The 72,089-nt window shown below is 42.6% G+C and overlaps 1 protein-coding gene and 1 long non-coding RNA gene across 4 annotated transcripts; one reads left to right on the plus strand and one right to left on the minus strand.

Annotated features, from left to right (window-relative positions):
* Positions 1–12,495: 12,495 nt before the first annotated feature.
* On the minus strand, positions 12,496–48,160 carry LOC118717495. 3 transcript variants are annotated; one of them, XR_006741440.1, is made up of 5 exons: positions 48,046–48,160; positions 46,607–46,695; positions 43,598–43,783; positions 14,501–14,595; positions 12,496–12,730 (listed from the first exon to the last, which is right to left on the minus strand). It is a non-coding gene; the product is annotated as an uncharacterized LOC118717495 (long non-coding RNA). The 3 variants fall into 3 exon arrangements; XR_006741441.1 differs by lacking the exon at positions 48,046–48,160 and adding an exon at positions 46,813–48,037; XR_006741439.1 differs by lacking the exon at positions 48,046–48,160 and having other exon boundaries at positions 46,607–46,745.
* A 474-nt stretch (positions 48,161–48,634) lies between these two features.
* Positions 48,635–50,330, plus strand: PCBP1 (poly(rC) binding protein 1). The gene has a single exon (XM_036435638.2). The coding sequence runs from the start codon at positions 48,905–48,907 to the stop codon at positions 49,973–49,975; it is 1,071 nt and encodes a 356-aa protein (XP_036291531.1). The 5' UTR covers positions 48,635–48,904; the 3' UTR covers positions 49,976–50,330.
* Positions 50,331–72,089: the final 21,759 nt, after the last annotated feature.

A 72,089-nucleotide genomic window follows, 5' to 3' on the forward strand; every position in this document is an offset into this window, starting at 1 on the left:
GAGACACACCAGCTGGGTTAAAACAGCCTTTTTCTATAAGCTTTATTGGTCATTTGTATTTAGTCTTCTATGACTTTGACCTGTTCCTTTTTTGTGTTTTTCCTGTTGGTTTGTAAGCGGCTTGTGCACCTTAGAGAGATGTTGAAAACGCTTTGTGCCCTGCCCAAGGAGCTTAGTTGGTAGAGCGTCCTCCCAATATGCCAAGGTTTCATGTTTGATCCCTGGTCAAGGCCCATACAGGAAGAAACTAATAAGTGCATAAGTGGAACAACAAATCAATGTGCTTTTTTCTCTCTCTAAGTCAACTTAAAAAACAGGCTGGGAGCGGCCAGGCCCGGAGCAGCAGCTGCCAGGCTGGGGGCGGCCAGGCCCGGAGCAGCGGCTGCCAGGCTGGGAGCAGCCAGGCCTGGAGCAGCGGTTGCCAGGCTGGGAGCGGCCAGGCCTGGAGCAGCCGGGTCTGGTGCGGCCAGGCCCGGAACAGCAGCTGCCAGGCTGGGAGCGGCTAGGCCTGGAGCAGCAGCTGCCAGGCTGGGAGCGGCCAGGCCTGGAGCAACAGTTGCCAGGCTGGGAGCGGCCAGGCCCGGAGCAGCCGGGTCTGGTGTGGCCAGGCCCGGAGCAGCAGCTGCCAGGCTGGGAGCAGCCAGGCCCGGAGCAGCAGCAGCCAAGTCCAGAGCAACTAGGTCGGGAGCGGCAGTGACTAGACCCGGAGCAGCTGGTTGTGGAACAAACCAGAGCAACAGAGGCCAGGCCCGGAGCAGCCAGGCCCGGAACAGCTCACTCCTAGCCTGCCCCTGCCCCACAGCTGCCTCTCAGACATGGCTGGAAACTTTTGCAGGAACTTGAGGGTCTGCTGAATCAAGTGATGAAGGCTTAGATCTGGATGTGTTGAGTTAGTATAGCGCTGGGGTGTTGATCTGTGAGTGTCTTGGGTGGGGCCTGGATGAGGCTGGTTGACCTATTTGGAAATGTCTTTTGTGTGAAGTGTATCATTGGGCATGTGGAGGTATTATTGATATGAGAAAATGCTAAGTAACTGATTTACTATCTGAAAAGGGATTTACTGTCGGGGAAAGGGAGGGAGGAAGAGAGTGAACATAAACTGTGCACCTATGGATGAGGGCAATGGGAGATGGGGAGGAGGCGGAGGGTGGGGTGGGAACCTGGTGGAGGGGGGAAGAAATGAGGAACCTTTGTAATAATATGAACAATAAAGATTGATTTAAAAAATAAATAAATAAATAAACAAAAAAATAAGTGGCAACAAATCGACATTTGTCTCTCTCTCTCTCTCTCTCTCTCAAATCAATTGTACCCAGTATGTCATCTGCTTATTTTGTTTATGGTGTCTGTTGCAATTTTTTTTAGATAATCTATCACACTTTTTCCTTTATAGTTTCTGTCGTTGGTGCCCTACTAAGATACTATTTTCTGGTATACTTATTACTTTAGTTTTTATATAAAAATCTTTAATCCATCTAGAACTTATTTTGCCTGAAGGTGACAGAATTTTTTTTTAATGGTTAGACATTTTTCCTAAACACTACCCTTTCCCACTGAAACCCAAGTCTGTTTCTGGGCTTTCTAATCTATTCTGAGCTCTGCTCCCCAACAAGAATTCTTTCCAGTTGGACTAGTTTTTTCATTGATCATAATAGTTCTGTGTAGGTTGCTGCCTATATTCACATTTTTGCCCTTGCCTGGAACATCATCAGACCTTCCCTCCACAGATCCTTCAAAGCAAAACCATTCCTGGGGTAAGAAGAAATAAATGCTACCTAAAACAAGAAATGCTTTCAAAAGAGGGAAGATAATGTAAAATAACACAGCAGAGGTTCCACAAATCCTTTAATACCCTTGTACTTCAGTCCTCTGAGGATCCATAATGATAATCTAAGGAGAGGATTCCTGTAGATTTTTGTGGATATTTTACTAGGCGGGGGATATTTTGTGCTAGATGACTTTCAGTTAATTACTTCCTTAACATGCCATGGCAAGATTACTTATCCTCTTTTGTTTTAGGGTTTCTGCCTCATTTAGAACCTTTATATTTTTATTTATTATTTTTTAATATATTTTATTGATTTTTTTTTTACAGAGAGGAAGGGAGAGAGATAGAGAGCTAGAAACATCGATGAGAGAGAAACATCGACCAGCTGCCTTCTGCACACCCCCCACCGGGGACGTGCCCACTACCAATGTACATGCCCTTGACCGGAATCAAACCTGGGACCTTTCAGTCCACAGATCAACGCTCTACCACTGAGCCAAACCGGCTTCGGCTCATTTAGAACCTTTTTAAAGGAACCAAATTCCATGAGACTATGAGATGACTTACAGAAGCAGCCAGTGGGGAAGGTGACAATTACTCTGTTTGCACAAGAAACAAGCTGAGGATCATACAGCCCATCCCTTCTCCACTCTGAAAGCTTCCAAGGTGTTTTCTGATCCCTAACCCACCTAGGGTGTTCTTGGTCAGTTTCTCTTCCATGATGCTTATGACGCTTACTCCCAAGGTTTTAGCCTCAGATGCTGCCTTTCCATAACTTCCATTTTACTTAGAATCTTAACCTCAGTTAACCTTTCATTGTTCTTTGTTTTTTATTATCTGTTAACTTTTCTATTGAATTCAACTATAGATGATTTGCAGGCAAGAACCACAACCTGAAATAACCTGAAAGAGGGAAAGAGGGAAGGAGGGAGGGAAGGAGGGAGGAAATCACCCACCCATATTCTAAACATTTTCATTACACTCAGAGCCTATTAAATTTATGGTGGGGAAATAGTATAAGATAGTGATACAGAAACAAGTTTACAGGCATGCTCTCCCTCCCTGGAGCATGCCTGAACCTTTCTCTAACCCGCTCTTCTCCCTCCACAGGAGTGCATCCTCTAAACTAGGGGTGTCGAACTCAATCAGAGAAGGGGCCAAAATCTAAAATCCAGCCTAAATCGCGGGCCGAATGGTTTACTGAACAGTCATAAACTGTCATTGTGATGGAAACGCAGCGGAGTGCAGTGATGACAGCGCGGTGCGGGCCACATTGCAAGGCCTGGCGGGACGGATTTGGCCCGAGGGCCTTGTGTTTGACACATGTGCTCTAAACTCTAAACTCAGCAGCAGTTCATCCCAAGCTAACTCATTGCACCTGTCTCTAAAATCCCTTTTCTCTAACTTTCCAGTGAGTCAAAGCAGCCCTGCCTAGGCTCTCCACTGTTGCTTCTTCTATTCTAAGCCCTTCTTTGTTTCACTCCCCCCAGCTTTAATAAATGTAGGGGAAAATTTTTTTAAAGAAAAAGAAACTAATTTACTAAGTCCAGAAACAAACAGGGAGGAGTAAGAATAGGAAGGAATAGAAGAATAGGGAGAAGAGAATGAGTTGATAAAGAATATAATTTGACCTATGGATGAGGACAATGGGGGATGGGAAAAGGACAGAGGGTGGGGTGGGAACCTGGTGAAGGGGAGCAATTGAGGGGGGGAAGAGGATCACATTTGTGATAATCTGAAGAATAAAGATTTATTTTAAAATAAATAAATAAATAAATAAAAGAATATAATTTGAGCCGAAACCGGTTTGGCTCAATGGATAGAGGCTTGGGGACTGAAGGGTCCCGGGTTCGATTCTGGTTAAGGGCATGTACCTTGGTTGCGGGCATATCCCCAGCAGGGGGTGTGCAAGAGGCAGCTGATCGATGACTCTCTCATCAATGTTTCTCTCTCTCTCCCTTCCTCTCTGTACAAAAATCAATAAAATATTTTTTTTTTTTTTTTTAAAAAAAAGGAATATAATTTGGACCGAAACCAGTTTGGCTCAGTAGTAGAGCATCGGTCTGTGGACTGAAAGGTCCCAGGTTCGATTCCGTTAAGGGTATGTACATTGGTTGCGGGCACATCCCCGTTAGGGGGTGTGCAAGAGGCAGCTGGTCGATGTTTCTCTCTCATCGACATTTCTAGCTCTCTATCTCTCTACCTTCCTCTCTGTAAAAAATCAATAAAATATATTTTTTTAAAAAGAATATAATTTAGCCGAAACCGGTTTGGCTCAGTGGTAGAGCATCGGTCTGCGGACTAAAAGGTCCTAGGTTCAATTCCAGTCATGGGCACATACATTGGTTGTGGGCACATCCTTGGTAGGGGGTGTGCAGGAGGCAGCTGGTCGATGTTTCTCTCTCATGACGTTTCTAGCTCTCTCTCTCTCTCCCTTCCTCTCTGTAAAAAATCAATTAAAAAATATATTTTAAAAAAAAAGAATATAATTTGGTTTGGGATATGTTGATTTTAAATTGACTAAGAGCCATCCAGGTTATAACATCAATAGTGTTTGGTCACTGTGATTCAGGAACTCAGAAGAGAAATTTAAGTTGGAGATAGAGACTTAAGAGTTTCTGACTTATCAGTGGTAGCTAAAACCATAAGCATAAATGACATCACCCAGGGATAGTAGAGAGAGGAGAGAAGGGAGCTAAGAACAGAATCTTAAGGAATGTCTTTATATAGGGAGCCTGTTAGGCAAAGACTAGTCAGAGAAAACAAACCTTTTGCAGTTATACACCAACTAATACTTATAAATACCTACAGACTGACCAAATAACTGACTGGCTCTATTTAAGATCTCTACATGCTCACTTCAAGCCCTCTTTCCACCTTCCTGTAAGTTACCTCACTCCCTGATCTTCACAGTTAAAACTTTCAGAAGAAGGGGCAGAAATGGACAAGTGCCATAGGCCAAGGCTGTTAGGATGGGTCTTATGAGTAGAGAATACTACTTGTTGGATGTTCAAAGAACATCATACCTAAGGGCATAGCTAAAAGCTGAGTCTTGTCCAAGCTGGTTTGTCTCAATGAATAAGAGCCTCAGCCTGCAGACGGAAGGGCTCGATTGCAGTCAAGAGCACAATCCCAGGCTCTGGGCTCAAATCCCAGTAGGGGGCGTGCAGGAGGCAGCCAATCAATGATTTTCATCATTGATGTTTCTCTTTCCCCATCCCTTCCTCTCTAAAATCAATTTGTTTTTTGTTTAAAAAAAAAAAAAAAAAAAAAAGCTGAGTCCAGCCCTAACTGGTTTGGCTCAGTGGACAGAGTGTCAGTCTACGGACTCAAGGGTCTCAGGTTCTATTCCTGTCAAGGGCATGTACCTTGGTGGTGGGCACATACCCAGTAGGGAGTGTGCAGGAGGCAGCTGATCGATGTTTCTTTCTCATCAATGTTTCTAACTCTCTATCCCTCTGTAAAAAAAATCAATAAAATATATATTTTTTAAAAATCTAGAATTAAAAAAAAAAAAAAGCTGAGTCCATTTATTTTGTTTTATGATTAACTCAGCCAACTGAGTCAAGAGTAGCTGACCAATCCAGCTGGTGTGGCTCAGTGGTTGAGCATCGACCCGTGAACCAAAAGAGTAGCTGACCAAAGATCTCACTAATGACAGTAAAGACATATACATCAGGGTCTCAAAGAGACCTAGTAATTTTTTAATCACAAGACTTAAGAGATTTCTGTCTACTTCAAGTAGTTTTTTCCAGTCTGTCCTGGTTGAGAATCGCACACAAAGGAAGTGACTGGTTTCCTCTTTGGTTACCAGCTATGCCAGGTTGAGTTCCTGACATTTGATCACCCTCCCTACCAAATTGATCTCCAACTGCAAGATCATCTTGCCCACAGAAAATGGGTTTATCTCATTGAAAGGTTGAAAAAAATTATTATCTGGACTTCCCATGAGCTATAAAAGAAGAGGAAAAGTAGAAAATATAGAATGTCACAGTTTTTCCATAAGAATGAGCTTCATCTTACTTGGCACTGATCCCTATATGCAAAGTCAAAATCCTGAACTAGCATTGAGACTTGAGACTGATGCTGAGATAAATAGTCCTAGAGAAGGAGTGCTTGAGAAATCCTGGAAGAGATCAGACATGGGGAAAGATGCCTGAGCAGCTCTCCTTCCTTGGATCCAAAAGCTAGTGATGTCTGTAGCCACAATGGCATCACCCCATTCACCACTTCCTGTTTCAACTAGAGGAAAGGGGAAGTGAATTCAAATGTGGGAGAAAGAGTGTAGAATATCTACTTCCTCCCCACCTTAGGTTCCACTCCAGGTTAGAACTGGCCATATGCAGACACACAGTAAACAGCCAAACACTGGTCTAACTCCAGCAGAGACTGGTAAATAGTAGGCGGTTCAGTGGACATTTGTTCAATGAAGAGCACAAGGAGAAATTTCCAATCCCAAAGAATTTTTTTCACTGATAGTCACATTTCCTTCACCTGGAATTCCTCCATTTGCCATCCATTTCTTTGGGATAAAGGTTCATACTTTCCAAAACTGTGTTCCACCAAACTCCATATTCTGTGAAATTTTAATAAATATTCCTTCAGAAAATAAAACAGTTCTCTAATTAAATGTGTGGTTTTTATTCATTTTAGAAAGAGAGTAAGAGGGAGAGAGAGAGAGAGGGGGGAAAAAAACAAACCATTGGCTGCCTTCTACATGTTCCCTTCTGGGGATCAAGCCTACAATCCAGGCACATACCAGGACCAGCAATTGAACAGTGACCTTCTGGTTCATAAACTGATGCTCAAATGCCAGCCAGGCCTGGTTCTCCAAACAAATAAGTTTGGGGAAATGTTATACTATCTACCTCCCTCTGGAGCTTTATAAATGCATATTAAAAGCTCTTTTTTGAGGCAGAGGCAGCTGGAGAGCTAGCATGAAATTCAGGATAGGGGCCTAAGCTAAGAACCTTGTTCCAGAAGTAAAGCTGGACAGACCAGTATGACATCCAATTAGCCAAAAAGTAGCAAGCAGAATTCAGAGTGGTCAACACTGGGAGATTTGTGCATGAGCAGAACTCTACCTATCAAAGCCTAGATGCAAGAAGGCTCTAGTATCAGAGAAGAAACCTGGCCTAATGAGGCTGCAAAGCAAAGGCCACAGCCCCTGGTGAGGAATTGACAAAGGGTGGAGTCCTGACAAGGTGAGTGGTTTGAATAGGGCAATTGGACAGAGCTTGAGCCTCTTAGTAAAAAGCCAAAATATAGGTGACATGGAGGGGAGGCAGATTGTTATTTAGGGCATAGTACACATGACCAGGAGTCCCTCCCTGCTGGAGCTACTGGCTTTAAAATCTTGGTTATCATCAGATCCAGCTACATCATTCGATCTTGTGTATGGGCTACAGTGGTTGGGGGGAAAGGATGGGGTGTGGAACCTCCAGAAACCTCCACAGCATTGTGCTGATTCCAGTAAGGATGGAAGTCCAAACCTTGTCAAACTTTAGGAGGTGAGTGATATGAGATCATTTCTAGGACAGCTCTCTAGAAAAATATGCCAGAAGAAATTAGTAAGAACCACAGCAGTCTGAATGAAGCCAAAAGTCTGATTAAAAGAAAATGCTCTTACCCTAGCTGGTTTAGCTCAGTGGATAGAGTATCGGCCTGCGGAATGAAGGGTCCTGGGTTTGATTCCCAGTAAGGGGCGTGCAGGAGGCAGCCAATTAATGATTCTCTCTCATCACTGATGTTTCTCTCTCTCTCTCTCTCTCTCTCTCTCTCTCTCTCTCTCTCTCTCTCTCTCTCTCCCCCCCCCCCCTCCCCTCTCCCTTTCCCTCTCCCCCTTCCTCTCTGAAATAAAAATTAAAAAATTAAAAAGAGCCGAAACCGGTTTGGCTCAGTGGATAGAGCGTTGGCCTGGGAACTGAAAGATCCCGGGTTCGATTCCGGTCAAGGGCATGTACCTTGGTTGTGGGCACATCCCCAGTAGGAGGTGTGCAAGAGGCAGCTGATGGATGATTCTCTCTCATCGATGTTTCTCTCTATCCCTCTCTCTTCCTCTCTGTAAGAAATCAAGAAAATATATTTTTTTAAAAAGAAAGAAAATGCTCTCGACTTAGGGAAGGAAAGTGAAGAGTGAAGTTGAAGCCTAAGACTGAAGGACATCCATGAATCCATCTGTGAGGAGCTGGGAAAGGCAGAAATTTGAGTTGCCTCTGCTATGGATCCCCTGGGGGAGGAAAAGATGTGAAAATTCAGATCACGAAGATGAATAGTCAATTAGGAAGGCTCTCTCACTTTGGAGTAACTCAGGCCAAAAAATTGTACATCTGAATCACAGGTGCTATGCTGGCAGCCTCTGGATTAGCTATTTTGGCTCCATAGTTAGTGAACAAGGGGATGTGCACGTACACCCAAGTGCTTCGTCATTGCTTTTGACATGGCTTATCTTGCCTTCCCATAAAGCCCTAACTCAGCACAACTCATTGGGAAATCAAGACCACAGCTGTCTGTGATCAGTGGTCACTGAGGAAGTAGCCCGCCCATGTTGTCATCAGCGGCCTCTTTTGCACCACACTTTACATCATTTCTGTGAAGCTCCTTCTTGCTTCCTAAGATCTGGGACGGTCTTGTCTGAAGACAACAGCAAACCACAGACCCAAAGGTCCTGACTCCTTGTTACATTTTGCTTGTCAGCTGCTCTCCAGGCAATAATGTGCCTGCATACCCAGCATGCAGGCAGGAAATCTCTGCCCCACACCCTTTCTTGGGGTCAAGAGCCTCCATTGCCACCACCACCATCTGCTAGTTTCCTCTCAAAATTGTGAAGGGCAAATGTTTCTTTGGGGCCCAACCTCTCTTTGTAGAGCCTTTATATCCAACTCTGGTGTCTCCCTCTTGTCCCTATGACTAGGAGCACAGTGTCCTCTCCTCTCTGTCCCTTGCCTTAATCTAGTTCTCAGAAATTAATCTCATAAGCTGAATCACACTTCCACTTAGATGACCAGGATGCTTCATAATCAAACCCCTTCCTGGAGTCTCTTCATTTTTAGTAGGGTCTCAAAGACTTAAATCTAGGGGGAAAATTTCACTGTGGAACTCCAAGCAAGAGCAAATTGCTGAGGCAAGTCTTTGAGTTGCCTGTAAGATTACATCAGTTGATAGACCAGCCCTATCTCTTCTTATTCCATCACCTGACCTCTCAAGCTATCTATTCTGCCAGCACAGAGGCCAGGAACCCCTGGATCTTGGCCAACACCCACTGCCATCTGGTCTCCCTTAGAAAAGCAAGAGAGAGACACCTCTTGTTTACTCAGTAATAATTCACTGCAATAGTCACATAACAGGTGCCACCAGCTCCAGTAAATGCAGTAAGGGCACACCACACCCTTACCTCTGCCCCATCATGACTGACTTACTCCTTGGGCTAGACAACAGATTTTATTTGGATGATAGGACAGGGCCTCTTACGCACTAAACCAGTGTTACTAGTGGTGTTTTTGACACTTGTGGTTACACTGCAATGAGACCTAGAGGTAAAGAACAAAGGCTTTTTTTAATCCTCCCCTACAGCCAATTGGTATCTTTCCCACATATGTTGTTTTGCATCTCTATATATAGAACCTAGTTTTCTATAAACAGGATGTTCTGGCTAAACAGGTCTCAACAAGCAAAACTGTGAGGCAGAGAAAGAAGGCATCTCCCCATCTTCTCTTTTTTGCCTACCCTCTTTTGCTAAATCTTGTCAGAGATAGAAGAGCTGTGAAAACAGCATGGGCTTTGGAATTGGACAGACCTGAGGATAAATCAATCCTAGCTCAGCCTTTTATTCACTGTCTGACCTTGGGTAAGTTACATAAGTTCCATGACTTTCAGCTTGCCCATGCAAAAATAATTGGTTTGCATTATAGTAACTAAGAAAATATATGAAAAGCATCTAATTACATGCCTGGCTCTCCAGGGATGTGTTTGTTCCTCCTCATCTAGCACATCATGTACCTGGTGCCTTCATGTTACTCCCTGCTGTCCAAGGCCAAGGTACGTGCCCCGTGTAAACCTTTCCTTCCTTTCCTAAACCCTATCAAAGCTCTCATCTCTTAGAGGAGCTGATCTAATCACACTGTCTAATGGAAAGCAATTCTGATTAAATGAGTTCAAGTAAAATGTGGATAATATTGCTGAGTTCCTATATTAAGTGTGTATGGGTGGGGGTTGTATTTAAAGAGCCTGGAAATTCAAATGAAAGGACATTGAATGGTGAGGCTCTCCTAGAAGACAGTATTATTGGCCTCTTTCCCTGCAAACAGAGCCCATATCACCCTCTTGTCGAGATGAGAAACCATCAGAGTTCCAGGACATCATCTCAAAATGCTGAATGTCACACCTCAAATCAACAGGTCCAGAATAGAACTTGCAGGCCTTGGCTACCCCTTCTGCACTGGCCAGCAAACACCACTTCCTTAGCCAAGAAGTTATGGTGATTTTTTTCCTAGGAGGTTTCCAATACTATTTTAAACTCCTTAGAAAAAAGCAGCAACTAAATTTGACTATGGTCATAGCCTTGGAACAGCTTGTAGGAAGTCTGGGCTCCACTTCCAGAATCACACCTTACTTCTCTGAATGATCCCAGCAAGGCCCAGATCAATACAGAAAGCAAAGTGAACCTGTGTTTTGACTTCTCTCTCAGTAATCCAGGAAGGAAGACTATAAGAAAATTTCTAAGCTCTCCAGATACAGGATCAAGAAGCAGATTATATTGCTGAAACCGGTTTGACTTAGTGGATAGAGTGTCATCCTGTGGACTGAGAGGTCCCGGGTTCAATTCCAGTCAAGGGCATGTACCTTGGTTGCGGGCACATCCCCAGTAGGGGATGTGCAAGAGGCAGCTGATCGATGTCTCTCTTTCATTGATGTTTCTAACTCTCTATCCCTCTCTATAAAAAAACAATAAAATATATTTTAAAAAGCAGCAGATTATTATGACTACAATGGCCTAAGTAGCACAATGTGCTATGTTAACTATAATTCCAAGTCAGTATGGGAGTTCTCCTTAGCTGTGTTCTACTTGATTTTCTGGCAACCCCCAGGGAGCCCAGGGCATAAGCCCAGGCTGGGATCTCAGGAGCCAGACACCACTAAGGGGTGAAAGGGGCTAGCTGGCAGCTTCAGCAGATGGCATAAAGAGGAGAGTGAAGATCAAGGTGAGTGAGGGGCTAATCCAGGCAGGATTATCCAACAACATGTGCTTAGGGAACTAGCAAAGCAGAGACCATAACAACAAATGTTTTAAATTATTTAATAGTCACCATGGTAATTTTGCTGGATTTTCTCTATACTTTAATACTGTCCTTAAAATACATATACTGGGGGCTGAAGTATGAGGGACATCGTAATTATCCTATTGTGTAGGCCTCTAAAGTTTTAATCTGATCCTTGGCTTTAACAAGAAGCAAGAAAAACTAGGATTCCAAAGCTTCAAGGTCAACATTCATTCAATAAACATTTCCTGAGGGATTAGCTAGTAAGTGCCAGGTCTTTGCTCAGTCGTAGGTTACAGCAGCAAACAAAAGATATGGTTCCTGTCTGGCCAGCATGGTTCGGTGGTTGAGTATCAATCTATGAACCAAGAAGTCACAGTTCAATTCCAGTCAAGGTTTATGTCCAGGATGTGGGCTCAATCCCCAGTGTGAGACATGCAAAAGGCACCTGGTCAATGATTCTCATTGTTGATGTTTCTATCTCTCCCTCCCTCTCTCTTCCTTCCTCTCTGAAATGAATATATATATATATATATATATATATATATATATATATATATATATATATATATATAATTTTTTTTTTTTTTTTTTTAAGATATGGTTCCCAAGTTCCCAAAGTTTAATCTAGTGAGAGGAGCTGACCATAAGAGCAGGATCCAAAGCAAAACATCTATAATGGAAAACAGATGAGATTCCAGAGCCAGCCACAGGATGCAGGTCTTTTGGGCAAACAAGGAGCTACAGTGAAGAGCTGGGTCAGATAATGTCCTTACCTCCTCACTCCCAGTGGCAGGGCAGAAAGCTACTGTGGAGATTTGTGATCATCAAGAACAAGTGACTGGGGCAGCCACAGACAGTGCTACCATGAAGCAGCTCTTTTTCTGCTCACAGCCATTAACTGTGATATGTGCTATATGAGCCATGTGTGAGATCTTAAAAGCTCCAAATAAAAATAAAGACCTGAATTGTCTACTGACAGAAATTTTTGGAAGCATAGTGGGCCAGAAATCAGACGCATAATTCAATTGCCAGGAGTTGGGTGACCCTCCCCTCGTCACCCACACTTCTCTGATAATGCATGGAAATGAAAATAAAAGCCTGATTTTCCCTAAAGAATTGGAGTCAGGAAGAGACCTGGTGAAATGATCAGGCTATAGCCAGAAACTTCAGGAGAAGAGTTTCTGCTTCAGGATGTGAAGTGTGCAAGGATGGGGAAAAGGCTGGGCCTGCTGTGAGAGAAAGGACCCATTCCAGCAGCTCAGCCCCAGCACTACCAGATGCTGATGGCTATGGTGAAAGTGTAGAGCTGACAACAGCAACAGCATGGAGTAAGTACCCAGCCAGCCAAGCAGAGATCTCCAAATATTTGACCATTCTGGGCCTCCATTTCCTTACCTGAAAATGAAGACGATAATAAGTGTGTATACTGGTTTCCTAGGGCTACTGTAACAAAGTCTAGAAACTGGGTGGCTTCAAAACAACAGAAATTTATTTTCTCACAGTTTTGAAGGCTAAAAGTCAAAAATTAACGTGTCAGCAGGGCTGTGCTCCCCAGAAGGCTGTAGGGAAGAATCCTTCCTTGCCTCTTCCAGCTTCTGATGGTTGTCAGTTATCTTTGCCATTCCTTAGTTGGTAGCAGCATAACTTCAATCTCTGCCTCCATCTTCATCTGGCCATCTTCCCTCTGGTATGTCTCCCTCTTCTTATAAGAACACCAGTTATTTGATTAGGACCCACCCTAACCGAGTATGACTTCATCTTAGCTTGATTACATCTAGAAAGACTCTATTTCCAAATAAAATGACATTCACAGGTTCTGAGTGGACACTATTCAACCCAATACAGAGGATCTACTTCATGAAGAGTGTGTGTATGTGTGTGTGTATATACATACATAAATAAAATATATGTATATATGTATGTATATTGCTTAGAACAGTTCCTAGCACGTAATATATGCCATGTAAGAGTTAGCTACCCTTCTTTATTATCTCTGGCAGAGAGTAGCCATGGGATATGTGAATGCTCTACAATACAAGAATCATCCTCCCTCTATCTTGAATCAGAGGCAAGCAACTGGATGGTACTAGAGTTCCAAAAAGAGCTAGTAAGGGCAGAATTATAACACAGTGAGTTTATTACTATTCAATACTTCCTATCAATACCCCAATAATACTCCCAAGCTGCAGTGAGGAAATACCTGCTATAGTCACTTTATTTGTTTCTTGAACAACACAGAACTTATTATTGCAAACTAACAATGCCCCTTCAAAATAGTCCCCAAATTAGGATCCACTTAGGAGGAGCCTCTAGAGCCAGTGGAGAATTGCACCAATGAGCAGAGCAGTCTTATCACTTAGTCAAGTTGTTAGTTCTGATCCCAAACTGCTTTACACAGCATGTTCATTCCACAGCTTAGTAACAGAATGATTATTGACTACTGACTGAGTTTGAAATGGAGATTTGCTATCTCTAGGATATCCTACTTTCAAATTAAAAGAGGAAAGAACAGATTCTCCTGAAGGAGAACCCTTCCTCATTGTTGCTCCTACTCTTGATCCTTCTTCTTCAATAAATGTTTGGGAAACGATCCAACTAAAAAAAAAGAACCAATCCTAGCTGGTTTGGCTCAGTGGCTAGAGTGTCGGCCTTCAGACTGAAGGGTCCTGGGTTCAATTTCAGTCAAGGGTATGTGCCTGGGTTGCAGGCTTGAGTCCCAGTAGAGGGTGTACAGGAGACAGCCAATCAATGATTCTCTCTCATCACTGATGTTTCTATTTCTCTCTCCTCCCTTCCTTTCTGAAATAATATTTTTTAAAAAATAAAATATAGAGAAGGAGCCAAATCACAATTGCTGTCTTCATATGAAAATAAATTTCAGGTGGATTAAAGACTTAAAAATATACATATAGCCGAAACCGATTTGGCTCGGTGGATAAAGCATTGGTCTGCAGACTGGAGGGTCCCAGGTTCGGTTCCAGTCAAGGGCATGTACATTGGTTGCGGGCACATCCCCAGTGGGGGTTGTGCGGGAAGCAGCTGGTCGATGTTTCTCTCTCATCGATGTTTCTAGCTCTCTATCCCTCTCCCTTCCTCTCTGTAAAAAAATCAATAAAATATGTGTTTTTTTTTAAATAAAACAAAAATACACATATACACAAAGTACTTAAAGAGAATGGGTTACTATTGTATTTTTATAATATATTCCCAACCAATAACAAAGCATGCCTTTTCTTTTTATTTATTTATATCTTTTATTCAATTTATTGGGATGACAGTGGTTAATAAAATTTTATGTTTCAGATGTACAATTCTATAGTACATCATCTGTACATTGTATTATATGTTCACTACCCAAAGTCTAGTCTCATTCCATCATCATATATCCTCCCCAAACCCCCCTCCATCCCACCCCACGCTTTTACCCTCTTCTATCATCCCCTACTCCCTTTCCCTCGAGTAATCACCATACCTTTATTCTGGCTGAGTCAGAATTCACACCCCAGAAGGCTGGCTCCAGAGTCACATTCTCAACTACTATGTTACAGTGACAAGACCATGTCTCACCTGTCAGATGGGGATACAAAAAATACACAACCCAGTGATACGCATAATGTGGAGAAATTGGCAACCTCATGCACTATTGATAGAAGTTATCATTCTTAAAGGTAGTCTGACTGCATGAATTGACAATTTAAATATGCATAATCCTTTAACTCGGGCATTCCATTTCTTGGAATTTATCATATGGAGACAGGTAAGTGTGCTAAGTTTATATACCAGGGTATTTATCACAGAATGTACATAATAACAAAAATATTGCAAATTAAAAACTTAATAGTTACACAAAAGTCCAACAAATTCATTCATTCAACAAATATTTATTGAGCACCAATAGTGACCAGGAACTATTCTAAGCACTAGGTATACAGTAGTAGGAAAAAGGAGGGGGAAATCTCTGACTTCATGAAGCTTACATTCTAACGGATGGAGCATGTTACACAATAAACAAATACAGTTTTAAATGTATATCAAGTGGTATTAAATACTATAGAAAAAAATAAAGGAGATAGAAAAGGAAGGAGGTTTGTTACAATGTTAAGAAAGGGGTGGTCAGGAAAGGCCCCATTGGTAATATACGAAATAAATAGATTAAATATTAGAGAACAAAATATATTATGGTATAACAGCACATTGAAATGTAATTCAACCACTTACTCTATACTAATACTGGTTAACATGAAAAGATGTCCATAACATACAATTAAATTAAAAAAGGTCCTCATCACACACAAAAAATAGGTAACTGTGTGGTGATGAATGTGGTAATCGTTTAACTATACTAGTATGTATATAAAATCATCACATTGTATACCTTGAACTTACACAATGTTATATATCAATTATATTTCAATAAAAATAGGGGGGAAGGTTAATATATATATATATATTACAAAACAGTATTAAAGAAAAAAAAAATGCCCTGACTAGTTTGGCTCAGTGGATGCAGCATCAGCCTGCATAGTGAGGGGTCCTGGGTTGGATTCCGTTAAGGGCATGTACGTTGGTTGTGGGCACATCCTCTCTGCAAAAAAAATGAATAAAATTTTATTTTTTAAAGAAAAAAAAAAAAAAACAGCCGAAACTGGTTTGGCTCAGTGGATAGAGCGTCGGTCTGCGGGCTGAAAGGTCCCAGGTTCAATTCCAGTCAAGGGCATGTACCTTGGTTGCGGGCACATCCCCAGCAGGGAGGAGATGTGCAGGAGGCAGCTGGTCGATGTTTCTCTCTCATCAATGTTTCTAACTATCCCTCTCTCTTCCTCTCTGTAAAAAAATCAATAAAAATATATTTAAAAAAACCAAAAAACCAGCACTAAGGTATGATTTTAATTGGTATAAAATTACATATGTACATATGCTGATACTTTAAATGGGAGGGAGGAACAACACCAGAGATTGAGAATACCAAGCAAGGGTCCAAGCTGAGGGACAAACAAGTGGTAGAGGTGACATATGTTTGTTCTCCCATCCACTCACTCATCCTCCTCCCACCTACACTTTGTTCCAGAAAGCATGTAAGGATAGCAAATCCACATACTCTCCACCAGTTATTCAACTCTCCCTATCTTTCTTCATCTTTTCCCTCCTCTTCCCAGAAACCAGACCAGTGATAGGATGAAAGGGATAAAAGCTTAAAACCAAGGTAAGCTGAGGTGGCATAAGAAGGATAGAGGGAAACCCTCCCAGATCTGGATGAGATTCCACTAATTTCGGCATAAGGGAAACAAATCCTGGGAGGCACACTTCCACCAGGCAAACTGGTAACACTTAAAGCAAGGCCATCTCAGCTGATCGATGTTTCTCTCTCATCGATGTTTCTAACTCTCTATCCCTCTCCTTTCTTCTCTGTAAAAAATCAATAAAATATATTAAAACAACAACAAAACCCAAAGGGAAATAGTGGCCAATCAGAGGGGATATTGAGGTACAAAAACTGCAGCCTTTATAAACCAGGAGAAAATAACTCAGTGGGACTCTTTCCCCCTCTCCACATGGGAGTCTGTGCTATGAGATTCTTTCCCCCTCCCCACATGGGAGTCTATACTTGTTCTTCAATAAATTTCCATCATAAATAAATAAATAAAAATAAAGCAAGGCCATCTGATTTAGAGTCCCTATTTCATCTACTTAACCCCAAATGCCTTGCAGAGTAGCCAGGAGGTGACATTCACGGGAGGTGACAGGCAGCAGGCCAGAGCTATGTGTTTGGCACAAGGTCCTGTATCTCCCTATGAGCAGGAAATGACAGAGTTGAGCCCTTTTCTCTCTCTACCATATCCTTTTTTCCCCATACCTGCACCTAACAAGCTGTCCTGGCTAAATTAAACTCATGCCCAGCTCCATACACCCACCACCTTGCCACTACTCGAGATTCACACACTTCTCCACTAAGATTCTCAAGGCTAGGTACCTACTAAGAAACTTGTCTATATACCCTGTTTCCCCGAAAATAAGACAGTGTCTTATATTAATTTTTGCTCCCAAAGATGCGCTAGGTCTTACTTTCAGGGGATGTCTTATTTTTCCATGAAGAAGAATAAGGTACACATTTATTGTTAAATGAAAATAAAGGAAATTTATTACCTGTTTATGGTACAGTAGTACGGTAGTTGTCAACACAAACCAGATAAACTGTGAATCCTACAGTATCAAGAATGACAATCATGTCATCATCTTCTGGAACATCATCATAACAATCCAATTCCTGAATTTCCTGGTGAATTTCTTATGACTCCATTTCTTTCAGAATCAGTGGACCAAATCTCTCATGTTTAGCCAAGGGGGGCTTTATTTTCAGGGGACGCCTTATATTTCACTCAGAAGGAAACCTGTCAGTAGGTCTTATTTTCAGAGGATGTCTTATTTTCGGGGAAACACGGTAGATATAGGTGCTGGGACCAGCTTAGTGGTTGAGCGTCAACCTTTGAACCAGGAGGTCATGGTTTGATTCCCGGTCAGGACACATTCCCTGGTGGTGGACTCATTCTCATGTGAGGCGTGCAAGAGGCAGCCCCAATCTCCCTCTCTGAAATAATAAAAAAATATTTTTTTTAAAGTTGCCTAAAGTGACAAAATAGGCTAATTTGTTTGGAACATTTTCAGTCTGGGGTGAGGTTTAATGGGAGCAGATTACATTTCTCGCCTGAGCATAAAACCACAAACAAGGAACTGGAAGCTCCCAAAGGTGGAATCCATGTTGCTATCCCCTATCTCTTTAGCCAGAGGGTGGGAGTGGAAGCACAGGAATAGAGGTAGAGGTCCTAGAGAAAGATTTAACTTTGAAAATATTTCTCACATACTCTCTTCTGTCACCTCTTGGGTACCTACTATATGTCAGGCCCTGAGTTAAATGCTTTCATATACTATCACCAAAATGAAAAATCACTTTTATCAAATATTCCTATTATGTGCTACTAAATTTAAGAAGCCTAAGGCACATGCAGATGTAGCTGTGCCACTGCCAGTTGAAAATCCAGGCTAGAGATTAGGAAGAGAACAGAAATCTGAGATTCTCATGAGGACTGAGACACAGAAGTCTCATGACCACAGCCTTATCAGTCCACAGCCTTAAAGACCTCATGCCAACATCTGCTCTCCTTCCTGGGCTTTCACCAGGAAACATATCTCTCTCTCTCTCTCTCTCTCTCTCTCACCCCCCAACACACTTAGTCTGTAAGTGTAAACATTCTTTACTAGTGAAGAATACAAGATAAGTCAGAGGAAAACCAAAAGCAGTCAGTCATCTCTTCAGAAGAGGAACCTCCTCCTCTCATCTTCCTTGAATATGTAGTTTCTGACTCCTGACTAGAGAATATAACATAAGACATGACTCCTTCTTTAAAGAATTTATTCTAGCCCTGGCCAGTTTGGCTCAGTGGATAGAGCATCATCCTGCAGACTGAAGGGTCCCAGGTTCTATTCCGGTCAAGGGTACATGCCTGGGTTGGGGGCTCAATCCCCAATGGGGGGTGTGCAGGAGACAGCTGATCAATGATTCTCTATCATCATTGATGTTTCTATCTCTCTATCCCTCTCCCTTCCTCTCTAAAATCAATCTATATATATAAAAAGCCAGAGACCGGAACGCTGTAATAACCAAAATGACCAGTTGCTACGACACACACTGCAGCCAGCAAACCAGTCCGATCAAGGGGTGGGGCCCCAACACCCCAATAGGCCCACAGCCCCTCCCCCCAGCCAGTTCTGCCCCAAATTGGTCCCCTCCTCCAATCAGGGGCAGGCCAACCACCCATGGCCCCTCCTCCAGGCTGCCTGTCCCCCATTAGCCCCTACCACCCTTATCAGTCTGTGGTCCCTCCCCCCAGCCAGCCCTGCCCCTATGGCTCCCCCACACACCAATCGGGGGTGGGGCTGGACAGCCAACCTCCCATGACCCCTCCCCAGCTGCTGACCCCCAATCAGCCCCCAACCCCCATCAGGAACAGGGCCCACCAGCCAATCGCCCATGGCCCCTCCCCCCAGCTGGCCCGGCCCTGATCGGGCTCCAATCAGAGGCAGGCTAGCTGGCCAATCTCCCACTGTCTCCTCCTCCTGACAGGCATGGCCCCAATCTGCCCCAATTGGGGCTGGGCTGGCCGGAACCCACCCCCATGGGTTCCGGCCAGCCATGCACGAATTCATGCACTGGGCCTCTAGTAAAAATATACTTTAAAAAAAAATAATTTATCCATTTGGAAAGACAAAATCAACACACAGAAAACATATTATAAAAATGGGATTCTGAAATTTCTAGTACATGGAACACAGAGAAGCACAGAGATACTAGTAACACAAAGGGGTGGGTGAAATAAGACAAATGGTGGTGTATCCTGACGTACACAGATAGCTTTAATTTCAAACACAATCTCCCCTTTTTTTGTTGCATTCCTAATAAAAGATGTGTTTCACTTAAAGAAAAAAATCTCAAATACAAAAATCCAAAACATAAAGTTGAGGATCATTCACTAGACAGAAAGGATCCTTCTCTTTGCTATAAAGTTTAAAGAGATACAATCTAATAACCCCATAACCTCTCTCCCTATTGCCACACACACACACACACACACACACACACACACAATGTTTATGATCATATATAAAGGGTGAAACAAAGTACTTTTTTAAAGTTTATAAAAGATAATATATTGACAGATGAATATATAAAATGTAGCATATATCTAAAACTTAGTATTATTTAGCCTAAAAAGAAAAAAAAATCCTGTCATGGTACATGGGTGAACCACCTCAAGGACATTCTGCTAAGTGAAATAAGCTAGTCATAAGAAGACCAATACGGCATGATTCCACTTTTATGAGGTATCTACAATAGTCAAATTCATAGAAAGAGAAAGTAGAATGGTAGTTACCAAAAGCTAGGGGGAGGGAAAAATGAGGAATTATTTTATGGGTATAAGTGTTTCAGTTTTGCAGGGTGGGAAGAGATTAACAAAAAAACATACGTACATAACCCATGGACATAGACAATAATGTGGTAAAGGCCTGATGTGGGGTGGGGGTTGGGTGGAAAGGGACAAGAGAGAGAGAAATGAGTGAAATCTGTAATAAAGTCAACAATCCTATATAATATCCTATATAATAAAAGGCTAATATGCAAACTGACCAAACAGTGGAACAACTGGTCGCTATGACACACACTGACCACCAGGGGACAGATGCTCAAAGAAGGATCTGCCCCCTGGTGGTCAGTGCGCTCCCACAGAAGGAGAGCCGCTCAGCCAGAAGCTGGGCTCACAGCTGGTGAGCACAGTAGCATTGGCAGGAGAGGAACTAAGGATGTGGGAGCACTAAGGATGTCCAACTGGGGAGCAGGCCAGACATCCCCCGAGGGCTCCCAGACTACAAGAGGGCACAAGCAAGGCTAAAGGACCCTCTCCCCACTCCCCTAGTGCATGAATGTCGTGCACCAGGCCTCTAATAAAAAATAAATAAAAGGGAATAAACTGGAGTGCTAAGAACTGGAGAGAGATAAGAAAGCAAAGAGTCAAAACTGTTCAATGGATTTATCAAAAAGTAGCTCAGTGGTGATAGTATCAGTTTTATGAGAAGGAATTGCATCAGATTGTGGGAAATGGGACTGAGAAAACAGAAAGTGAATCAAACTTCTTTCAAATGTCTGAATGCCTTTACATTCATTTACCAATAACTGAACTATAACAAGAACAACTGCATACACACAAAGAGAATTCTATACACAAATGATAATTATTATTTGAGATTTAAAATTATATTTCTATGAATGCCCAAAGATAAAGACTTTTATTCTAAGAGGGGAAAAAAGAGTTTCAATTCTGGCAATCTGTTGCACAATATGTGCACATACTGTACACTACTGTATGAATGGTACACTTAAAAATGGTTAAGCCAAACTAACTGGTTTGACTCAGTGGATAGAGAGTCAGCCTGTGGACTAAAGGGTCCCAGGTTCGATTCTGGTCAAGGGCATGTACCTTGGTTGCAGGCATATCCCCAGTAGGAGGAGTGCAGGAGGCAGCTGATTGATGTTTCTGTCTCATCGATGTTTCTAACTCTCTATCCCTCTCCTTTCCTCTCTGTAAGAAATCAGTAAAACATATTATTTTTAAAATGGTAAGTTTTGTCATGTTTTTTACTACAGTTTTTTAACAATGCATATATGAGTAAAAACAAAAGAAACTTCAGCAACACATAAAGATATTTAAAAAAATAATAATAACTTCTGGAAGTACTCTGGGTACATATATAGAGTCCATCCCTTTTTCATACAAACACTAAAGCTAACAGGCCTTTAGTTTTCTGTTATGATAGACTTAGAGACTACTGTTTTGGTTTTTTTTAATATATTTTTATTGAATTCAGAGAGGAAGGGAGAGAAAAAAAACATGAATGATGAGAGACAATCACTGATTGGGGATCTGGGGATCAAGCCCACAATCCAGGCATGTGCCCTGACTGGGAATGGAACCATGACCTCCTGGTTTATAGGTCAACACTCAACCACTGAGCCACAAGACTACTGTTGTGTGTGTATGTATGTGTGTGTGTGTGTATCTAATCCTTTTTCATAGAACATAATATGATAATATCTACCATAATTTACTCAATTTGTATCTTACTGATATATTTTTAAGCAAAATGTATTAAATGCTTTGTATACCAATTTTGCATATTTTTCCTCTCAACAAAAATGTTAAGATGTCATTCTTTATCCTCCAAGCAGCTATGAATTATGACTGAAATTTACTTTGGTTTTAATTTAATAGTGTTTCACTCTGGCTCATTTCTGGTAGGCTGTATGCTAACTTGGTCATTATCACAAGGAATCCCCAAAGATATGAACTATTTGTTTATTTTAGAGACAGTGCAATGAAGTAGAATGAGTGAGGACTCTACAGACATATCAAGGTTCAAATCTCAGTTCTGCTATCTCCAAGTTAATCCATCTCTCAGAGCCTCTGGCTTGTCATCTGTAAGTTAAAGGCAATACTATCTATCTCCTACATATATGAAATTACCATACAGAGCTAAAGTCCATTAAAGGGGACCAAAATGTGCCCTAGACAATTTGATTCGGTGGATACAACATTGGCCTGTGGGTCTCAGGTTTGATTCTAGTCAAGGGCACATACCTTGGTTGCAGGCTCCTCCCCAGCCTGGGCCCTGGTTGGGGCTTGCGCAGGAGGCAACCAACTGATGTGCATCGTTGTTTCTCTCTATCTTTCTCTCTCTCTCTCTCTCTTCCACTCTCCCTAAAAATCAATGGAAAAGTATCCCCAGGCAAAGAATAGCGCTGCCTGGAGAAGTGGTAAAGGACAAGAGGGAATCTGAACCGTTGATAAGAGAATAGGGAGTTCTGGCAGAGGCAACAGCATATGTAAAGAGTGAGGGTTGTGCAGAACCACAAAGCACCAACACAGGTACAAACAAGGTGAAAGGCAATTTAGTCAACAAGTACTCGAGTAATCTATGCACTAGGCACTGAAGATACAATCATTCACAAGGTTCCTGCCTTCAAGGAACTTACCCAATGTATTTTTGGGAGAAAGAAAAGACAAACTAAAAAGTTGTAAGTGAGCTAATGGAAGTAAACAGGGTGCTAAATAACATGTGAGTGTGAGTAATATGGAGTGGCCAGAAAAGACCCCTAAGAGAAGATACAATAATACTTAACAGAAACTTAAAGGCAAGGGAGCCCTGGCTGGTATGGCTCAGTTGGTTGGGCACCGTCCAGTGTACCAAAAAGTTGTGGACTCAATACCTAGTTGGGAGTGTGCGGGAGGCAGCGGGTCGATGTTTCTCTTTCACATTGATGTCTCTGTCTCTCTTAAAATCAATTTTAAAAAAATAATTTTTAAAAAGAAAAGGGATAGTTAATGAGGTGAAGAGCAGGGTAAAGTTTTCTGGACAGAGGCTATAGCACTGCAAAGGTCCTAAACCAGAGAGCAAAGAGGTCCAGGCACTTCAAGGGTGCCTGCAGGAGACAGACATATGGGGGAAGAAGGGTTTGGAATAAGCCCTGAGAAACAGTTTTTGCTGGGCCTTGTAGACCATAATTTGGACAAAACTGTGCAACAGTTTATTCCAATCTGAGACATTGGACTTGATTGTACACATAATAGAAATCCAATAGAGGATTTGAAAAGGAGAGAGATCAGTTGACAGGATGAGATGTTTTATGGGAGGACAGTGGAAACTTTACAGAGGATGACCACAGTAGGAAGTAAGGACAGTTTGGAGACCAAATGAAGATAACCTATATTAGGGCTGGTCTATGTACATAGGAAAAAGAGGCACCCCGGAGATAAATCTGAAGTATACCTGGCAGCCATTAAGGTCTATATTCTACCCTGCCTTCTAAATCCAAAGTGAATGCCCCTTGTAAATCCCAGATACTGAACTGACGTGGGGGAGTCATAAAGTCCTGCTACCTCATATGGGCTCTGCACCTATGATGCCAATGAGAAGACAGGTACAAGTACACAGAGACATTTATCCATTGTCCCCAATGGACAACTAATGTTCCTAGGACCTTAGGATCCAAGGAAAGGGTTCAAAGCCCATTACTTCCCCTTTATAAGTCAGGGGTCAAGCAGACTTCTGTAAGTCAGAGTTTTTCTGCATATGGTCTGCATATGACTGGTGTATCAGAATCATCAGGGACGCCAATCAAAATGCAGATTCTTGCTTACCAATCCATACCTACTGAATCAGAATAGCTGGGAAGAGACGAATAATCTGCATTTTAAGTAAGTATTCAGCTCCCCTTCCACAATCTTTATCCTCCATGGGTAATTCTAATGCATTAAAGCTTCAAAATCATAGCTCTAGAAAGAGGGCTAATGGAAGAAAGCCCTCACTTGAAGCTAATTGGCAATATCAAAATTAGGGTACCATGGCAATGGCAGGTGTAGTCCAGTTGGTTGGAGCATCGTCCAGTATACTGAAGGGTGGTGGGTTTGATTCCTGGTCAGGGCACATATCCAGGTTGTGGGTTTGATCTTGTCAGGGCACCATCAGGAGGCAACTGATTAATGTTTCTCTCTCTCTCCCCCACCTTCTCTCTCCCTTCCTCAAAAAATCAATATTAAAAAAAAAATTAAATTAGGGGACCATGTAAAGTCAAGAGTCAAACTAGGCATAGAAAGAAGAGTCAGAATAGATTATGAAATTTGAAGACCACAAAGTAGAAAACAAAAGACAGGACCTCAGAGCCTTAGAGAACAGAGGAGTCAAAGTTGGGAGCACTCACACTCTTAGGGAATGATCTCCAGGTCTCTTAGATTGGTTTTCCTAATGGAGCCCTAGGATAGAAGTACAAATGCCTAGCCTTACATGGGTCTTAGACTGCCCAGTATAATACACATAATCCAACCAACCTTCAAAAGAGAACACAACCCTTCTCAATAAGTACTGTTTCTATCTTGATGATTCCCCTTAGCACCCACCATTATGCCACCTATTACTCTGCAGAAGAGCTCCAGGCTACACAGAAAAACTGAGGGTTAATGACAAGCACTATTCTACTAGACACATCAGAGGCTCCTAATGCTGACAAACTCAAGGACCATTCCAGGTCAGAAACTTTGAAGTCCACTGCCTACACACCTTCAGATTCTACCATCTATGTACACCCAGCCATCTTCTACTACTCCTTAATATGCCTCACCTATGAGAGTATCACCTTATATTCTACATTATCATGTCCCTCCCCAAAATTGAGAGAGAAATTCCAGTCAGGCTAGGCAGAGAGCCCTGAATTCCTGAGGCTGCTGAGGCCAGCTCCTATGCCTGGTTTGGTAAGAGGATAGCCTGAAGGATTGCTCACCCTGCCTGATGGGAATACCAGTATTGCTACAGGCTTCTATACAGAAATCTTTTTTCAAAGATGCGTTATTTGCACCTAGAATATTTAAAGGGAGTGAAGGCTGGCTCTTGGGAGCAGAAACTGAAGTGGGGAAAAAGTTAACCTAGAATTTCTGGAAGAAATTAAGGTAGGATTTGATTGTATATAGCACATAAAATAGCAAGTAATATGCAATCCAGATCAAACCCTTGTAGGCCTAACTACCTAATATTTCTTATAACCCAAAAGTTGTTTCCACACTAAAGAGCTAAGAATGCTAAAGATGATTTGAGCAACCCCCAAGATTATTTATGGTTCTAATCCTGATTTGCTTGTTCGGTCCCTTCTTACACTCCACCCACTATCCTGATTCTTTACATTTCTGACCTAATGATTCAGCTTCCTGTTTCACCTTTGCCTCACCTTATCCCCCCTAAGGCCTTTTTGCTTCTTTCCTTGCTTAGGATTTTACTCCAGTCTATTACTCTGCATAAGCCACTAGGAGTATCCAAATCCTCAACCTCTGTCCTCTTCATTAATGCCTGTTTCATGGACAAGTTCCCTGCCAGACTTACTCTGATTTTATGAACATGTCTCTCAGACAGATGAGTATATTAGATGGTTCCTTTCAAGAATATTAGATGGTTCAGATAATAAGCCAGGGCCAAATGGCTTGACATTCGAAGATACATTTTGTTGCCCCTTAGGTGATAGCCCTGGTATTACATCCCTCCTACCCAACACCCCCACCTCAAGGGATTCTTCCAGCCCACAGCAGCTAGGACTAAGAGTACATGGTGGGCAAGACATGGGCCTTTACCCGACAGAAACTACAGACTAGTTAAGAAGACAAGCAAATAATTACAATATTAATAATAATTAAAAGGCAATACTTTAAAAACTGTAAGATTAAGAAGGTTAATAAGGTGAAATTACACCTAAGCTAAAACTTGAAGGATAAATAGGAGATACTCAGGCAGTGGCAAGGCATTTGAGAAAGTGTTCTAATGAGAGGGAACAGTATATGCAAAGGCCCTCAGCAAGAAAGCACAGCTGAAGAGATGGGATGGGCTGGGGAGTAAGGAGGCCAAGGTAGGGGGTGTACTAAGAAGTAGATGATGCTGGAAAGACCAGGAAGGGCCTCATAAGACATATGGAGCTGTTCCATCATTCACTTAACAAGTATTCATTGAGTTCCTACAATGTGCCAAGCACTGTCCTCAGAGAATTTATATTCTAACTAGAGGAGACTATAAACAAATGTGTGAATAAACCAGAAAAATATCATATTGCTAAGTGCTACATAAAGGACTAAAAGAGGTGATGCTATGGAAATTATATGGGTAGCTACTTTAGAATCATTGGAAAGTCGGAGGAAGGCCTCTCTGAGATGACATTTAAAAACAAGTATCTCAGCTCTGGATGGGTTGCTCAGTCAGAGCACTGGCCCACCCACCCGAAGGATCTCAGGTTCAGTTTCTAGTCAAGGGCACGAACCTGAGTTAAAAGTCCTAACCCTAGTCCTGGTTGAGACATATGTGGTTGGGCATGTTTGGGAGGCAACCAATCGATGTCTTTCACATCAATGTTTCTCTCTCTCGCTCACTCCCCTCTCCCTCCCACCCTTCCATTCCCTCTAAAAATCAATGAGGAAAATATCCTCAGGTGAGGATGAACAAAAAAACAAATAGGTATCTCAGTAAAAAGAAAACAGTAATTCAAACATCAAGGGAAAAACATTCTAGGTGGGGGTAATATAATAGTACATGCAAAAGCCCAACAGAAAGATCACTGAAGATTTTTTAAACGGGAGAGTTAGATCATAATTATTCTCTCTCTCTCTCTCTCTCTCTCTCTCTCTCGCTCGCTCGCTCTCGCGCGCTCTCTCTCTCTGTTAATCCTCGTAAATTGAACCTGTGACCCTTCAGTCCGAGGGCTGATGCTCTATCCACTAACCAAAACAGGCTAGGGCTTACATTTTATTTTATTTTTATATATTCTTAAATATGTTTTTATTGATTTCAGAGAGAGGAAAGGAAAGGGAGAGACAGAAACATCAATGATGAGAGAATTACTGATAGGCTGCCTCCTGCACGCCCCACACTGGGAATCAAGCCTGCGACCTGGGCATGTGCCCTGACTGGGATTTAAACCATGATGTCCTGGTTCATAGGTCGATGCTCACCCACTGAGCCATGCCAGCTTGGCTAGGGCTTACATTTTATAAAGCTTAGTCTGGCTGCAGTGAGGAGAATGGAATGGAATTGGGAGACGATAAAATCAGGACTGAAGATAGAGACTGTGTGGGGAGGAGGAGGAGGAAGAGGAAGAGGAATAGAACAACAGTAACTACAAGGAAGACAATGATAACTAAAACTAAGACTAAGAAGACAAGGAGGGGGTGGGGAGAGAAGGAAAAAGAGGGAGGGGATGGGAGGAGAATGAGGAGCCAACTATGATGATGATAACAGCTAACATTCACATAGCACTTACTAGTTGCCAATCCATCCCTAAGCAGATATACACAGATACTCCATTTTACAAATAAGGACACTAAGGTACAGAGTAGTAACAATGAAGAAGGAAAGAAAGCATTCCAGAAAAAAGGATTTAAGAAATATTTGCCGAAACCAGTCTGGCTCAGTGGATAGAGTATCAGCCTATGGACTGAAAGGTCCCAGGTTCGATTCCGGTCAAGGGCATGTACTTTGGTTGTGGGCACATCCCCAGTAGGGAGTGTGCAAAAGGCAGCTGATTGATGATTCTCTCTCATCGATGTTTCTAACTCACTATCCCTCTCTCTTCCTCTCTATAAAAAAAATCAGAAGGAAGAAGAAGGAAGGAAGGAAGGAGAAGAAGAAGAAAGGAAAGGAAAGGAAAGGAAAGGAAAGGAAAGGAAAGGAAAGGAAAGGAAAGGAAAGGAAAGGAAAGGAAGGAAGGAAGGAAGGAAGGAAGAAAGGAAGGAAGAAAGAAAGAAAGAAAGAAAGAAAGAAGGAAAGAAAGAAAGAAGGAAAGAAGAAAGAAGTAAATATCGGGGAGGCCCTGGCCATGGCTCAGTGGATAGAGTGTCAGCCTGTGGACCAAAGGGTCCCAGGTTCGATTCTGGTCAAGGGCATGTACCTCTATGGCAAACTTCTCCCCGGCCTAGGTCCTGGTCAGGACGAGTACAGGAGGCAATCAATCAATTTGTTTCTCTTATATTGACATTTTTCTCTCTCTTTCCCTCTCTCTAAAAACCAATGGGAAAATATCCTGACGTGAGGATTAAAATAAATATATATATATGGACAAGTCCTAGTGATAAGCTTGTTGTCAATTGTAGAAAGGAAAGGATGGACTTAAAATTTACTACTAGGCTTTGGGGCCTAACAACTATGTAGGTCAATGGGGCTGTTTATCATGTGACAGGACACTAGATGAGAAGCAAGTGGAGAAGAGCAGGAGACTGGATTTTATCAAGTCGGCAAAACAATCCAGTGGAGTTGTCCATAAAAGTAGTTGGAGAGAGATTTGGGCACCATACAGGTGTAGATGGAAACTAAAGCCATCAGAGAGTGGGATCACCTAGAGAAGAATATGAGAAAAAAAAGGGGGGAAAGGCCTAGGAACAGAATGCGGACACTGAAAACACAACAGGAATCATTCATAACAAAAAAAAAAATTGGAAGAACCTTAATGTCCCTTGATAGAAAAGTAGCTAAAATAAAATACAGTATATCTACTTTATAAAGTATTATACAGTAGCCAAAAAGAATAAGTATCTTTTGTTTTAATCCTTACCTGAGAATATTTTTTCCATTGATTTTTAGAGAGAGTGGGAAAGTAGAAGGGAGGGAAGAAGGGGGGAGAGAGAGAAAAACATCGATTGGTTGCCTCCACGTGTGCTCCTACTAGAGCTAAGGAATCTGCAACCAAGGTATGTGTCCTTGGCCAAAAACTGAACCCTTGACCCTTTGGTCCATGGGCCGGTGCTCTAACCACTAAGCAAACTGGCCAAGGTAGAAAAAGTATCTTTATGTACCAGCATGGAATACTATCAAGGCATACTACTGAATCAAAGACAGAAATACCACAATACATAAAATGTAACCCTATTTGTATAAATAAATAAAATATAAAAATTATACTTTAGCCTGAACCGGTTTGGCTCAGTGGATAGAGCATCGGCCTGCAGACTGAAGGGTCCCGGGTTCGATTCCAGTCAAGGGCATGTACCTTGGTTGCGGGCATATCCCCAGTGTGGGGTGTGCAGGAGGTGGCTGATCGATGACTCTCTCTCATCGATGTTTCTAGCTTTCTGTCTCTCTCCCTTCCTCTCTGTACAAAATCAATAATATATATATATATATATATATATATATATATATATATATATATATATATAATATATATATTCTTTTTAAAAAATTATACTTTAATTTTTTTCTGGCTCATACATATATATACAAACATACAGAAAAAAGTATACTCCAAACCAACAGGTTACTTCTGAGAAATAGAAATAATTAAAATGTGGGAGCAGGAGTATTCAAAATATCTACAATGTCCTGATTTTTTAAAGATCTGTTCTTTGTAAAATTAAATAGCAATTTTTCAAAAAAATGGGAATTTGTACTGACTTCTCAACTTTGCTCTGAACCAAATTGTTCTAAAAAAAACAAACAAACAAAAAAAAAAACCTTAATTTTTTTCTACAAAGGACATCATTTGCTTCAGATACTAAATTTTCTGTCCCTTTCAACCCTACACTGGCCTTGATGTCCTGATCTTCTGGCTTTCCATCTGCCCACATCTGTAACATTAATACCAAGCCCCGTAATTCCATGCTCTATTCTGATTCCTTAAGCCTGGCTACTAATCCCCTAGCCTGGCCAGAGCCCCAGGAGAGGAGGTCAGACACCAAAATGCTACACAAACATGGGAGAATGAGTATAGATGCCAGCATGAAGGACGGGGATCAACTAGCCTTGCTGGCCAGCAGAAGTGTCAAAAGAGAAAAGGTATTTGAAAGTCTGAAAGCAGCTTTGCAGTGCTGAGGAATGGGGCTAGGGGACAGTGAGGCAAAATCAGGTGGAAGTAGTATGAGGTAAGCTAAAAAAAAGAACCAATTGTACTTATAAAAATTCCAAGTGGAGTACTGTAATATGGTGAAAACCAGATTTATAGTAAAGGGAAGAGAAGCTACATTCTATAAAGGGGTAAGGAGCAGAGTGTGTGGAGATATGTGTTTGGGGATATCTAGAAGAGTCACCTCATATCAGAGCAATAATTTCAGGAGGCACAGTATAAAAATTTAAAAGCTGGAGCAACAGAACGCAGCCAGGAACTTGGCTATCTTCTGAAAAGAAAAGAGGTTCTACAAATGAGGAGAAAAAAACACTGAATAAAGCCTTTCCTTCTGTAAACCAAAGACAGAGAGATCGTGGCAGATTTTTAGCGATTGTGCTCTTAACTTCCAACTTTCTGAGGATGAGAGACAATATATTTGGTCTCCATGTTTTCCTGGTTACCCAAAGAAATGATACTGCCTAGGACTTACGCAAGGCTGATTCATCACCAATTAGTCTATATCACAGCCTGCTGAGCCTTATGTCTCACGCATTCACATACCAGACAGCTCCAGAAAAAAAACAACCTGTGTGAGCTGTCAAAGTCCTCTCAGATACCTGACCTCACCCTCTGAGGTAGGTTTCATTTCAAAACTGAAAGGGATTGAAGGGCTGGGGAAATCCAAAGATCAACAGAGCCAGGAATAGGTGATTCCCAGTAAAATAGGGTCCCAGGCTGGAACTCAAAACAGAAACCAGACCACTGATAAAACACAGTTTATGGTATCTGACTCCAAGCCTTCAGATGCCATTTTTATGTTTTCCAAAATATACAAGAGAGCATGGCCATGATTATCCAACTTCTGATAACTAAATATCTAATTTTGCCGAAACCGGACTCAAGGGTCCCAGGTTCAATTCTGGTCAAGGGCATGTACCTTGGTTGCAGGCACATCCCCAGTGGGGGGTGTGGAGGAGGCAGCTGATCGATGATTCTCTCTCATCGATGTTTCTAGCTCTCTATCCCTCTCCCTTCCTCTCTGTAAAAAAAAATCAATAAAATATATTATAAATAAATAGATAAATAAATAAATATCTAATTCTCCAAGTGTTCAATCAACTTCCTGGCTTTAAGTTTTAGAGCTTTGCAGTAACTCCAATAACTGAGATACTAGGGAACTGGTGTTTTGCAGCCCTTCAAATGGACCACATTTTAATTATAATGAACTTAATCATTTCTTCTTCCTTTAGCAAAGTTCCTTTCACTAAAAAATTTCCAAGTAATTCATGATGGCCCTCTCATTAGAGCAATATCCACTACAATGAAAGTCTAACTCACAAAGGAGTCAGGCTATTTGCTTGAGGTTCATTTTAACTAGTTTCCTCATCTATAAAATAAGGAGCTGGAAACAGATTGAAGGAAAGCAATAAAGCTTTTTGAACTAAGAAAAGACTTAAGTTTTTAAGTCTAAAAGGTTCATCAAGTAGCAAGCGTTATTTTAAAAAGACACTCACTAAGGATATCATGGCAAAACATAAAGCACAAAGAAAAATTTACAAACTTCCAGAAAGAGAAAACAGGTTATTACTTACAAAGAAAAAAGTATCCTATTGGCATAGGACTTTTCATCTGTATCACAGAAACTGAAGACAGTAAAAAGCTGCATACAGACTTTGTAGAGACTAGTACTATTCAAGAATGCTAAATCCATACAAGGTATCATTTATATACCTGAAGGTTAAAAAAAAAAAAAAACTGGATATATAAGGACCTAGAAAGTATCACCCATGTCCCTTTTCTAAGAAAATCAAAGAAGTATCCTAGTCAAATTAATATTTAAAATTGCAAAAAAGCTAGAAAATACAAAGTATACAAAGGTGTGTTTCCTTTCCCCTCAAAAAAACCTTTTCACAAGGTTGTACCAGATGACTTCTGATGGCCTTTTGAGTACAGGCAAACTGCCCTGTACACAACCGGCCCAGGCAGTCCAGGTCTGTGAGTCGTTCGTCACCTAGTGGTTTGATGAAGTAAATGCAGCTTCATCAAGTGCCTGGATAAACCACCAGCCATTTTGTGAACTGTGTGTACAGGGCAGAAATCTGATATCCTAGAGATTACAAGAGTAGGAGACTATCTCCAGTCTCATATGTAGTTGTATAAATTCAGCTCATTATCCATTCATTCCCCCAAAATATGTGAAGGGTCCACACTTTGTGCCTAACATGAAGCAAAAATTTGTTGTAAGGCTGTACTTACAAAGTAGTAAGAGACAGAGATTGCTTCTGTGCAGACCAATCTGAACTGAATGCAAGTGTAGATGCTACAAGAAAACTGCAGTCCTGGCCTGTTTTTCTCAGAGGTTAGAGTACTGATTTGGGGACTGAAGGGTCATGGGTTCGATTCCTGGTCAAGGATACATACTGGATTGCAGGTTCGCTCCCTGGTCGGGGTGCAGGAGGGAGGCAACCAATTGATGCATCTCTCTCTCAGTCATTCCCTTCCATTCTCTCTCCCAAACAACTCTCTAAAAAAATATCCTAGGGTGAGGATTAAAAAAATTTTTTTAAGAAAACTGTAAATATGTTTTATGAATATGAAGAATGTTTCCCAACATTCACAAGATTGGCATGTAGTAGACTGTATTTCTTCTGTATGGTTCCAGGGGACAGGCCTAAAATGGGTAAGTTATCTAATTGTATTAAAATTCAAAACAAGAAATAACTTCCTACCAATGAGAGCTATTCAACAATATAATGGGACTCCTCAAGAAGTGATGAGTTGCCGAAACCGGTTTGGCTCAGTGGATAGATCGTCGGCCTGCGGGCTGAAAGGTCCCGGGTTCGATTCCGGTCAAGGGCATGTACCTTGGTTGCGGGCACATCCCCAGCAGGGGATATGCAGGAGGCAGCTGGTCTATGTCTCTCTCTCATTGATGTTTCTAGCTCTCTATCTCTCTCCCTTCCTCTCTGTAAAAAAATCAATAAATATATTAAATTTAAAAAAAAGAAGTGATGAGTTTCTCAGCAATGGAAGTATTCAAAAGGAATTTGGATGGTCATCTGTCAGGGAATGACAAGAAAGCATTCCTGTCACTAACTGGATGGCAATCTGGAGACAAGGAGCTTGCCTGTATTACTGCACAGGCCCTTTCCAACTTCAAGGGTCTATCATTCTAAATAGAACAAAAACAAAACAATCGAACAAAACCCACTAATAAGTAGTCCTCCCTCTGCTTTTTTATTTTTTCCAGCTCCAGTCATTATAATTTAGTGGATTTGATACCACTTTCCACTTGAGTAAACGTAGACAAAGTATTTAACTCTATTTACTTCACTTTCATTATCTGTAAATATACAAGTACCTATCTCATAATATTACTATGAAGATTAAGTAATATTATGCTTTGTAAAGTACTTAAAACAGTACCTCTCACATAGAAAATATATAAAACTAGCATCTTGAAAAGGAAAGTGAACTGGGGAGGTTGGGGATAGTTTGGAAAGTGAAACCTAAATGTGCTGCTTGTTTTAGTTATCTATACCCAATCCTCAACCAAAGCATTCCTGACTGTTGCTGGCCTGAGGCAAGGTTCCCTTGGCAACCATCCTCAAAAAAGAGATCAGATCTACCTTCTTCAGGAAGGCAGCTCACTCTCTGCCCAGAAATCTGGCATTTTCCCAGCACAAAGCAGATTCCCTAAAACCTCACAAATACCACTCACTGCTTCAAAATCAAGAAGCTGAGCTACTATTACTCTCATTTCATATGATCAATCACAGAACATCAGAGGTAGGAGGGACCTCAGAGACAGTTCAGAGCGACACATTTGCTTAATGGCTGTGGACAATATGGCTGAGAAAAGTGAAGTTCTGGACCAGGCAAGTTGGTGATAGGGTTAAGATAAGATCACCTGGCCGGTGTGACTCAGTTGGTTGAGTATCATCTCATGCACCATAAGATCGCTGGCTCGATTCTGGGTCAGGACACATGCCCAGGTTGTGGGCTCGATCCCCAATTGTGGGTGACCAGGAGGCAGCTAACTGATGTTTCTCTCTTTCCCTCCCTCTCTGTAAAATCAATAAAAAAATAATATGGAGAGCTGAAGATGGCGGCTGGCAGGACAGAGCTAAAAGAGAGGAAGTAAGTGAATGAGGGTATGAAAGGAGTGTGTGTGGATGGGCATGGTGTGTGTGAGTGAGGGAAAGTTAAATCTCGAAGCAGCAGCAGAAGCTGGCAGACATGCTCTCCTTGACAAGGAGAGACTACCACTGCTGCGGACACTCACCGGACAGCGGGACTCCAGCATGGAGCCCACGCCATCTTGAAGGGAAGAATAATTTTTTTATAAACTCATCACCACCACCACCAAGACCGGCCTTGTACCGAAACCGGTTTGGCTCAGTGGATAGAGCGTTGGCCTGTGGACTGAAGGGTCCCGGGTTCGATTCCGGTCAAGGGCATGTACCTTGGTTTCGGGCAGGTCCCCAGTAGGGGGCGTGCAGGAGGCAGCTGATCAATGACTCTCTCTCATCGATGTTTCTAACTATCTCTCTCCCTTCCTCTCTGTAAAAAAACAATAAAATATATATTAAAAAAAAAAAAAAAAGACAAGCCTTGGAATTGCCCCACGACCCAGCATCCACTCCAGCCAATATCCTGCTTCCCCAGCTGCAGACCCGTGGACCCTAGGACCTCCACCTCCAAAGCAAGATACCCATGAAAAACACACATGGTATTAAAACAAACCAGAGGAAAATTATTTGGACAAAAAATGAAAAAGGATCCCAAATCAAAGTTATAGAAAATATTCCTTTATTAAATTTTGGTCGAGACTATGTTTGTATATTTTCAGAAAACATCTCCAAGACCATGTGGATTCCTGCAACAGAGAGGAATTGACAGGACTGCTCCAGCCATGAAGACAGAAGAGAAGCCGTCCAGAGATAGAAGATGCTAACGACACCTTGCCATACTAGCAGACAGCAGCTGTGCATCACTGAAGGTTTCCCAGGACCAAACCAGAGACAGTCGGACCTGCATCACCACCATTTGTCCACCATCCAGAACTGAAATATCATTGCTGACATGTATACATAAGGAACTTTGTTTGACATTGAAATTGGGACTCAAAAGAACTGCTGGGCCAGAAAGAAACTCACTACAGACTAATTCATTTGCCTCTCAGCATAACCATTATGGCCTGTCTCATTTTTGGTTCTTTTAAGTGTATTTCTTGTATCACATGATCTCACGCATCCAGGGGAAATAATGAACAACAAACTGATGAACAAAAACAGACCCGAGACAGGGAAGCATCGATCAGACTGTCAAACCTCAGAGGGAAGGTAGGGGAGTGTGGGGGAAAGGAGGAGAGATCAACCAAAGGACTTGTAAGCATGCATATAAGCCTAACTAGTGGTTATGGACAACAGGGGAGGTGGGGGAATACATGGGGAGGGGTTTGGGATGGGAATGGGGGATGAGGACAATTATGTGATACCATAATCAATAAAAAAATTAATGATAATAATAATAATAATGAGGAGGAGGAGGAGGAGGAGGAAAGTCACAGGCCCAACACTCAAAAATCTTCCCATTTTTTCAATGGGAAAAACAACTGGTCCTACTAAGCCACCAGGCCCATACTTTATATAGGTAAGGGAGGAATAGGAGCAGTAGAGTGTAGAAGTTAAAAGCATGGATGCTGGAACCAGAATGCTTATTCAGATCCCAGCTATACCACTTACTGTGTAATTTTAAGCCAGTTTCCTAACCTCTCTTTGTTTCTATAAAATAGGGGTAAGAGCAACTATTTTACAGCATTATTTTTAAGGTTAGATGAGATAATCCATGTAAAATGCATGGCACACAGAAAGTGTTCAACATATACATTGCTCTACTTCTCATCATTACCAGGTGTATTAAGAAGAGAAATAAATCATACTAACAAGAGACCAGACAAGCTTCTACCTCTAATCCAAAGAACACTGGGAAGGGCACAGGTGTTTATTCAGCTGTTTCCTGGCCAGGAAACATCCTATGGGTTAGTGAGAGAGAAGACCATCATTAACCCACCACTCATTCATTTTTTTGGATCTAGGTAAGAATCAACCCAAAGAATAACCAAGCACATGCTATGGTGAAAAGATGCTTAAGATAACAAATGAAGATTAGTCCCAACCCAAACCTAACTTTTACATCTATGTTTACCTCAGGTTAGACAAAATGCAGTTCTTATCCAGTCTCTTCCCCTCAACCCATAAAGGTGGTGTAACGTAATGGTTAAGAAAGAGTTCTGAAGTCTGGCTACCTCAGAGCAAATCCCATCATTTATTTGCTGTGTCCCTTAGGCAAAAAAAACACAAAAAACCTTACCTCTCTCTAAGCTTTGTTTCTCCATAATGAAGATAATTATTTTAATTATGATAACAGCTGACATTTAATGAGCATTTTCTTTTTTTAAAATATATTTTATTGACTTTTGTACAGGGTGGAAGGGAGAGAGATAGAGAGTTCGAAACAATGAGAGTCATCGATCAGCTGCCTCTTGCACACCCCCTACTGGTGCCTCTTGCACACCCCCTACTGGGGATATGCCCGCAACCAAGGTACATGCCCTTGACCGGAATCGAACCCGGGGCCCTTCAGTTCCCAAGCCAACGCTCTATCCACTGAGCCAAACCGGTCCCGGCTGATGAGCATTTTCTATGTGTCAAGCCCTTTGTTAAGCACTTTATATGGCTTAATTATTTTAATCATTACAACAACTTTATAAAGAAAGTACTATTATTATCCTCACTTTACAGATAAAGATGAGGAAAATGAAGTATTTGTCTTTTCTTATACAAGGCCACATGGCTAGTTGCTGGCAATACTTGGCTCTGTGGATAGAGCATTGGCCTGCAGACCAAAGGTACCAGGTTTGATTTAAATTAAGGGCATGTACCTCGGTTGCAGGCTCCTTCCTGGTCTGGGCCCTGCTCAGGACTCATGCAGGAGGCAACCAATTGATTTGCTTCTCTCAAATAAATATTTGTCTTTCCCTCTCTCTTCCACTTTCTCTAAAAATCCATGGAAAATATCCTTGGGTGAGGATTAAAAAAAAAAAAAAGCTGAAGAATCAGTGCTAGAGGTCTGACCTCAAAGTCTATGTTCCTTACTCCTACCGTGTTTCCCCGAAAATAAGACATCTTCCGAAAATAAGACCTAGTGCATGGAAAGATAAGACATCCCCTGAAAATAAGACCTAGCGCAACTTTGGGAGAAAAAATTAATATAAGACACTGTCTTATTTTCGGGGAAACGGGGTAACATGTTCTACCTCTCATAGCACCAGCCTCATATGGTTAGGTTTGTTAAAATATATAAGACAATCCACAAAATGTGCTTAGCACAATGCCAGTTTCATCAAGGTTAGCCATTAATATTATTGCTATTATCATCAAGACAGACTCCTTTGAACCTCTCTCAAATTTTACAGTCTCCTGAGTTCCAATTTCACCTAAAGGGAAACAGTTGTTTTCCTTTCTAGATACCAATTCACTAGGCAGCAAGGAGTGAGGTTCTAGCATTTCATTTCTCTCATGCAATATAGGAATAAGCATCTGAGTAAAGAGAAATATTTTCTGTAAACAACTATTCTATAAAGCAATATATGTATTTTCAAAAATAAAAGCTTCATTGTTCTCATTAGAGAAGACACATGCTTATTATCCTTTCAGCCGAAATCAGGTTTGGCTCAGTGGACAGAGCATCAGCCTGCAGACTCAAGGGTCCCAGGTTTGATTCCGGTCAACGGCATATACTTGCTTGCGGCACATCCCCAATAGGAGGTGTTCAAGAGGCAGCTGATCGATGATTCTCCCTCATCGATGTTTCTAACTCTCTATCCCTCTCTCTTCGTCTCTGTAAAAAATCAATAAAATATATATTTTTAAAATAATAAAAAAATAAAATATTCTTTCAAAATAAAGCAGAAATATTCAGTACTTGCTAAAAAAAAAAAAGGAAAAATTTGTCTGCCCTTTACAATCTTCTCTTTTCAATCAATCTTCTCCTAGTCTCAAACCCATGTTAGTCATTTAATCCTCACATTATCTCTATTTGATAAATGCAAAAACTGAGGTGCAAGACCAAATGGCTAATAAGTGGATAGTCAGGAATTCCAGAAAAGAATTTTCAGATATGAAAGAGGTAAAGATAGTAAACTTTTTTAATATATATTTTATTGACTTTTTTACAGAGAGGAAAAGAGAGGGATAGAGAGTTAGAAACATCGATAAGAATCATCGATCAGCTGCCTCTTGCACACCTAGTGGGGATGTGTCCACAACCCAGGTACATGCCCTTGACCAGAATCAATCCCAGGACCTTTCAGTCCACAGGCCAACGCTCTATCCACTGAGCCAAACCGGTTTCAGCAAGATAGTAAACTCTTGCACTTAACCTGAGAGGAGGTGGCTATGACAGAAGGTTCCTAAAAATAACTAAGACTGATAATGGGATTTTTAAAAAACTCTTGCTATTAATAAGGAAAGACCAAATACAAACTATAACCCAAAAGGTAGCTATCATCAATCCTGCCCTCCAAGAGACAGTGCAATTATTTTTTTGCATTTATTGTATTTTATTTCAATCAATTTAAAACTTATACCTAATCTTATTTTTTGAAAACTTTTAGCTTAACTTGTATATGTAAATGTACTTTTTCTTTTTTTTTTCTTTTTTTAATATATTTTATTGATTTTTTACAGAGAGGTGAGAGGGATAGAGAGCTAGAAACGTCAATGAGAGAGAAACATCGATCAGCTGCCTCTTGCACACCCCCTACTGGGGATGTGCCCGCAACCAATGTACATGCCCTTGACCGGAATCGAACCTGGGACCTTTCAGTCTGCAGACCGACGCTCTATCCACTGAGCCAAACCGGTTTCGGCTAAATGTACTTTTTCTGCTGTAAATTTTATGAAAGCTACATACAGACCAAATATTTCCAATGAAAATTTAGCATATTTTTTTCTTTCAGTTTCAGCAAATTATTAAGTCTGATAAAGCAGGACTTTGTCTCTGAAGACATCCATACTCTTGCACATCAGTCCTTACCTTCCCAATTTCAAAATGATGTAGCATTTTATCCTACTAGAGAACACAGCATTGTTTTGGTCAATATAATAATTTTTTACTGCCGAAACCAGTTTCGCTCAGTGAATAGAGCGTCCGTCTGCTGACTAAAAGGTCCCAGGTTTGATTCTGGTCAAGGGCATGTACATTGGTTGCGGGCACATCCCCTGTGGGGGGTGTGCACGAGGCAGCTGGTCGATGTTTCTCTCTCATCGATATTTCTAGCTCTCTAACCCTCTCCCCTTCCTCTCTGTAAAAAATTAATAAAATATATTTTTTAAAAATAATAATAATAATTTTTTAGATTAAGAAACTTGAGGGCAGCCCTGGCCAGTGTGTCTGTTGGTTGAGGGTTGTCCACGCACCAAAAGGTCACTGGTTGAGATTCCCAGTCAGGACGCATGCCCAAGTTTCAGGCTTGATGCCCAGTATGGGAAAGGAGGGGCTGGACGCAGCCTATTGATGTTTCTCTTACATATGGATGCTTCTCTCTAAAAACAAAACAAAACAAAAAACAATAAAGCGTATTTTTTAAAAAGAAATAAACGTGAGAGCAGGAACGACGTCTTATTCATACAGATCTTTCTCTCCTTATCCCTCTATGTGGGCTCAATTCCCTTGGAGGGCAAGCAGGAGGCAGCCGATCAATGATCTCTCTCTCATTGATGTTTCTATCGCTCTCTTCTCCCTTTTTCTCTCTCTAAAAAATCAATTAAAATGTATTTTTAAGAAGAGCAAAGGATGACCTAACCGGTTCTGCTCAGTGGATAGAGCATTGGCCTGGGGACTCAAGGGTCCCAGGTTTGATTCAGGTCAGGGGCATGGGCCTTGGTTGTGGGCACATCCTGGGGGGGGAGGGGGCAGTGCGGGAGTCGGCTGATTGATGTTTCTCTCTCATCAATGTTTCTGACTCTCTCCCCCTCTCCCTTCCTCTCTGTAAAAAAAATCAATAAAATATGTTGTTGTTGTTGTTGTTTTTTTTTTTTTTTTAAAAAAAAGAGCAAAAGAGGACAAACATTTATAAACTATTCTAATAGTAGCAGAAGAAATAGTGTGAAATGTTCAAATCCTGGATGTATTATTTCAAGGTACAGTTGACAGGACCTGCTGGTGTACTGGATGAAGAAAGTAAGAAGGGAAAAAAAAATAAGTCAAGGAAGAGGTCTCCATACATTCAATACAACTGAAACTGAGATGGGGATGAATTGCCAGAGATAGAGGTTTGAGAGGAGAAGTTTCAGAGTCAATTTTTTAAATATGTTAAGTTCAAGAAGCTATCAGATACCCAAGTGGAGGTATCCAGTAGGCACTAGGATATAAGAGTCTTGAGTTCAGCGGAAGACGTTCAAGCTAGTAATATACACTTGAGAATTGCCAGCGTATATAATAGTATTTAAAGTATTGAAATAGAGGACCTAAGAAATGAGCATAGCCAGAGAAAGAATCCAAGGACTGATCTGAGTACTCTATCATTGGAGGCTGAAGAGTGAAGGGTGGGGCGTGGAGAGAAAGGTTGAAAAGGAGGAAGGAGGGATGGTAAGGTAGGAGGAGAACCATGGGAGTGGCACTCTGGAAGTCAAGTGAAACTAGTGTGCAAGAAGGGAGTGCCAAATGCTACTCAGAGGTCAAGAAAGAAGACAACTGAGAAATGATTACTGAGTGATATATGTGTTATTTTCTAAGCATGTTCTTCCCTACTACACAACATCACTTATCTTTTAATCCAAGTAAAATCCCAGTATTGGCCAATGAATACACATAAGATTTCTGTTTAATGTAGATATATCCGTGTCTCAGAAAAAAACAACACACACAGAAAAAATCAATGCTCTTAATCTGGACACAACAGATTTTACACAGTGAATAATACTGAACAAATGCTTTGTCTGGTTCCAGTAATTGTCTCTGAAACAACTATATCTTGCTTATGCTCAGTAGGCGAAATCAGATAAATCAGCTATTTAAAAGTATTTATTTTGTTCTGCCACAAAGTAGTAATTACTCTTCAATTCATTTCCCTGTTCCTTAATTCAAACATCATGGCCAAGACCCTAAATTTCCACATAACCCTTTAAAAACAAAGCAGTACACAATCAAATTCAAAATTTGGTTGAGAAAGAGAGATGTTGTGCCCTCACCTTCTTCCTTTTACTGCACAGCAGGTTAACCATCATTTGCTAACTCAAAAGCTGTGTTTTATTTACATTTGTCATTACACTAAGACAGGAAATAAAATTTCTGGTGTCTTCATCTTAAAAAAGAACTACTGCTATAAAATAAGGACTTTAACTCTGTGCTCTACCCAGTAAAGTCTCAATAATCTACATTTCTGAAGCAAAACAATAATCACCAATAACTGGATCATGCAAACATCGTTCACACCTTCCTAAAATGCCTATAACTTCTGAAGGAGCTGTGCTCTCTCTGCCTTTGGGCCTTTGCTCTCTCTGCCTGTAATACCCTTCCCTGCCTTCCACCTTGCAATTTGCCAATTTGGGACACAGCCTGAATGTCAACTTCTCTAGGCAGCCTAGATCCCTGGGTCCCCTCCAAAATTGAATCAAGGTTCCTCCTCTGAGCCCATAGCACTCTCTGCTTACTCATATCCTAATGCTTTAACACACTGTACTGTAAATCTAATTACTAGTCAGTATCTCTCTCTCCAGACCATAACATCTTGAAGGCAAGGACAGGAGCTCACTCATTTGAATATCCTTAGTGTTTGGGATATATCAAGCAATCAGTGTTTATTGAATGAATAAAATGAAATTTGACCTGGAATACCTTATGTGATTTTGTAGCACATTTTTCCTTAATAAACTAATTGAACTGATGCTGATATTAAAATGACTGGCATCTGCCGAAACTGGTTTGGCTCAGTGGATAGAGCATCGGCCTGCAGACTGGAAGGTCCCAGGTTCGATTCCGGTCAAGGGCATGTACCTTGGTTGCAGGCACATCCCCAGTAGGGGGTGTGCAAGAGGCAGCTGATCGATGTTTCTAGCTTTCTATCCTATCCCTCTGTCTTCCTCTCTATAAAAAACTCAATAAAAAATATTTTTTAATAAAATAAAATGACTGGCATCTAATCGCATCCCCAGCTGATAGCAAAAACAAAAAAATTTTCCCCATCTGATACTGGAAATAAAAAATTAAAAAGAGAGAGATTTACTGCTCAAGATCAGCTCCACGAGGAGTTATTATACCAGCGGCTCTTCCTCGGTGCAAGACAGCAACCTATGCTTCCCACAATGCAGGAGGGGTTAACGGACCTCTGGATTGTTCTTATCACCTCCCTTCCACTAATCCTGTATTCTCCTCTTTTCTGCCCTATTATTTTCTCTTTCCTTTTCTTACATTCCTTTCCTTTCTCCCTTTGCTAGGTATCTGTTCTTATCTCCCCTTTAACTTTTTTCTGTACTCCCTTCTCCATCCCTTATTTCAGTGACTCTGGACAATCCATGGGCATTGCTTTGCCCAACTGGGCGAACGTAGGCCAAGGATATCGCTGTATATCCTCATCACTTCTGTAAGGCACACCAATATATTTCTTCTGTTTCTGAGGAAACAAGTACCGACCCCTTAACAGCAATGCAGGATCACCAGCAAATACGGTCAAATTGTTACTATCCACACAAAGTGGAAATGACATTTCTAGGCTGCACTCTGAAAGTAATGAGAGAAAAGGATTCTTAATTTACTGTAATCCTATATAATAAAAGCATTATATGCAAATTATCCAGTTCGACCAGGGGGCAGGGCGGGTTGGCCAACTACCCACAGCCTCCCCCCTGCTAGCCCTGGCCAACAGTGGCGGCAGCAGGCAGCTGGCGATAGAGAGGCCCCGGCCGGGGCCAACAGCCACTAGGGACCCTGCCTGTACACAAATTTTGTGCACTGGGCCTCTATTTTAAATAAAAGAGAAATGGGAAGCTAAGTGTGAAGAGGGAAAAGAAAAAGAAACCATGGGAATCCAAGAGTAGGAATCATGCCCACCACTCCCCAAATCCATAAGTGTAAACATTAGAAAATAAGGATTGGATGTTCTGAAACAGAAAAAAAGACTGAATGGAAAGCTTTCCGAGTTTAAAATAGAGATATTCCACCTATCCAAGTCAGTGTCACAAACATGAGAAGACAAGAAAAGGAACAATCCACAATTAGGAGTCAAGAGGCTCAGCACAGGTCCTAATAAGATGTGTAAACCTGAGCAGGTCACTTCATTACTCTGATCCAGAAATGGATCTTCCATAAAATAGGCAGAATAATACCTTTCTGGAAACATTGCCAGTGATAATTAAATAATATGACACCACTCTGAAAGGTTTTGTTTAATAATAAGCCAATGTGAGGTAAGAGGAAGTGAAAATCCTTCCTCTGAATCAATGGTAGGAGGGATGGTGAGGCAGGAGGAGTACCATGGAGTATAAATCCTGTGGTTCAATTTTTAAGAGTTTAAGCCTATTCACCTCCCCAGCCTCCTTAAACCCCTTAACCAACCTGCAGTCACTCAGTGGGAGGAGAAGAGTCATATGTGAGGCTCCAGAGGTAGGGTGGTGACTATTTAGTCAGTTGCTCCATTATCTCAGTGGCTTCATCTGTAAAATGGGTGGTGGCTGCAGAAGTTGTGAAGAATAGTCCAGCGCCCTTTTTGCCAGATCTCAGGGTCACCAAGGTACCTGTGGCCTGCACAACACATTATCAAAACCAAGACTTATTACAACTGAATAAACAGCCATATGTAGGCTATTCTTGGGAGGAGGTATAAGACTCTGGAGGCAATGGGCAGATTAAGAACTAGGTAAATGAGGAGGTAGAGAGTGTCCTGAAGGTATTCAGCTAAGAAATTAAGAGAATATTTCAGGCATAAAAGACCTAAAACAGGCAGTCCTGAGAAGAAAGACCCAATGGATAAAATTTTCTTTAGGGAAAATAAATAGGTGGCAGATGCTTTGAATCATAATTCTTGATTATATGTATTTTAGTCCTTTTGTTGTCTCTTAAGTTCTTAACGTTTACTAATACTGCTACTTCCCTAACTAACTATCTTCCTACAAGATAAGACCCTCTACAGAGAACAATTCTTCTTTAGGAGTTAAGTATACAGGCTCTGGGCCCCGATTCCTAGCTTGAAATCCTTGCTTTACTAGCTATGTGACCTTAGATTAAATCCTTTAGCTCTCTGTACCTCTGTGAAAAGGAAATATCACTCCCATCTCAGGATGGAACCCTGCTTAGGCACATATTTGTTGCTTGGCCTACAAGATATTTATTACATTGAACTCAGGAGGTTTTGTGAGAATTATATATGTACATTAACCATTTTAGTAACACCTCACAATGGGTTTTTCATCCCTTTAGCTTTGATGTGCCCTATTTTTTTATTTTTTAATCTTCACCCAAGGATATTTTTCCACTCATTTTTTTTTTTAAACAGCTAGAATTTTTTTTTAATTTTATTGATTTTTTTACAGAGAGGAAGGGAGAGAGATAGTTAGAAACATCGATGAGAGAAACATCGATCAGCTGCCTCCTGTACACCCCCTACTGGAGATGTGCCTGCAACCAAGGTACATGCCCTTGACCAGAATTGAACCTGGGACCCTTGAGTCCATAGGCTGACTAAATTGGTTTCGGCTTCCACTGATTTTTTAGAAAGAATGAGAGGGAAAGACAGAGAGAAATACTGATGTGAGAAAAACACATTGATTGGTTGTCTCCTGCACTTGCCCTGACTAGGGCCCCAGCTGGGGAGGAGCCTGCAACCGAGGTTCATGCCCTTGATTGGAAATAGAGCCCAGGACCCTTCAGTCCACAAGATGACACTCTATCCACTGAGCCAAACTAGGCCACTATCATGTACCCTGATTTTTAATGTAAAGGCAAAAATAAAAACCATCGGAGTAGCCCTGTGCTCAGTGGTTGCAGCATCAGCCTAAGCACTGAAGGATTGTGAGTTAGTTCCCTGCCCTGACTGGGTGCAGGAGGCAATCAGTCATTGTGTCTCACAGGATCCCTCCCTCCCTCCCTCCCTCTCTCTCTCAGTCATTGTGTCTCACAGGATCCCTCCCTCCCTCCCTCCCTCCCTCCCTCCCTCCCTCCCTCCCTCCGAAAATGCAATGGGAAAAATATCCTCTGGTGAGGATTAACAAAACAAACAAAAATCACCAGACAGTGTGGCTCAGTGGTTGAGCGTCAGCACTTGTCCTCAGATTCCAGCGAGGACACATGCCCGAGTTGAGGGCTTGATCCCGGTATGGGGCATACAGGAGGCAGCCAAGAGATGCTTCTTCTCTCTCATCAATGTTTCTCTTTCTCTCCTTTCCTATCTCTCTAAAAATCAATAAAACATATTTTTTTAAATTACCCAAATATATTGCAAGTAGTAAAGGATAAGTACCATTTTACAAAAATTTTGTTTCTGTTATATATACATGGTACATATATGTCTGTTATTACGTAAAATGTTTTCCTTACAGTGGTTTGCTTCTGAAAAGTGGGAACCTCTGAATTAACACAAAATAAAGCTTCGAGCCCTAGCCGGTTTGGCTCAGTGAATAGAGCGTCGGCCTGTGAACTGAAAGGTCCCAGGTTCGATTCTGGTCAAGGGCACATGCCCAGGTTGTGTGCTCCATCCCCAGTGGGGGACTTGCAGGAGGCAGCCGATCCATGATTCTCTCTCATCGTGGATGTTTCTATCTCTCCCTCCCTCTTCCTCGCTCTCTGAAATCAATAAAAACATATTTTTTAAAAATAAAAATAAGAAAATAAAGCTTCAAACCTTGCCTGGTACATAGTAAGCACTGAGTGCTATTATCGTCATTGCTGCTGTGGTGCACCTGCCTGTGTAAAGGTGTCTGTAGGAGTATGCAAGGGGCAGTGTTACAGCACTGGAGCATCTGGAAATGTGATGTGAATGTGAGTTAGAGGAAGAAAAAGGCCCTTCTCTCCATGTCTAACACCCACACAGGCAGAACCAGGTGTGTTGCCTGGTCCACAAGTAATTTATTACATTGAACTGAGGAGTCCACAGACGACATGGTATCTGTCATGCTCTGTCAATATTTGCAGAGAAAAGAAGACGTGGCGCCAGTGTAAAATTATTTATTTTTACCTGGTTAGGGTGGGGAAGGCGAAGTCATAGCCATTGGTAGCTAAAGGAAGCAAGTGAGTCATGGAGAGAAATTGCGTGCTCCCTAGAGCCAGGTAGACTCCAAGGTGCCACCGACGAGGCAGGACTGACAGATACGTGGGCCTTTGTGCAGGGCTGAATCACTTCCCCTCCCTACCCTCACCCAGAAACCTCATAAAAAAACAACACTGAGGCCATCACAGGTGTAGCTCACACCAGGAACCACCAGGGATCCCCAAATAAGCACAAACGGGGGGAAACTACCCACCAAAAGGCTACCTGGGGGGATTCCTTGAAACGACAAGCTCACCTAAACGCTCAGACAGCATTTAAATTGTGAAATTCTAATTTACAGAAAAACTTGGAAATGTGCTCACCCATAAGGAAAAAAGGTCTGGATTCCATCCTTGACACTGTGACCTTGGATGAATCATCACTTCATCTCCCTGTGCCTAAGGGAATCCATCTGTTTAAAAAAAAAAAAGAGAGAGAGAGAGAGAGAGATCACCATAATAGCACCTACCTCAGAGGATCATGGTAAATAAAAACCAGACGGTTTGCAGTAAAATGCCTGGCACCAGACCTAGCGCTGGTCCGTGCACAGTCAACGCCTGTCCCCTGAGTCTAGGCTCAAAGTGACCCCAGTTGTGGCAAACGGAGAGTCCCTGTCCAACCTGCCCCCCCCCAAGGGGGGAGGGGGGGGCCATGGACATCTTAGCCGCTTCGATGCAACTGTCTGTCTGAAGGATTTCTAAGGCCATTTCTCGGACTTCCCAGCCCAGCAGCCCAGCCTGAGCGGGACTAGGCAGGCAGACATTCCCATCTCCTTCCTCCCGGCAGGGATCTCTAAACGCTTTGTTCCCGGGGGTCCCAGCGCTGTGGGTAGCTCGCATCAAATTTAAAATGAGCGACAGACTCGGTGTTTATGCCTACATTTTACAGTTCCGATTCCCGGTTCAAAAATCACGAGAACAAAAAAAAAACAAAAAAACAAAAATCACGAGAACCGCATTAAAACCCGCCCCCACCCACCCCGGGGGGACTGCCGTGTGAGGGTCCGGGGACTCGCGGGGCAGGGACGGCCCCGACCACAGGCACCGGGGGTGGGGGCGGGGAGGGCGACGGGGACGCATTCTAGAGCTTTCACGATAACCCCGACTTCTCGTTGGCGCCGAACCCGGACCACGTGCGGCCATTTTGTGTTGAGGAAAAATGGCGGCCGCCCCCATGAGGAAGGAGACGGAGAAGGGGGGGTCAGAGAGTCAGCCGTTAGCCGCTCGCCCTGAGGGAGCCTGAGGCGCTTTGCGCAAACAGCCTTTTCGGTCCGGCTTAGCTGACGGGAAGGGCGAGGGGCAGACGCCATAACCGGCACCTCAGCGGCGCCGGCGGCCTTTCTTTGGAGGAAGGAACGTGCCGCAGCGCCTGCGGCAGGAAAAGCCTCCCAAGATGGCGGCCGGGCGAGCGCCGCCCCCGGAAAGCGCGGGGCGCGGCGGCGGCACCCAGCGGGGCAAGGGCGGCCTGAGCCGGGAGGGGGACGCCCTGGGGGCTCTCCCAAAGCTCGGCTCGGCGCCCCCACGAGTCAAGAGGCACGCCATTGTCTTAAGTAGCTGAAGGGGCTGCCACATCTTAAAGCGCCACTAGGGCAGGAGGTGGGGTTTCTGCGGGTTTAACCGAAAGAAACTTGCAAAACGCAAACAAAGCATTATGTAAATGGACGCCATTCTTTCTGGGCCACGTTTCTAGCACTTGCCAGAAACCACGAGCAGAGCCGCAACTTGGGCGGCGGCTGGGGGTGGGTTTCGGTCTTTTTCCTCACCGGCCACGGGGCCGAGGCCTAGGCCGGGTGGCGGCTGGCGCCCCGCGCCCAGACGCCGGGGACGAAGGAGTCCCACGTGCCCGCCCGCGCGCCCGCCCCGAGGCCGCGCCTCGCCTCCCCTCCCCCCCGGAAGGCCGCGCGGCCCCTCCCGCTCCCCCCGCACCCTCGCGCACGCGCTGTGGCCGCCTTACGCGCACGTTTTAAATCCGCGGCGTCCCAGCTGCCGCCTGCAGTCACCGCCGGGCCTGCCCTTGTTCCTCCTGGCCCAAACTCCCTTTGTCGGGCGGCAAAATAACGTGTCGTCCCCGTTCACAATACTAACATGTCCAACCATCTACTGGTGCCGCTAGGGTTAATAGAATAAATATGTGTTTTTAAAAATTTGCCGGACTCACAGTGTCTGCCCATCGGAGCTTTATATTCAAGGCTAGGTGGGTAAAAAAAATTTTGTAATACTACCATCTGGAGTCCGGCGCAATCTCGCGACCTAAAAAAGACGGGTCCTCATTTTTTTTCTAGGGGTCCTGCGCGGCAAGCACTTCCGGGGTCAGAGGGTACGCGAGGTTGAAAGCGGGCTTCCCGCCCCGCCCAGACCGCCGAGGCTGCCGCCGGAGTCGCCACCGCCGCGCCCTCGCCCACCCGCCTGCCCGCCGCTCCCGGCCCCGCTCGCCCCCTCCGCCGCCGCCGCCCGCCCCTGCGACGACGCCGCGGCCTCCCGCCCGCGCCCGCTCGCTCCCGCGGCCCTCGCTCGCCTCGCGCCGGCAGTTTTGGGCCTACGCCTCCCCTCCCCCCGCGCCAGCCACCAAAGACTTGACCACGTAACGAGCCCAACTCCCCCGAACGCCGCCCGCCGCTCGCCATGGATGCCGGTGTGACTGAAAGTGGACTAAATGTGACTCTCACCATTCGGCTGCTGATGCACGGAAAGGAAGTGGGCAGCATCATCGGGAAGAAAGGGGAGTCGGTTAAGAGGATCCGCGAGGAGAGTGGCGCGCGGATCAACATCTCGGAGGGGAATTGCCCGGAGAGAATCATCACTCTCACCGGGCCCACCAATGCCATCTTTAAGGCCTTCGCTATGATCATCGATAAGCTGGAGGAAGATATCAACAGCTCCATGACCAACAGCACGGCGGCCAGCAGGCCCCCGGTCACCCTGCGGCTCGTGGTGCCGGCCACCCAGTGCGGCTCCCTGATCGGGAAAGGCGGCTGCAAGATCAAAGAGATCCGCGAGAGCACCGGGGCCCAAGTCCAGGTGGCGGGCGATATGCTGCCCAACTCCACCGAGCGGGCCATCACCATCGCTGGCGTGCCGCAGTCTGTCACCGAGTGTGTCAAGCAGATCTGCCTGGTCATGCTGGAGACGCTCTCCCAGTCTCCGCAAGGAAGAGTCATGACCATTCCGTACCAGCCCATGCCGGCCAGCTCTCCGGTCATCTGCGCGGGCGGCCAAGATCGGTGCAGCGACGCTGCGGGCTACCCCCACGCCACCCACGACCTGGAGGGACCACCGCTAGACGCCTACTCGATTCAAGGACAACACACCATTTCTCCGCTCGATCTGGCCAAGCTGAACCAGGTGGCAAGACAACAGTCCCACTTTGCCATGATGCACGGCGGGACCGGATTCGCCGGAATTGACTCCAGCTCTCCGGAGGTGAAAGGCTATTGGGCAAGTTTGGATGCATCTACTCAAACCACCCATGAACTCACCATTCCAAATAACTTAATTGGCTGCATCATCGGGCGCCAGGGCGCCAACATCAATGAGATCCGCCAGATGTCCGGGGCCCAGATCAAAATTGCCAACCCGGTGGAAGGCTCTTCTGGTAGGCAGGTTACTATCACTGGTTCTGCTGCCAGTATTAGTCTGGCCCAATATCTAATCAATGCCAGGCTTTCCTCTGAGAAGGGCATGGGGTGCAGCTAGAACGGTGTAGGTCCACTCATAACCTCTTTCTGCTGTTTTTCCCATGATCCAAATGTGTAATTTCTGGTCAGTGATTCCAGGTTTTAAATAATTTGTAAGTGTTCAGTTTCTACACAACTTTATCATCTGCTAAGAATTTAAAAATCACCTTCTCTGTTCAGCTGTTAATGCTGGGATCCATATTTAGTTTTATAAGCTTTTTCCCTGTTTTTAGTTTTGTTTTGGGTTTTTTTGGCTCATGGATTTTATTTCTGTTTGTCAAAAAGAAATGTAAGAGTGGAATGTTAAGAAATTTCAGTTTAGTTCTGTAATGTCAAGAATTTAAAAATTAAAAAGTGGATTGGTTAAAAAAAAATGCTTCGTATTTGAAAAAGCTGGGAACTGCGATCTTACACTCTTTGTTGGTGCCTTTTTCCCCCTTCCCTTTAGCGTTAGGCATTTGCAGGGAGAAACGTGGGCCCGTCCTTGGTATCCTCTCGAGCCCTTTGCATCTTATTGGTGAGATTCCATTTCCTCTCCGTCCCAACAAAGGAACACTGCAGGCTGGGCCTGCTTTGGGATATTTGCAGAGACATAGGGTGTCGCTGGGAGAGTAACATCCCTCCCTTCCTCCCTCCACCCAAGTTCCAGAGAGAGGCCTCTGCCCGTTTCTCTGGTAGAAAACGTGCTTTCTTACATGGAAAAAGTATGCCCACTCGTTAGGACCTCTGAATGGCCCTGTGTCCTCTGGTCTCAGCCCCATCCCCACCCCCAATCTCACTGGAAAACTTAGGAACAAAAAAATGTTCTGAGGTGGGAGGAGCCCCAGGGGACCCGGAGGGGGGGCTGGGGAGGAAGGGAGAGGCTGAGGTTGCGGGGAGGGAAAGGGGCAAGGGTGGGTTGAGAATTTGGAAGAGGGCATCTGCTAGAGGCGGTGGTGGTAGGGATAGAAGGGTTTTGGTTGGGCTGCAGGACTGAATGAATGGGGGATGGTACCAGCGGGGCACACGTGTCAAGCAGGCACCTGTGGCAAGCAGCCTGTCAGAGGATGTTATTACACCTGCCAAGTGGCGTATCCAGAAACAAAAGAGGCCTAGCTCCTAATTCTTCAGCTGTGTGCAATATTTAGAGAAATCATTATACCGGGAAATAATCCTGCCTAAATGGGGCAGTCTCAAAGGCAGGAATGTAGGCTGAGCCATTGGCTAAGTCCTGAGAATGACCTCGGTGTTAAACATGAGGATTCTTAGTTTCTGCCCCAAATTTAGGCTGCATTTTTAAAACTCCAAAAGGCACTTAGGTTTGAGGGCCACTGATTCTCTTCACCAGTGAATTAGGAAAACCCTGCTGGAAGGCTCATGTCCACCTCAGCCAGTGGGACCAGGCTGGGCCTGCTGAGAGAAGGAAAAGGATCATTAGGCAAATATACACTAGAAACAAAAGTACAAGACAATAGACAATTAAGTGCCAAATTGTAGCTCAAACCCCAGGCACTGGGAGATCCCTGATGGGAAGAATTCTGCTGGAAGGAGAACTTTATCCATGGTAAGTATATGTTGAGACTTATTCTCTACAGGGCATCGGCTCCTTTTTTCCCGAGGTACAGGCCTGGTTCTGAGGGTCCCTGGAGGTAAGATTGGGGTCTTCCATATACTTTACATTCACATCATCACTGAAAGAAGCCCAGATTCTGGAGTAAAACCTGAGTTCAATTTTGAGTACTGCTACTTGTGGCCTTGGGCAAATTATTCCACTTCAGTACAAAAGGGTGGTAAAAGTACTCACCTCCTGGGCTGGGGGGGGCGGGGGAGGGGGGGGAATAATGGCATACATTTAAAGCAAAAGCACAACACAATAAACTTAAATATGCTTTAGATTGCACAGAGCCCACTTCTGCCCACAATATATTTGGGCACAGGAGAAAGATTAAAAGGTAGAGAACAAAGCAATGTATACTAAATAAGCTAACACAGTTGGACTGAGGGGCCAAGACAGGTAAAGGAGGCCCTGCTGAAGACCCAGGGATGGGTTAAGTGTCTCCTGAAAATAATAAGCACAAATTAAGTTTGCATCAGGCAAGAAAGGAGTGAATCATTGGGCTGGCCCCTCACACACCAAGGCAAGTCATTTATGAGGAATCCCTGAAACTTGCTGGGTCTAACAGATTTGATTGAACATGTTATGTACAAAATGAATTAAAACTTGATGCTTTGGTACAATTGGAAGCTATATAGTAGCTCATTGTAGTGAGAGTATGGCCTGTGGTCAATGGAGGGAGAGGAGGTGGAGGAAGCCATTAAATCATTTGAGGCTAAATTATAAACAGCCTTGAGTGCCATAATAAAGGATTTGAACTTTATTCTAAAACCCAGTGATCTCCAAACATTTTTTTTAAATGTACCCCTTCAGTAACAAGTCTTTAACATACATATATCCTTAGTGTATGTTTGAGTATTTATAAATTACATATATGTATACTAGTCATGCTTATTTATAAACCATATACAAGCATTAAATGAAAATATATTTTTTTAAAACAAAAACTTAAGTGTAAATAGTTCAATAAACAAATTGAAGCCCCACTGGCAAGGCTCAGTGGTTGAGCGTCAATCTATGAACCAAGAAGTTATGGTTTGATTCCTGGTCAGGCCACATGCCCAGGTTTCAGATTCAGCCTGCCGTGGAGGGGGAGGATGCAGGAGACAGCTGATTGATGATTCTCATCATTGATTTTCCATCTCCCTCTCCCTCTCTGAAGTCAATAAAAACATATTTTATATATATATATATATATATATATATATATATATATATATATATATATATATATTTTTTTTTTTTTTAAACAAATTGAAATTAATTTCTAATAGTTATTTTTATCCCTTCCCTCTGGTCATTTTAGAGACCACTTGAAGGGAATACTGGGGAAAACAATTCCAATGTCATAGGTATCCTTGGGGAGTAGAATTTCAGAAGAGGGATGAGGAAGCCAAATTGTACCAAGACAGGAGGGACTGGGTAGCTGGCTCAAAACTTGGTGGTGCAAAGGAAAGAAAGAAATAGGACAACTTGAGGGGGAAGAATTGGAGAAATGGGTTTTTTTTTTAGGGGGGGGTTGTTTTTTTTAAAGGAACCTCACTAAGGTGGATAATAGGAAATCATTAGAGTTTGAAAAAAAAAAGCTGCAGAAAGGACTGGCTAGAAGAGGGTTTTGGAGCAGTAAATATCAGATGCCAGGCCAGTTTAACTATCAGAATGTAATTCACTTTGTCCCCACGGGATTCCTCCTTTCACTTGGGAGCAGCTTGAGTATATCCTGTGCTCTTTTGCATTAAGGTCTGGAAATAAAAAATAAAAAAAATTAAAAAAAAAGACTGGAAATCCTTAATCCAAAGAGTTCCTGTTTCTTGTCACAGCCCCATTCCTATCACCAGCTGTTAGGCCACAGCCACTGCCAGTCAGGAGCGTATAATAATTTCTCTAAACATTAGCAAGCACCTGTTGTGCCACGTGTTTAGAAGCCTGGTATCCCCCAGGCCCCTCGCTTCACTCAACATATACCACCACCACATGCTCCACCCCAGGCAGCAGTCTGGGCGATGGATCTTAGGTTTGCCCCTACTTATTCTCTGTCACCTGGAGAGGAAACTCTTTGCCAAGAGCTTGAGGTCTGTGAGTCCAATCTACCTCACCCCCTGCTACTCTTGGCTCCCCACGTAGGAGTGAGCCACGTACCGTCCAGCATCTCTGGGCCTGTCCCTCCTGCCAATGAGACAGCACTCGGCCAGACATATAAATAGGCAGTCACAACCGGAGAAGGCCCTCCTGCCAAGCCTCTGGCCACCTTGCCTGGCCTGGCCACCTGTGGGGCCTTCCTAAAATTCCAATCTGGCCACATCACTCCCCCCGCTTAAAGGCCATCAGGTCCCACCTCTCCCCAGGGTCTACAAAAGAAAACCCTCACTTCTCAGCACGGCTCACTGATCGATCCTTCAGGATCTGTTCCCAGCAGCCTCTGCAGTGCAAGGCCTCCCATACAGAACGACTTGTAGTTTCCCAAAGTCATTCTGTTTGGTAATGCGTGCCCTTGGGAAGAAATCATTTCTCGGTAATTCTGAGACTAGCTGCCCTCTTCTTCGTTACCTGCCTGGGGTTCTGGGGCTCCTACTCTCGAGCATCAACAGTCAGCAGGGACAATGACACTCTGCTGAGGAGCAGGAGACTCTGGCACCATCTTCGGGGGTGACCTTGGGGCAGCTGCTCCCCCTATCTGGGTCTTAGTCCTTCATCTGAGAAGAGGGGGTAAGATAATACCCACAGTTCTCTGGCTGCCATTGGAAATAATGCTGCCTTTGTGGGTACCCATCCCTGCTTCTGCCTCCTGCCACGAGGCTGACTTCTGACACACACATCTTTCATAAGCACTCTGAGAGAGAGAGAAACGGAAGTTAAAAAACCGGCAGCAACAAGCCCCAGCGTGGCATTTTGGGTAACTGCTCACGAGGGCTTGGTTGAGGAGGAAGCACAAAGAAAGGAACTATCAAAGAATGTTGCTCTGAACATTGTTGAAGGTGCTGTCACCTCTCAACTCCAAGGGGAAGAGGGGAGGCCAGTAGAGGGGAAAGCAAAGGAGGCATGCCAGAGAGTGACCCGGAAGCAGAGTTAGCCCCTTAAGCAGACCCAAGCCGCCTCCCTCCTTCCCCTGCTCTCAGGCCCTAATGATGTGACTCTGAGAGAGGGCTCTGACCCCTGAGTGTCCGGGCCTGTGTCTACTGTAGCTGCCCCACTTCTTCCGGGACGCCAGACGTCTGCTGCCAGGCTGAGGACGCCTCGGCAGGGAGCTGAGGCGGGTACATTTGAGTGACAGCTAGCACTACCCAATTAGTCACTGAAGTGTTGGAAGACATCAAATTAGTTATCCCTAAGCAGGTGACCCGCTATGAGGAGATACTGACACACCTTCTTAAAACTGCCTTCCTGTGAATGAAAACCTGTACTTTCATTTCTTAGTTTGCCTCTACTTCAAAAAGCATTTTCAGGGCTTGCTCAAGAGACCTTCCCCCTTCCTGTTCGGTGTGGCTCAGTGGGTTGACCTGTCATCCCATACATCAGAAGGTCAAAAGGTAGTGGTTTGATCCCTGGTCTCTCTCTCTCTCTCTCTCTCTCTCTCTCTCTCTCTCTCTCTCTCTCTCTCTCTCTCTCTCTCTCTCTCTCTCAAAACAAATATAAAGATTATCACCATTATCTTATGCCAGATAATTTCATCACCTCAAAAAGGAATCCACACCCATTACCAGTCACTCCTCACTATTCTCCATTACCCCAATTCCTGGCAACCAATAAACTACTTTCTGACTCTATGATTTGCTTATTCTGGACATTTCATATAAATATCAATAGAATTACATAGGATGTGACTTTGTGTCTGGTTTCTTTCACTTAACATAATGTTTTCAAGATTTATCCATGTTGTATCATGTATCAGTACTTCATTCCTTTTCATGGCTGAATATAATTCTATAATTCTACCACCTTTTGTTTATCTATTCACCAGTTGATGGACATTCTGGTTGTTTCCACTTTGGGGAATTATGGATAATGCTGTTTTGAAATTTTTGTGTGAACTTATGGTTTCTTGGGCATACACCTAGGAGTATATACTGCTGGGTCATATGATTACTCTATGCTTAACTTTTTGAGGAACTACTAAATGGTTTTCCCAGTGGCTGCACCATTTTACATTCCTATCAGCAGTGTATGAGGATTCCAATTTTTCCACATTCTTGCCCAGGCTTATCAGTTTCCTTTTTTTTTCAGTCACCCACGTGAGTACCTCATTGTGTTTCTGATTTGCACTTCCCTAATGAGTTTTCTTTATTGAGTAGTTTATTTGGAGGAATGTCTACTCCAATATTTTGCCGATTTAAAAAATTGGCTTGTCTTTTTATTATTTATTTATAAGAGTTCTTTATATATCCAGCATCTTACCTGATAGATGACTGTAAATATTTTCTGCTATTCCATGGGTTGTCTCTTAACTTTTTTTAATTTTTTATTTAGGGTTCTTTATTCACAAAATTGAAGTAATTCTCTTAACTTTCTTAACAGTGCCCTTTGAAGCACAAAAATTTTTAATTTTGATCAAGTCAAGTTTACCTATTTTTTCTTTTATTGTTGTGTTTTTGGTGTCATGTTTAAGAAATTATTGATTAATCCATTACTAATGTTTCCTTTTCTAAGTGTTTTGTGCTTCTATGTCTTAAACTATAAAATTCTTAAAACAAAACAAATATAAATCTTCATGACTTTGGATTTAGGTATTTGAGTTTTGTTTGTTTGTTTTTAAATCACATACGAGTATTTATTCCAAAACTGCTGGCAGTATGGGAAAGCAACAGATCACCCACAAAAATCTGCTCTAGCCAAAACCGGTTTGGCTCAGTGGATAGAGCATCAGCCTGTGGACAGAAGGATCCCAGGTTTGATTTTGATACCCTGGCTGCGGGCGGGCACATCCCCAGTGGGGGTCGTAAAGGAGGAAGTTGATTGTTGTTTCTGACTCTCTGTCTCTCTCTCTTCCTCTCTGTGAAAAATCAATAAAATACATTAAAAAAAAAAAGATCTGCTCTACACTCCCAAAAACCAGCTGCTTATCTGGGATAGAACAAAGATTACAAGGGGAAGTAGGAATTACAGGTATGGGGAAGTAGGCAATGAGGGCTGGGGTGGGACTCCATTGTTTGGGCAACAAGGTTGTTAATCCTTCCCATGATGTTAGGCAGTTCTTGAATGAGAATGGACTTATCCCAAGGTTGACTGCTAGGTCCCCAGGACCTACAACTCCCAGCCACGTCAGACTGTCCTTTCTCGTTGCATGCTCCATCCCAGGCCCAAGTCAGAGTGAGTGCATTAATTCTTGAATTAATTCTTGTGTATTTGATCTGAGTAGGGCTCCAAATTCATTCTTTTGCATGTAGACATCCAGTTGTCCCATCACCATTTGTTGAAAAAACTATTTTTTCATTATATCTTATTTTTTAACTTAATAAATCGTGAACATTTTCACTATAACAAATAATATTTGGCAGGAGTATTTTTTATTGGCTGTATGTACTCCAATCCACTGATGTAATTTATTTAACCAATCTTGTATTTACACATATTTAAGTTGTTTATACATTTTGCTGTCTTAAATCATACAGTGATGGAATATTTACAAAAATATCTTGAAATGCATTTCAGATTATTTTCTTAGGACAAATTATTCAAAAGAAGAAAGACTGGATTAAAGGCTAGCTCCATTTTAAAGGCTTTAGATACATATTATTACTAAGCTTGCAAGCAGCGGTCTTCAAACTTTCCCTTTACACTCTTAAAAATTACTGAGGTTTTATTTTTTATTTATTTATTTATTTAAATTATTGAGGTTTTAAAGGGCTTTTTGTTTGTGTGGTAATTTCTATTCATTTTAACTATCTTAGAATTAAAGCATAGAAGAATTTTAAATATTTGTATATTAATTCATTTAAAATGACCAATGAAACCATTAACTGCTAACATAAGTTATACATATATATAATTTTTTAAAGTATATTTTTATTGATGTCAGGGAGAGAGAGATAGAAACATCAATGATAAGAGAGAATCATTGATCGGCTGCCTCCTGCACACCCCCTAGTGGGAATTGAGCCCTCAATCCGGGCATGTGCCCTTGACCAAAATTGAACCCGAGATCCTTCAGTCCACAGGACAATGCTCTATCCACTGAGCCAAACCAGCTAGTGCTTAGTAACATATTTTTTATTAAAAACAACAATTTTTGCCCTTGCTGGTTTGGACAAAGCATCGACCTGCAGGTTCGATTCCGGTCAAGGGCACTTGCCTGGGTTGCAGGTGGGTCCAACGTGCAGGAAGCAGCCAATCAATGATTCCCTCATCCTTGATGTTTCCGTCTCTCCCTTCCTCTCCCTTCTTCTCTGAAATCAATACAAATATATTTGGGGGAAATTTTTTCCAAAACAAAAAATATTTAGTGAGAACACTGGCAGTTTTTCGTTTGTTATTTTTATTTATTTATTTTGCAAAGCTCTTTAATGTCTGGCTTAATAGAATATGCTGGAGTTTCATCTCTGTTTCAGCATCAATCTGCTGTGATATTACACATCATCCAGCCTCTGGAAAACTGTGCCCTAAGCTAGTGAGAGAATGAGAATGAAAAGGGCAAACATCTTAGTATAATCATGAAAATAGTTCTGCCCTCTCAGAATGGTCTCAGGAAACCCTAGGGGTGGTCTCTGACCACTCTTTGAGAAATGCTGCTCAATAGAAAGATTTTACCAAACTACACTGTCACCACTGTGCCCTTTTCTCTGCATCTTCTTCAACATTGGGCATGACATACTTTTTTTAACATTTGCTAATTTGTTCAGCAAAAAGCAGGCTCTGTTTGTGATTTTAATTTGCATTCTGTAATTTCTAATACTATGGAACCTTTTTCATGATTTTTGTAATTTATATTTTTCTTTTTTCTTCCTGGGATGGGCATCTTAATGATTGTAAGACTACATTTTATATTCAGAGTATTAGTGCTTTGTCATGAATGTTGCATATATTTTTTATGTACAAGAGGAGTTTTATTTTTTTGGGTTTTTTTTAATTTTTCAGGTTTAAAATTTTTCTTAACATTTTTTTGTTTCTTTTTTTAATATATTTTATTGATTTTTTACAGAGAGGAAAGAAAAGGGATAGAGAATTAGAAACATCGATGAGAGAGAATCATCGGCCAGCTGCCTCCTGCACACCTCCCACTGGGGAAGTGCCTGCAACCAAGGCACAGGCCCCTGAACGGAATCGAACCCGGGACCCTTCAGTCCACAGGCCGACGCTCCATCCACTAAGCCAAACCAGTTTCGGCAATTTTCTTAATATTTTTAATTGATTTTTAGAGATGAAGGGAGAGAGATAGAGAGATAGAAACACTGAGTAGAGAGGGAAATCATCAATCGGCTGCCTCCTGCACACACCCCCACTGGAGATCAAGCCTACAACCCGGGCTTGTGTCCTGACTGGGAATCAAACCGGTTGACTGCTTGGTTCCTGGGTCCACACTCAATACTTGAGCCACATCAGCTAGACTACAAGAGGTTTTTATTATTATTGTTTTTATGCAGGCAAACCTATCAGTATTTTTAATGGTTTCGTCCTTTCCTTTTTCCTAACCCACAAAATTGTCCTCTAATTTAATTTCCCGCGAGCAGTGTGTGAATGTTCCTGTTTGGCCTAGGAAGGCATCAGGAGACATCTGATTTGCACTTTCATAGTATTAATAAAATCTTACCCTTTTTAATATTTTTATTGATTTCAGAGAGAAAGTGAGAGGGAGAAAAAGATAAAACATCAATGATGAGAGAGAATTATTGGTCTGTTGCCTCCTGCACACCCCCCTGGTTTGAGGATTGAGCCTGAAACCAGGGCATGTGTCCTTCACCAGGAATCAAACCTAGGACACTTCAGTTTTCGGGAGATGTTCTAGCCACTGAACCAAATTGCCTAGGGCTCCATTGATTTTTAGAGAGAGTGGGAGAGGGAAAGACAGAAAAGTTGATGTGAGAGAAACACATTGATTGGTTGCCTCCTGTAAGCTCCCCAATCAGGGCCTAGACCGGAGAGGAGCCTGCAACTAAGGTACGTGCCCTTGACCAGAATAAAACCTGGTACCCTTCAGTCCGAAGGACAACACTATCCACTGAGCCAAACTGGCTAGGCAAGCAGGTCAAATTCAAAAACTAACACTGGCCAGATAAAAGAGGTATGTGGCCCTCAGGCCACGAGTTTGACATGCCTGGGCTAGAGCAAACTCTTACCATTTTTATTCTATTGATTATTTGGGTATTACAAACTGAAAATAAAATCACTTCTGAGCCATAATGAAGATGATCTTTACTGCCATCCTTCTAGGACACCTCCCAACCAAATGTTGTTGGGAAGAAAACTCCTGCTCACCCAGAACAGGGTGACAAACGTGGGTTTTATTACTTGTGTGGCAGAATAGGTGGGTCTTACCTCTCAGAAGACTGGAGACCCATTTGGGTGGGCATTCTGGCCTCCTGCCAACACTGTGGTGCCCAGCAGGGGGCTGCCTGATCAGTACCCTGGGGTGAAGCCAGCTTATACACAAAATTTTAGCAAGGGATTTGGGTATCCAAGAAGTTAAAGCTGTATTAGGGAACAAGAGCCTAAGCATTCATGACCCATTTCTTAGGAAGAGAGGTTTTAAATCAAGAAAAGGAAACTAGAACTTAACAGTCTGACAGGATATTCTAGCTAACCACAAATTTACAGAATTATAGCTTAGCTACCGAGATCTCCTTTAGCAACTTTTGCAGACCTCTCCAGTAACTACTATCTTCTATAGCTTGACTTCTCTGAATAAGGTAACTAGAAACCGTTACAAAGCGGATTTTGTGTCCAAGGTGAGAGCAGGCCCCATTAGCTGGAATTTTCTCAATATTGTTTCCCACATTCTTTTTTTTTTTTTTTTTTTTTTAAATGGCATGTGTTTCCCACATTCTTAACCACACTAGAAATTTTTCTTTGCCAGTCTGGCTGATGAAAAAAAAAAAAATAGCATAGCATTGTGTAAATTTTCATGCCTTAGCTTACTGATGAGAAAAGAAAAGAAGAAAAAAAAGATGTTTTTCAGCTGTTTGCATTTCTCCCTTGGTGAATTACCTATTAACATCTTTTTTACCTTTTTCTAATGGGGTGTTCATATTTTTCTTACTGATTGAGGAGCACATCAGATAGCAAAATATTAACCCTTCATTATATATACTGAATTTTTTCTTAGTGTATCAGTTTCCTTTTAACTTCTGCTCTGCAGAATTTTCTCATGATTAAATAACTAAATCTGTCAATCTTTAACTTTCTGGTTTCTGTCTTTAGTATCATATTTTGGAAGTCCTTCCCTCACAACTACATTTACAAAAAAAAAAAAAAAGACCTCTTTTTTTTCTTCTAATATTTTATGTTTTCAATTTTTACATTTAAATCTAAGGGATCTGAAATTTATTTTGCTTTCTATGATGGGAAAAGCTAACAATTTTCCCCCAAAAAAAATGCTGTCCAGTTGTCCCAATGATATTTGTTAAATAATCCAGGAATGACAAATATGTGGCCTAAGTGTATTCTACTCCTCCTGGGCCCCTGGAAGACATTTCTAATCAAACGCAGATCTCCTGGCTAAGCCTAGACTAGGCCTCCAAGCCCTCCTATAACTTTAGGCAGCCACCGCCTACCTGTGTAGTCTGAATCTGGATGAAACTTTTTGTCATCCCCTAGACTAATCCATCGTTTTCCCTATCGATGTGAGAGGCCTTTATTAGATAATACATTCTTTTTATTCTACTTTCCTTCCTGTTTTATCAATATGCCTGCCTTTTCTTATAGTAGCTCTCCTCCCTGTTGGTTATTATGACTATGTATGACATGGTAATATCTGATAGCACAGACTAACACCCTTTTCAACACTTTCTTGACTATTTTCTCTCATTTAAACTTCTCACTAAATTTATTGTATTGGAGTACCTCCAAAATTAACTAATTAAAATTTCATATTAGATTTTCCAGTTTAGGTATGTAGTATTTCTTTCCATTTTTAAAGATCCCCTTTATGTCTCTGAATAGTTTTATTCTGATAGGTAATTTACATTACTGGTTAAATTTATTCCTAGATATTTTATATTTTTGATGACTATTATAAGTAGAATTTGTTTTTCTTCAGTATGACATCTAAAGTCTTATTATTAGAATGAAAGCTTCATGGGAGCAAAGACCAAACATCTTTTGTTCATAACTGTAACCAGAGAGCTTAAGAAACAGTGCCTCCACATTTTAGGTTCTCAATAAAGTTTTTTTTTTATTGTTTTCCCCTACTCTATACCCACACATTGAGTCAGCATTTTAAAAAAATATACTTTTATTGCTTTTTTACAGAGAGGAAGGGAGAGGAATAGAGAGTTAGAAACATCAATGAGAGAGAAACATAATTTAGCAAAGTTGCCTGTTATAATTGATCAGCTGCCTTATGCACACCTCCTACTGAGAATGTGCCCACAACCAAGGTACATGCCCTTGGCTGGTATCAAACCTGGGACCCTTCAGTCCGCAGGCCGATACTCTATCCCACATGTGTCAAACACAAGGCCCGAGGGCCAAATCCGTCCCGCCAGGCCTTGCAATGTGGCCCGCACCGCGCTGTCATCACTGCACTCCGCTGCGTTTCCATCACAATGACAGTTTATGACTGTTCAGTAAACCATTCGGCCTGCGATTTAGGCTGGATTTTAGATTTTGGCCCCTTCTCTGATTGAGTTCGACACCCCTACTCTATCCACTGAGCCAAACCGGTTAGGGCTCTCAATAAAATTTTTATTTTATTTTTAAAAATATATTTTATTGATTTTTTACAGAGAGGAAGAGAGAGGGATAGAGAGTTAGAAACATCAATGAGAGAGTCATCGATCAGCTGCCTCTTGCACACCCCCTACTGGGGATATGCCCGCAACCAAGGTACATGTCCTTGACCGGAATCGAACCCGACACACTTCAGTCCCCAAGCCGACGCTCTATCCATTGAGCCAAACCGGTCCCGACAGGAAGGCCTATCCTTGCACAGATTTTGTGCATTGGGCCTCTCATTGATTTATAACAGGCAACTTTGCTAAATTATTTGATTAGCTTTGTTTTTCAAGTGATTCTCTGGAATTACTATCTGTAAATAATAATTACCTTTTTTCCAGCATATATTCTTCTAATAAAATTTATTGAATTGAACAATGATAACAACATAGGGTAATAAGCTATGTGAATGTGGTTCTCTCAAAATATCTCATTTTATTATACCCACCTTTTCACTTAAATGAAGCACTTTACAGTTTCTCTTCAGCATATCTGAATTGCCAGCATCACTACTCTTGTACTTTGGGACCATGATTAAGTAAAATAAGGGTTCCTTGAACATAAGCACTGTGATACTATGACAATTGCTCTGATCACGGAAAGGCTGCTAATTTACTAAATGGAGAATAGCATATATGTAGGACAAAGGGATAATTCATGTTCTGGGTAGGATGGAGCCGGAGGCATGAGATTTCATCACACTACTCAGAACAGCGCACAATTTAAACCTTATGAATTATTTCTTTCTGGAATTTTCCACTTAATATTTTCGGACAACATTTGACCGCCGGTAACGGAAACCATGGAAAGCCAAACTGCTTATAAGGGGGGACACTACTGCAGTGACACAGGATATTTATAAACTGGAAGTGAAAAGACAGTGAAACAGACTAAAAGTTTAAGAGACAGAGGGACCCTGGTTGGGGAGCTCAGATGATTAGAGTGTCATCTCAATATGCCAAGGTTGTGGGTATAGTTTCCATCCCAGTCAGGGCACATGTAAGAATCAAATAAGAAATGGGTAAATAGGTGAAACAACACCTCTCTCTCTCTCTCTCTCTCTCTCTCTCTCAAAAGAATAAATAAAAACATTAATTAATTAATTAATTAATTAAAAATTTTAGAAAGACAGAAGGAAAGTATAACCCAGCTGCTTTGGTGGGGACCCTGTTAGCCTGGACTGCTGCTTTCCCTGTAGCAGAAAGGAAGTATGTAAGATGAGTGAGGCTTGGTGCCTCAGGAGAAAATATCTCCCCACCTCCGTCCTTTTTCAACCAAACAGACAGAGGAGGGAGAGTGGCGGTCCAGAGATCAGTGTGGCTGTGGAACCACTGCTCGTGGGCCTCTCGGGGAGGAATTAAGTGCTGCTGGGCAGAGAGAATGTTCCGGCTAAAAAGGGAAATCATAACACACCTGGTCACAGAGTAAGGCCCAGGAACTTCTGATTTCATTGGTCTGGTTTTTGGCCTGGTATCAGAAATTTTAAAACATTCCTGGTTACATGAATGTGCAACCATGGGTATTATTGGGGTCAAAAAGTAAATTTGTGCATATGGAATCTGAATCTCCAAGTCTAGGCTGATACAAGGAGTCCTGTGGGGGCTGTGGCCGTCCCCCCAGTCACAGAAGGATGGCTCGTTCGGCCCTTTCATCAGGATCTGAACTCCTCTCCAACCTTCTGCCTTAAGTTAAACCACAGAGAACTTCCCTGCCAGAGAGACCCAGGGACCCTTGGGATGGCGGTGAAGGGCCAGGTTTGGGTATATCCTAGTAATTATGGCAAACAATCTGCTTTCCTGCTTAAGCACCAACCCCTCAGCTTGGTTCTCTGTGTGTGTGTGTGTGTGTGTGTGTGTGTGTGTGTGTGTGTGTGTTTCAAGCTGCCGATTCAACTAAAAAACAAAAGCTGCTCTGAGCCTGGAGGGAGGTTTAACAAGTGACCATGATGACTCATGGTGCTTGGCTTAGAAAGGGGAGGGGGGCTGCCACCCCCGTAAGGCAGGGCCTGGGTGGGAAGAGTTGCAGGTTCCTAGGTCCTGTGAACTTCCCACAATGCCTTGGGTGGGCAGGCTGCCTTTTGGACCAACCAAATATTTCTGCAAAAATTATGGCAGAAAATGTAGCTTTACTCTCATGGCCACAAATTTCCTGGTATAAGCAGGCAAGCTGAAGCAAGAATGAGGCTGACAGATCTTGCAAAGCCATGGGATGTTCACACAAGAATCAGGGTTTACAATATTAGGCTAAAAACTGGCCTCTTTTTCAAAAAGCGTTCAGGTTGGAACAAGAGAAGGCCTGGGCAGAGCATGAATGTCCTGAAGTAGGAGTTGGGAGATAGGACCCACCCAGAGGAACACATTTAATGTAAACTTACAATGTACAGGTTTGGGGACATGAAGGAAACATTAAACTTGTGCTGTCCAACCCACAGTTACTTGCCTCACATGGCTGTTGAACATGTGAATGTCTGGTCTGAATTAAGATGTAAAATAAACAGCAGATTTCAAAGATAGCACAGGAAAAAATATATATATATAAAATAGCTCATTAATCATCCTATAAAGAGGCAATATGCAAAATGACCCTCACTCCCTCACATAAGATTACCCCCCCCCCATGTGGTCAAAGATGGCCAACACAAGATGGCCAGCAGGGGAGGGTAGTTGTGGGTGATCAGGCCAGGAGGGGAGGGCAGTTAGGGGCAACCAGGCCTGCAGGGGATGGCAGTAGGGGGTGACCAGGCTGGCAGGGGAGGGAAGCTGGGGGCAATTGGGTCAGCAGGGGAGCAGTTAGATGTTGATCAGGCTGGCAGGGGAATGATTAGAGGGTGATCAGGTGAGCAGTTGGAAGCCAGCAGTCCCGGATTGTGAGAGGGATGTCCAGTTTGGGAAAGATGAAGGCTGGGTTGAGGGACACCGCCCGCGCGCGCCCCACCCCCCCCAAGCATGAATTTCATGCACCTGGCCTCTAGTGTACTAATACTTCTTTTACACTGACCACATGTTGAAATATGTCCACCTATTTCATTTTACTTTTTAAAATATGACTACTAGAAAATGTGAAAGGACATCTGTGGCTTCCATATTTCTGTTGGATAGTGCTGCCCTATGCCCATCAGCCAATGAAATGGATACATACTTTGGCCAAGGAAGCATGAAGGAACAAAGCCATCTATACTTATAAAAGGGTAATATGCTAATTAGACGAGGTGACTGGACATCTTCCAGATATGTGACTTTCTTACGGGCAGAGGCAGCTGGGGGCCACCAGGCCGGCAAGGGAGCTGTTAGGCAGCGATCAGGCTGGCAGGCAGGCAAGCAGTTAGGAGCCAGCAGTCCCAGATTGCGAGGGGTATCCTGGATTGGACAGGGTGCAGGAGCCAGACTGTGGGAACGCTCCCCCCTCCCCCCCCCCAGCCTGTGCACAAGGGCCTCTAGTAAATATAATAATAATAATAGCAGCTCCAGTTTTTACAAGGTTGACGACTAGCCAGACTCTTTGCACTGATTTAGTAACTTGCCCTAGGTAAGAAAGTGAGTTGGATTCCAGAACCCCATTATTAACCAATTGGCCAAACTGCCTCCCTGGCTGCAAAGACCTTGAGGTATAATTGAGGTGGATCACCATACATGCCCTGACGCAACAAAGGAGCTGTCACCTGGCAGAGAATACCCAAGTTAAAACCCACCCTCAGGAACACATAAATTTTTTTTTATGTGAAAACAATCCATCTATTTTCTCTTTCCCAATGTCTTTTCCTTTTTTAAAAAATATTTTTTTATTGATTTCAGACAGAGGAAGGGAGAGGGAGAGATAGAAACATCAATGACAAGAGAGAAGCATTGACTGGCTGCTTCCTGCATACCCCCCTCTGGGGATCGAGCCCACCACCCCAGTATCAAACATGGGACTCTTCAGTCTGCAGGCCAACACTCTATCCACTGAGTCAAACCGGTTTCGGTGAACTGGTACATTTTTAAATAAAAGCTACTTTAGGGCACATTCTGTTCAATTGTATTCATCTCTCAAATATTTTTTATTATAAACCCATAACCACATGCACACATACTGAGTGGATGAAAGCAGGAGATTGCAAAAAGTACACTGGACATAAAGCCAAGAGCACTTACAACAAACAGTAAATAAGGCCTACGAATTTGATTGGTTAATTGAATAATGAATGTAGCCCTAGAGATATAATGCACAGTATAGTGAATACAGACAACAATATTGTATTATAATCATCAAACTTACTAAAAGCGTAGACCTTAATAATTCCAACCATAAAAAAGAAAGGATAATTATTTATCATGATAGAGGTGATAATTATCACTACAATGACAATATTCAGGTATCAAATTAACATTCTGTACACCTTAAATGTACACATTCTATCTCAAACATTCAATTTAAAAAATATATATTTTATTGAATTTTTACAGAGGAAGAGAGAGGGATAGAAAGCTAGAAACATTGCCGAAACCGGTTTGGCTCAGTGGTAGAGCGTCAGTCTGTGGATTGAAAGGTCCCAGGTTCGATTCCGGTCAAGGGCATGTACATTGGTCTGTGCCCCTCCCACCTGCACTGCTGCCACTGCTCACTCTGGTGGGGGTGTGCAAGATGTAGCTGGTTGATGTTTCTCTCTCATCGACGTTTCTAGCTCTGTATTCTTCTCTCCTCCTCTCTAAAAAATCTATATATATATATATATATATATATATATATATATATATATATATATATATAAAAGAAAAGCTAGAAACATCAATGGGAAACATAGATCAGCCGCCTCTTGCACACCTTCCGGGAATATGCCCGCAACCAAGGAACATGCCCTTGACCGGAATCAAACCTGGGACCTTTCAGTCCACAGGCCCACACTCTATCCACTGAGCCAAACCGGTCTCGGCTCAAACATTCAATATTTATTTATTTATTTTTTAAAAAGCCTAGATCACCTGCCTGCCACTTCTGAGATGCCATTTTCCCCATCTGTAAAAAGGGCAGGTTAGTCCAGAGAGGCCTAAAGGCAGCTCCCAGCACAGACATTTCAGGATTGTACATCAGTGATTTTCAACCAGTTTGCGGCAAGAATTCTTAAAACATGCAATACCTGTTTAGTCAGGGTTCCTGACCTCTCTCCCTTAGATTGTCAAATAACTGACAACAGCCAACACAATAGCCATCCAGTGTAAACGAATCAAAATTATACCTTTTTTTTTTTTTTTTGTCAGGTCAGCAAAAAATATATTTTTTGGTGTGCTGCACAATTTTTATAACTAGCTTATGTGTACCAGACGATAAAGAGGGCCGTACTAGATTGAGGTCACTCTGCCCCAGATTTGTGTCTGATCCTACAGCCAGAAAATAGGGCTGGTTCCCTTGTTAGGGATTTAATGCTACAGCCATAATAGAGACCTCTCTCTTCTTTTTTTTCTCCTCTCTTCCTCCCTTCCTCCCTTTCTCTTCCTCTCTCTCCCTCCCTCCTTCCTCCTCCCTCTTTCTCCCCCCCCCCTTCACCTTTGACACACAAACTTCCATCTGTATCCTCTCCTGCCCATTGAATTCTCCCCACCCCCACGCCTCCTCATGTAAATCAGCCTAGGGAACTAGATCTTGGAGAAACTTTGATCTCTTTATCTGAAGGCACAAAGATAGCATTGCAAAGCCTGCTGCTGGTGTGGAGGTGGCATAGTTAGACATGCTTCGCATTTTTCTAACAAGCTTCATTCCCACAATATTCTCAGAGGAGAGACCTTCCTCCAGCAGGCCTCGGGGAAGCTGGCAATGGAATGAGGGAAAGAAGGCAGGCCCGGTGGGAGGAAGGCTTATTTGAAAGGAAACATCAGCAAATTCTGAGATGAAAACTTTTGAAAAATCCTTCATGTCTCAGTCACTTAGAAAGACCCAGAGGCTGGGCTGTGGACTTAGCGTTTTCATGAGGGATTTTTTTTTTTTTTTTTTTTTACCTCATCTTCTGCAAATCTGCACCTTTTGCCCTGACCGGTTTGGCTCAGTGGATAGAGTGTCGGCCTGCGGACTGAGGGGTCCCGGGTTTTGATTCCGGTTCAGGGCATGTGCCTTGGTTGCAGGCAAGTCCCCACTATGTGGGTGGCGGGGGAGTGCAGGAGGCGGCTGATCGATGTTTCTAACTCTCTATCCCTCACCCTTCTCTGTAAAAAAATCAATAATTAAAAAAAAAAAAAAAAGATTAAAAAGAAAATCTGCACCTTTCTCCTGCTCTCCAGCCCACTGAACCCACTGCCCTACCATCCTGCGTCGTGTCCGCCTCTGGAGAGCGATGAGCTCCACCAGGAAAGACAGTGGCTTGGCCACTCTGGCGGCATCCATCCTCTAGTACCCACCCTAGTTCCTCTGCAAGTTTGATGCCTGGATAGAAAAACACGTAGATGAAGACCCACGGACAGGACAATTCCTAAATTCCCGTCTAGCCCAGCCTTCACGTCTGAGAACTGTTCCCAGGAGCAGAGCTCAAAAGTGCTTAGAACTTGACCCAGTTCGTACTAATAGTCACGCAGCTCCCAGCCCAGAAAAATAGGGACAAGTGGTCTGGCAAAGGGTTTAGACAATTTTTGTTTGTTTTAGCGAACCATTAATAGTTTAGTAAATCTTTAGTAAACCATACAAATTAAATTAAAATGCAATTAAATATTTTAAATCACATTAAAAAACAAGAGGATTCTATGGTTGCACAACCATTTGAGTGTACTTCAGGCCACTGAACTGTACACTTAAAAATAGTTAAGCCCTGCCGAAGCCGGTTTGGCTCAGTGGTAGAGCGTCGGTCTGCAGACTGAAAGGTCCCAGGTTCGATTTCAGTCAAGGGCATGTACGTTGGTTGCGGGCACATCCCCGGTGGGGGGTGTGCAAGAGGCAGCTGGTCGATGTTTCTCTCTCATCGACATTTCTAGCTCTCTATCTCTCTCCCTTCCTCTCTGTAAAAAATCAATAAAATATATTTAAAAAAAAATAGTTAAGCCCTGCCGAAACCGGTTTGGCTCAGTGGATAGAGTGTCTGTCTGTGGACTGAAAGGTTCCGGGTTCAATTCCGGTCAAGGGCGTGTACCTGGGTTGCGGGCACATCCCCAGTGGGGGGGGGGGTGTGTGTGCAAGAAGCAACTGATTGATGATTCTCTCTCATCAATGTTTCTAACTCTCCCTCTCTGTAAAAAATCAATAAAATATATATTTTAAAATAAATAAATAAATTTTAAAAAGATGTAGAATTAAAAAAAAAAATAGCTAAGCCCTGACCAGTTGTGTCCAGTGGTTAGAGCGTCAGCCCAATATGCCAAGGTTCTGGGTTTGATCCCCAGGCAGGGCACATACAAGAAGCAACCAATAAATGTATAAATAAGTGGCACAACAAATCAATCTCTTTCTCTCCCTAAAATAAATCAATAAGTTTTTTTTAAATGGTTAAGATGAAAAAATGGTAAGGTGGTAAATGTTATGTTATGTATATTTTACCACAATTTTTTAAAACTGTTTTGAATGTAGTTACTGCCATCTTTGAGTAGGAAAAGTATTAAAACTATTCCTTTGTTGTTGTTGTTGTTACTCCTCACCCAAGGAAAGTTTTTCATTGATTTTTAGAGAGAGTGGAAGGGAGGGGGAGACAGAGAGAAAGAAACACTGATGTGAGAGAGACACACTGATTGGTTGCCTCCTGCATGCTCCTGCACACTCCTGCAAGCGAGGTTTGAGCCCTTGACTGAATCAAACCAGGACCCTTCAATCCACAGGTCACCATTTTACCCACTGCTCTAAACCAGCTAGGGCTAGAACTATTCTTCAAAATGATACCCTGGCTGGTTTGGCTCAGTGGATTGAGCGTTGGCCTGCGGACTGAAGGGTCCCAGGTTCGGTTTCTAGTCAAGGGCACATAACTTGGTTGCAGGCTCCTCCCCAGCCCAGGCCATGGTCAGGGCTTGTGCAGAAGGCAACCAGTTGATGTGTTTCTCTCACATCGATGTTTCTCTGTCTTTCCCTCTCTTTCCCACTCTCCCTAAAAATCAATGGTAAAATATCCTGATGTGAGGATTAACAAAAAAATAAATTAAATAAAACCAAAAAAAGATGGAGAAAGAAAGGGTTCCTGGTTTAATACAATGTTCAATTGTAATGTTTGATACTTAAAGTGCCTTACTATCACTAATTTCCAGAAGCTTCAGTTATCTGTCATGTAGCCTAGGACTAGGAAATAAGCATAAACAGGCTCTCAGTGACCAAAATAAATGTCGCTTGACTAAATAAAGAACCCATTTTATGACATAGGAGATCTCCAGTTCATAGTTCAGGAAATTAAAGCTCAGAAAAGGGAACATGCCTAAATTTATACAGCGGGCCAGATTCAAAACTACCCTAGGTGTGGAGTTACAAAAAAGGTCCATGCTCTCTCTGTTTCAGCATGCTGCTACTTCTTAGACGCTCTAATATTTATAAATGGTTTTCTTTCTTGGTTTGGTTTGGTTTCGGTTTGTTTTGTTGTTGTTGCTGTTTAGTTCTTCCAAAGCAATGGTGGGACATTCCTGGAAGAAAACTGCGGTGGCTCAGAGCTGAAGGAAGAGCTAACAAACAGGGCGAGACATGCAGAGCCGGGCAGCTTGGAGACCTTCTCTTTATAACGCAGTGGCTCATGTGACCAGGCTCAGAGACTCTCCGTTCAGGTTTCAAATTCTCAGGAGAGAGAATCTGGTTTGCCTGCTTGGATAAGGTGTCCATAGCCCTATCAGTCAGCTCTGCCCAGAGAAATGGAATCCTGAACCCAGACATGGCCGCTGGGCCTCAACCTGGGTTGTCAGCTCTTCTCAAAAAAGGGGGAATCCCTGTGAGCCAGGCAGACCCCTGGGTGTGCCCCAGAAGGAAATTTTCTGGGGGAGAGAAGAATGGAACAGGAGTGCCCTGTCACCCCGAGAAGCCCCTGTATATATTCTGAGCTATAAATTCAGCCTCAGCTTGCATACTATTCCATTCATAGTCTCATCGTTATCTGGGGTTGCAAACTTTGGCAACATATCTGCAATTTTAAACTCAGGAGACTCCTTGGTGCAGTTAAATCTCAACTTAACTGCACTAGGGTGACTACTCCGGAGCTTGTCTTCCCAAGGCACCCTTGGGAGTTTAGGGATTACGGGATGCTCAGGGCAACCAGAGATAAAGACATACAATCTAGAAAACTCAGAGTTGACTGGGAGGCAGGCAGTGCTCACTCTCTAGAAACCCCCAACTTCTGTCTTTAAAAAAGAAAGAAAGAAAGAAAGGAAGGAAGAAAGGAAGGAAGGAAGGAAGGAAGGAAGGAAGGAAGGAAGGAAGGAAGGAAGAAAGGAAGGAAGGAAGGAAGGAAGGAAGGAAGAAAGAAAGAAAGAAAAGAAAAGAAAGAAAAAGAAATAAATTGGCCCATCTGGTATGGCTCAGTAATTGAGTGTCAACCTATGAACCAGAAAGTCACGGTTCAATGCCTAGTCAGGGCACATGCCTGTGTTATAGGCACAATCCCCGGTAATGTTTCTATCTCTCTCTCCCTCTCTTTTCCTCTCAGAAATCAAAAAAAAAAAAAAAAAAAAAAAAAAAAAAAAATATATATATATATATATATATATATATATATATATATATATTTAAAAAATTGTTTCCCATGTATTTGACTCCATTT

This window comes from Pipistrellus kuhlii, unplaced genomic scaffold (assembly GCF_014108245.1).
Source record: "Pipistrellus kuhlii isolate mPipKuh1 unplaced genomic scaffold, mPipKuh1.p scaffold_m20_p_13, whole genome shotgun sequence".
Taxonomy (NCBI): Eukaryota; Metazoa; Chordata; class Mammalia; order Chiroptera; family Vespertilionidae; genus Pipistrellus; species Pipistrellus kuhlii.

Bases quoted from the DNA above. Each gene is read 5' to 3' on its own strand.
- PCBP1 (XM_036435638.2), top strand. From the start codon at position 48,905: ATGGATGCCGGTGTGACTGAAAGTGGACTAAATGTGACTCTCACCATT.